Source organism: Chlamydotis macqueenii, chromosome 8 (genome assembly GCF_036417535.1).
Source record: "Chlamydotis macqueenii isolate bChlMac1 chromosome 8, bChlMac1.mat, whole genome shotgun sequence".
Lineage (NCBI taxonomy): Eukaryota > Metazoa > Chordata > Aves > Otidiformes > Otididae > Chlamydotis > Chlamydotis macqueenii.
Genome location: NC_141563.1, coordinates 1197718 through 1268724, shown reverse-complemented (window position 1 = coordinate 1268724; position 71007 = coordinate 1197718). Strand labels below are relative to the sequence as shown.

The window sequence follows — 71007 nt, the reverse complement described above, 5'->3', positions numbered from 1 at the left end:
ACTCACCCATAAACCTGGGCTGAGCAGCCCGTGCTGGGAATGGCTGGTGGGAGACTGGAACGTGATGAAGGTCCTGGGCCCCCTTCCCAGTCTCTCCATGCCACCCAGAGTGCAGACTGGCCCGAGGAGATGGAGGCCAGCATCTCCCTGAGTCTGCTGGTGTTGTCTCAAAGAGATCCTTATTGCCCAGTTCTCACAGCCCCTGCGTGCCAGTCCCTCTCCCGAGCACGAGACTCCTCACTCGGGGGTCCCCTGGATGCTCCTGCGGCACCACTGACAGAACAGCCTGCCCGAACTGCTGCATACAGATATAGAACTGCTCTTCTGCAGGGATGTCATCTCGGGCATTGCCCTGTGCCGGTGCTGTTGCTGTGCCAAGCACTGGTGCCCACAAGCCACAGAGAGACCAGCCCAGGAGATCGCTGTTGGTCATTGACCGTTTCCATTGGCACTGGGCACCCACTCCTGAAGGCTCAGCCCAGGCCCATTACCCAGCCCATCGCCCCATGCTCTGCTGTGCTACCCCAGGGAGAACCCCAGCAGCAGCTCATACGGGCCATTTCTTCAGTCTGTTCCTGACCTCCACCTTGGAAGAAAAACCATATCTCCAGACACTGGGACTGAGGAAATCCGTTTTATTACACATATGCGGCACAGGAGGCCAGCTGTGCGGTTGTGACAGAAAAATGTACAAAGACGTCTGGCTCAGACAGGGTGGGTTCATGCACCTGGAAAAGTGGAGTGGATGTAGGCATTCCTGGACAAACCAGATTATCAGACATAAAATGCCCAAAAGAGAGAAAGTTCCAGAAAGGAATCAGAAATCACTGCAGAAAAGGCACAAACAGCTTATATGTACTGAGGGACAACTGATTGAATCAGTTTCTTCAGCGCATCTCTGAGCTCCTGGTTCCTCATGCTGTAGATGAGGGGGTTCACTGCTGGAGGCACCAGTGAGTACAGAACTGCCACCACCACATCAAGCAATGGGGAGGAGATGGAAGGAGGCTTCAGGTAGGCAAACATGCCAGTGCTGATAAACAGGGAGACCACGGCCAGGTGAGGGAGGCATATGGAAAAGGCTTTGTGCCGTCCCTGCTCAGAGGGGATCCTCAGCACGGCCCTGAAGATCTGCACATAGGACACAACAATGAACACAAAACAGCCAAAGAATAAGCAAATACTAAACACAAGGACTCCAACTTCCCTGAGGTAGGAGTCTGAGCAGGAGAGCTTCAGGATCCGGGGCACTTCACAGAAGAACTGGTCCAGAGCATTGCCCTGGCAGAGTGGCAGTGAAAATGTATTGGCCGTGTGCAGGACAGTGTGTAAAAACCCACAACCCCAGGCAGCTGCTGCCATGTGGACACAAGCTCTGCTGCCCAGGAGGGTCCCGTAGTGCAGGGGTTTGCAGATGGCAACATAGCGGTCGTAGGCCATGACGGTGAGAAGAGCACACTCTGCTCCAAGGAAGAAGAAAAGCAGAAAGACCTGCGTGGAACATCCCAAGTAGGAGATGGCCCTGGTGTCCCACAGGGAATTGGCCATGGATTTAGGGACAGTAGTAGAAATGGAACCCAGGTCGAGGAGGGAGAGGTTGAGGAGGAAGAAGTACATGGGGGTGTGCAGGCGGTGGTCGCAGGCTATGGCAGTGATGATGAGGCCGTTGGCCAGGAGGGCAGCCAGGTAGATGCCAAGGAAGAGCCAGAAGTGCAAGAGCTGCAGCTCCCGCGTGTCTGCGAAGGCCAGGAGGAGGAACTGGGTGATGGAGCTGTCATTTGAGGTTTTTCTCCCTCTGCCCATCGTGTCCTGTCAGTAGAGGAAGAGTTAATGACACTTCTATGAGGACAACCAAAGCCTTTTTCTGCACCCCCGCTCTCCAACACACACCCCCCTATTCCTTCTCCAGAGACCTTCTTTCAGCTCCCTGCCTGGAGCTCTGGTTGGTGCTGGTTGAGTGGCCATCAGGAGCAGGACCTCTGCCCACCAGCTGCCAAGGAGTCAGCCCTGCTGTGCAGCACTGTGTTCATGGGAAAGGTGTGGGCAGGGACCACAGCTGCTGTTCAGCTTTGTCAGGTGAAACTGCTCCTGATGCAGAAAGGCCGATCAGCATCTGCACTGCCACTGCCAAGGAGCGGGGATGACAGAAAGCAGTTTGAGAGGTCTGGGGTTCTTAAAGCTCCCTCATCTCACCTGGGGAGTGTTCTTGGGTGTCAGACACCATCAGCATTTCTGCTGCACTCAGGGAGAACAGAGCCAGTCCTGTGAGGCCAGAGGCCTGTGGCTTAGTGCAGAGTGAGGGGACCTGGTCTGTTCCATCATCTTTTTCCCAGCTGCCTTCAGCTTACACCTTTCTGAGATGGAGAGTGATTGCACGTCACCTCCAAACAGCACCATCGCCGGGCAGCTGCTCTCAGCCCCTGTGCTCTGTAGAGGGACATGGACACGTGGCTGGAGAGCTGCACCACGGCTCTGCTGGAGCTCTGGCCTCACAGGAGGGGGTTCATGTCTGGGACCCCCAGCCCTGGGGGCAGAGGCTCTGGTGGGTGGGAGAGCAGGTCAGGGGGCTTTCTCAGAGGAAGGGGTCTGCATTGCAGGGGATCATATACAGAGTTTTCTGGATTCTCCCTACCACAAGAGTTCTGATATTTAGTTTCCTCTCCTTCCCTGATCCTATTTCTGCTGCCTGGAGATTTTCCTCCTGGGAAGTGTTTCCCTGTCTCATGTCTTTTTCCTGTCACCACTGACAGTCCCCATTTAAATCCCACTGCTGTCATGTTGGTCGTACAGAAACCTTCCTGTTTGCGGCATCTGGCTGGGTGCATCTTCCTGCTTGCAGGTAGAAAACAGAACGAGTCTAACTCAGCCTGATGGTTCCAGCAGAGGTGATGCTGGTGCTGTCCATAGGCACAGGAGTGACTGAGAGTGCATTAGGAGACTCCTGGAAGATGTGCTGATCACTTAGAGTTAAAATGCAGGAGTCTAAGTGACTTGTCAAAACTAAGAACTCTGTTATATATGTCCCTCGGCATTTGCTAAGTGTAGGAAGTTTGAAATATAAACTCAGTAAAGTTCCTTACCTTTATAGTAACCTTTGAAACCTCCCATTGCAAATAATCTTTGAAGATGTGAGCAGCCCTGACCCACACAGCACCCTCTCAACAGCAGAAGGACCCTGCCATCCTGGGGGTTGCTCCTTCCCCCCACAGCTTCTCCCCACAGCAGCGCTGGGAGCTCCCCGGGCAGGCTGAGTGCTGAGCCTGGCAGGCGGCAGAGTCCCTGCCCCAGCACACAGCCCCTGGGCTGCAGGGACCCTGCTCTGAAGGACAGCCCTGGGCACCCCTGCCTGCACACCCGCCTGCACAGCCCTGCAGCCATCCCTGGGAGAAGGCAGCCGTCGTGCCCTGTCCCTCTCATGGTGCCGCAGGGAAGCCCTGCTCTGCAGCACCAACTTCCCCTTTGAGAAACCGAGAGCCCTCCTGACAGATCCCATAAACTGTCAGATGCACAAGCTCTGGGAGATCTCTCCAGGAACAACAGCTAAATTGCCCTGCACCCAGAGACTTACCACATAGAGGGCTCTGAAGATTCCTCCTCACTGACCTCTCAGTGTCCTCCCGCTCTCAACTGCCTTTAAGTTCTCTCAGCCGCTGTCTCTCTGCAGCGCTGCCCGCTTGCCATCAGCTCCCTCCATGCCAGGAGCCCAGCCCAGCTCAGCAGCAGAGGCCCAGCCCAAGGCAGCACTTTCTCTGTCCCCTCGGGGCTCCCTCCAGCTGTCCCTGGGGCTGCAGGGGAACCTGCTGCCAAACAGCCTGCAGCCACCACGGGGGTTTTGCTCCTCAGCTGGGAGAGAAGAGTCACGTCTTTTCAAGCACTGCCATTTTCCTGCTCACAGACAGAGTCAGCTCTAAATATCACCTGGCCTTGTCCCGTCAGCAGGCAGAATACCCAAAGGGAGGGATCTCCTCTACCCCTGCTGAGGGAAGGGATTCAGCGCAGTCAGTGCAGGCATCTCACCCTGGATCTGTAGTGCTGGTGCTAGAAGAGGACTCAGCTCCCTTCCATGCACACCACAAACCCCCAGGAGCTGGGATTCCTCTTGCCCCTGTTCAGCTCAGCACAAAAGGGCATTTGCCTGTGAGCTCTTTCTCTCAGCTCCCCTCCTCCTTACTGGAGATGGAGGGCAGCAGGGAGTTCTTTAGATGCAAAGCCCTGGTGACAGCTGAGGTACCCGAGGTGGCCCAAGGTTTGTGCAGGAGACGGCAGGCTCAGGTGGAGCAGTTCTTAGGGACAGGGCAGTGTTTGGGGCTTCATCGTGGAGGCTGTTGGGAAATTCCTTTGGCAAAAATGACAGCAGGTGCCCACGTTTAGGATAATGAAACCTCTTCCTACTCAAGACATGAACGGAAACCTCTAGAGGTGTCCATCTGCCCGCTGGAGTTATTTTGCACACGGAGAGCTGGGATTCTCTCTTTCTCTTCTCCACCACCTTTATTTGTCAGATCTCCACTGACCATAATGTCTCACGGCCTCCTGCCAGCGCTGTGCAGCCCAGGCCTTCTTCCCTCTGGATCTGGGGAGAGCAGGGTTTGCTCACTCTGTGGGCACCAACACTGTTGAGGAGGGGGAGTGAGAACGTGGCTGAGTGGGCATCTGGCCGCAAGCCAAGGTCAACCCAGCGCACACCATCTCGCACAATGCTCTTGTATGGAACCTTGGAAGCTGCAGTCTTGAGAGGTGGGCAAAGAGGGGAGTAAAAGAGTGATTGGATGCATGGGGTCTCTCCTGGGACTTGGTGGTGTTACCGAAATCCGGAATAAAACTCCTTAACAGCAATGAGAAGTTAAGAAGCAGGCACTTCTTTATTGCAGCGCTGGGCGCACGGGGGATCGCTCCACCTAGCGTGCGCGCCCATTTGATCAACAGCACGGGTTAAATACACATTAATTATACATATTCATTAAATTCCAAGAAATAATATGCATAAACATAAATTTTCTGAGAAACCATTACATCATTTCCCCACCCACTCGCGCATGCCCAGTCTTTTGAGTCGAGGGTCTTTTGGTGGTCTCGGTGGTCGTCAAAACGCCCCCTCCTCGAATTCGCTGGTCAAACTCCTCCTTGAAATCTCCATATACGGTCTTGAGAACAGGTCGCGATGCTCCTTGGTTTTCCTGGCTCCAAAGTGATGGCTCAGGGCCTATTTCTGAAGGTGGGATCTGGGGGTGTTTGGGACTTACCATTGTATTAAAGATATGCTAGGCTAGCTTCTAACAAATGTGTATTATAAGATCTCTAGGGTCCCACTCCCTATGCGGCTACGGTTCTGCGATTAATAAAAAATTATCTCATTAATCTCCCTCATCTCTATTACCTCGATTCCCAGATCGAGATGGAAAGGGTAGGGGATTTCTTAGCAGCAAATTGGTGTCAGTGGCAGTTTCCTTATTTTAAAGTTATAATCTGTAATTACTATTGATTCTTAACACTTCTATATTCTATGATTCATTTTACTCCCAATATCTGCAACATTTCCCCCCTTTGAAAGTTCTGAAAATCATTTCAAAACTTTCATTCTAAGCTGGAGGGGTGCTTTCCGGGATTGATTGTTCACTTCGGTGTCTTGTCACCGCTTGGATGATCATGTGATTAAAAGAGGTCCTACGACTAATCTGTCTTTTTAGGCAACAGTAGATTAGTATGATCCCCAAAAGAACTATTAATAAAATGAAGGCCGTGTTAATCAAAGATCTAATCCAGGAACTCAGACTCCAACCTAGTCTCTTAAAGATCTTATCTAACCATGTATCTTGTATATCCTGTTGCAATTCTTGCGTCTCCTTTTCTACCTTTTCCAGTAATTCTAAATCGTATTCTACATCTTGAGTCACATTTGGGATGTGTATGCAGCAATGATCTATCCTGTCTCTTAAGTATCCGCACACTCAATGTTCTTTGAGTAAAAGCATATCCAGAGCCATTCTATTCTGTAAAGTCATTTTGGAAGTGGCCTGTAATTGTAGATTTAGATCTCTAAATCCTTTTCTTGTCACATTAGCCAATTTCTCCACCTGCCCTGTTAGTTGGTATAACCATTCTCGATTTCTATATATGGCCAAAGGGGTTAACAAGGATTCTAGGGCCCAACCAATTCTGACTCCAGTACTGGGTTCATTCCATTCATCATCATCTTCCGATCTTTTTACTCGTTTTATCCTCAAATTTTCTAAGGGTCCTTTAAAAGGAGACTTTTTCCAAAGCGGGCATAACGTTGGCATTCCTAAAGTAATTTGCTTTACCTTTCCATCCATTGGTAAATGAGTCGTCCAGGTTCCATCACTCATTGCCCAAATTAAGTGTCCTGGGCTTCGAATGGTAGCTCTCCTGCAACTAAAGAACGTTCCCCTTTTTGGTTTAAATGTTTCTGTCAATTGGAGGTCATTTCTAAGTCCTCTACACAGGCAACCATATCTCAGAGCTGCAGCTAAAGGGGGAACCTCCTGAATTGCTATGTCTTTAGTACTACAATCGTATATTTTCTCACATTTCCACCAGGACACTTGACTTTCCTTTTCTCGTAATGTAGTCCCTTTGTCATTTGCTAGTGGCCAGGTTGCAAAGATTGAGCCATCCCAAGTAAAACACCAAGAAGTTTTGGCCATATATTGGAATCGAGATAGTATGGACATTGTCCATACTGAGTCCCAACTAATTGTTTCTTTTGCATCACATTTCCATTCCTTAATCAATCGAGTTATATTTCTTGCCATCAAACTGTCATTGATAGGAGGAGGATTCATTAATTTCTCACAATCTGCCCCATGTTCCGAATTAGTCAAATTCATCGTTAGAATTCCCCATGGGATGGACTCACCGACTGCTCTAGGTATGGGTAAACATGCAGTAATTTGTGTTAGATTCTGTAAATTGGCAAATCCCTTGATCAATCCTACCATCAAATTTTCCTCTTGGGATTTCTTTGGAAGGTATATCACCTGTTCGTCGCCTGTCCCTTTTATCAATTCAGTTTGTGACTCAGTTACAACTTTTGACCAAACTCCCACCAACATTACTCCCCAGATTAGAATCCACTTTCCCAAAGTTTCAGGATAATACTTATGATTAGACATGTCTCAGAGTTAGTTTCAAAGTTTTGGGATCCCTATTTACAACTTGCCAAGGTGTTGGAGCCCTCTTTACTCGGGTATAATGAATCCATGCATCAGATTCGGCGATCTTAACTGCAGTGAAAGTAGTCAACAGTACTTGAAAGGGTCCTTTCCAACGTTCCTGGAGAGGTTCAGAAGTCCACGTCTTCACATAGACATAATCGCCTGGTTGGAAATCATGCACTGGATTCTCCAAAGACAGAGGTCTGTTCCAGAGAACTGCACTCCGAAGTGCGGTTAAAGTTTTCCCTAAAGAAAGCAGATAATTATAGACATCTTGTTTCCCTTTCAAATGCATATTCAAATTTGGCTCTGGAGATTCGTAAGGTTTCCCATATAATAGCTCATAGGGGCTAATTGATGTTCCACTTTTTGGTTGAACCCGAATCCGTAAAAGAGCCAATGGGAGCGCTTGGGGCCATTTCAAGTTGGTTTCTTGACATATTTTACTAATTTGCCTTTTCATTGTTTGATTCATCCGCTCCACTTTTCCACTAGACTGTGGTCTCCATGGTGTATGCAAATCCCAGGTAATTCCCAGAATTTTGCTAACACCTTGGACCACCTCTGCAACAAAATGGGGACCTCTGTCAGAGGAGATTCCAATTGGTACTCCAAATCTTGGAATAATTTCTTGCAGCAACCATTTAATGACTTCTTTTGCCTGATTGGTGCGACAAGGAAAGGCTTCTGGCCATCCTGTAAAAGTATCAACCCCTACCAGAATGTACCGATACCCATTTTGTCGAGGCAATTCTGAAAAATCTATTTGCCAATAGTCTCCTGGCTCTGTTCCTGATTTTAATTTTCCCATTTGAACCTTTTTCTTTACTACTGGATTGTTTTGCAAGCATATCTCACATTTTGCAGTTGTCATCTTAGCCATCTCTAGCATCTTTAGTGACAGTACTTGTCTCCTTAATAAAGCCACTAATGCCTCTGCCCCCCAGTGACATTCCTTATGTTTTGTCTGTATTATTTCCCTCATCAACAATGGTGGAATTATTACTTGGCCTGTTGCAGTAACCCACCATCCTGCTAGATTTTTCTTAGCATTTAATAATTTTCCTAATTTCTCATCTTCTTCTGAATATTTAGGCCTTTCTTTTGGTAGTGTAATGGTTTTGGTAGGAATCACCGCCAATTGCCAGGCATTTCTTTTGGCTACATGTTTAGCTGTCTTGTCTGCTAGTCTGTTCCCTACAGCTTCTTTCGCACTTCCTGATTGATGTGCTTTACAGTGCATGATTGCTACTGCAGTCGGTTTTTGGACTGCTTGCAGTAGATGCAAGATTTCCTCTTTATATTTTATATCTGATCCTTGCGAGGATAATAATCCTCTCTCTTTCCACAAAATTCCATGGACATGTACCACACCAAATGCATACTTCGAATCAGTCCAGATGTTTACTCTCTTCCCTTTGCTTAATTCCAAGGCTTTGGTTAAAGCTACCAGTTCTGCTTTCTGAGCTGAGGTGGTGTTGGGTAAAGCATTTGCTTCTATAACAGATTTCTCAGTTGTTACCGCATATCCTGCGTAGCGAGTTCCGTTTTCGACAAAACTGCTACCGTCAGTGTACAATTCCCAGTCCGGATCGTCCAAAGGTACGTCCTTCAGATCCTCCCTACTGGAATACACATATTCAATGGTAGCCAGGCAGTCGTGTTCCAGTTGTCCTTCTTCCTGTACTGAACTCAAAAAGACTGCAGGATTAATCAAGTTAGTGGTTTTCAATATTACATCATCCTGTTCCATCAAAACCACTTGATACTTCATCATTCTGCTCGGGGATAACCAATGACCCCCCTTTTGCTCCAACACTGATATCACCATGTGTGGTACATATACCACCATCGTTCTTCCCAAAGTCAATTTTCGAGCCTCCTGTATTAGCATCACAGTAGCTGCAACTGCTCTCAGACAAGCAGGCCAGCCTTTACTTACAAAGTCCAGTTGTTTGGAAAAATATCCCACTGGTCGTTTCCAACTTCCCACCTTCTGAGTCAGCACTCCCAAGGCGATATGTTGTCTTTCGTATACAAACAGCTGGAAGTCTTTGGTCAAATCCGGAAGTCCCAAGGCTGGTGCTGTCATCAAAGCTTGTTTTAAGCTTCGAAAGGCTCTTCGCTGGTCTGGACCCCATTCGAATGGTGGACCTTTAAGAGCTTCATATAATGGCTTAACCAACAAACCATAGTTCATTATCCACAGCCGACACCACCCAGCCATTCCCAAAAATGTTCTCAACTCGTGGGTATTCTTTGGCTCCGGAATACTGCAAATTGCTTCTTTGCGATCTGTCCCCAATTGTCTTTGCCCTTGTGAAATTTCAAAACCCAGATATATTACAGTTTGTTTTGCTATCTGAGCTTTAGTCCTGGAAACTTTGTATCCACTTAGCCCCAGAAAGTTTAAAAGGTCAATTGTTACCTTTATGCATGCTGGTCTTCCTTCCGTCGCTATCAGTATGTCGTCTACATACTGTAGAAGTAGATGGGCAGGTTTAGGGCCATCCTGTTTCCACATCTCCAGTTCTTTCGCCAATTGGCTTCCAAAAATTGTTGGACTGTTCTTGAATCCTTGTGGTAGTCTGGTCCATGTCAATTGTGTTCTTCGTCCTGTGTGGGGATTCTCCCACTCGAAAGCAAACAACTTTCGACTTTCTTCTTCCAAAGGTATGCAAAAGAAAGCATCTTTTAAATCAAGCACTGTAAACCATTGATATTTCTCTCCTAAAGCTGTTAGGAGTGTGTATGGGTTGGCTACCACAGGGTGTATATCTTTCACTATCTGATTTATTGCTCTCAAGTCCTGCACTAATCTGTATTCCCCAGATGGCTTTTTCACAGGTAAAATTGGGGTATTATATTCAGATTCACATTCCTCCAAAATCCCATATTTCAAGAATTTATCAATTAATTTCTTTATCCCCAGTTTAGCCTCAGTTTTAATTGGGTACTGCTTCAATCTTACTGGCTTCACATTCTCTTTTAAGTCCACTTTTACAGGTTGTGCTGCTTTAGACTTTCCAGGTACCTCTGTGTTCCAAACTACAGGTATTACAGCATCATCAACTTCTTTCGGAATTTCCTGAATTTGAACCTTTTCTTGAATCATTAATATTTCTCCTGCCTTTGACTCTGGTATCTTTAAAAAAATTTCTCCCCCTTCGAAAACTATTTGTGCATTTAATTTAGACAGCAAATCCCGACCCAGCAAGGGTATTGGGCATTCTGGCACATACAAAAATTCATGTGTAATTGTCTTATTTCCAAACTTCAAATTAAGGGGTTGAAGGAATGGTCTATTTTCTTCTTTCCCTGTCGCTCCAACTATGGTTGCGGTTTTATTCCCTAGTTTCCCTTTACAAGTATTCAAAACCGAATACACAGCTCCAGTGTCCACTAAGAATTCAACTTTATCATTTCCCAGCTTAATTATAACCAGAGGTTCAGCTGGGTTCCCCTCCGGTCCCCTTCAGTCATCTAAAACCATCATGTTCATAACCCCTTGCTGATTTGCTTGCAGCTTTGGACATTCCCTTTTCCAGTGTCCCTTCTCTTTACAGTATGCACACTGATTTATTCCTAGAGGTGCATTAGATTCTCGTGTACCAGAGTTTCTAAAATTTCCTTTTCCCCGAACTCGTCCCCTCCCTGCTGCTGCGTTCCCTGTTAAAACAGCAATAAGCCTATTGTCTCTCACCCTTCTCCTCTGTTCTTCCTCTCTCTCCCTATTATTATAAACTTTCCACGCTGTTTCTAGCATTTTAACCAAACTTCTCGAGTCCTCTCCTTCCAATTTTTGAAGCTTTCGTCTTATGTCAGGTTGTGATTGTGCCATAAAAATTAAAGCTAATTGTTGTTGTTCTGCCTCTGTTTCCAATTTTAAATCAGTATATTTTCTAGAGGCTTCTTTCAATCTTTCCATGAATGCAGAAGGCGACTCAGTTTTGTCTTGTTTTATTTCATATAATTTAGACCAATTCAGGGCTTTTGGCATTGCATGTTTTACTCCATACAGTACCCATTTTTGGTAACGAATTAGCCTTTCCCGATGTACCGGGTCATTCGGATCCCACTGGGGGTCTGCCGAAGGAAAATTCTGTTCCAGTGTTCCTGAGAACGCTCCACCCACACCTGTCGCCTCTGCTTGTGCTTTTCCAACCTTTAAAACCATCTGCTTCTCCGTGCTATCCAACAAATTATCTAATATCACTTGTAAATCATTCCAATCAGGATCCTGAGTTCTAATAATTGTTTCAACCACTCTCCCTACCTTTTCTGGGTCCTCTCTATAAACCCCTGCCGCCTGTTTCCATGCCATGAGATCTGTGATAGAAAATGGTGTTTTAACGTATACCGGTCCAGTTACTCCCACTCCTTGCCTTAAGGGAGCCAGCATCTGGGTTTGCTGACGAGTTCGTCTAGACACCGGAGTATGAACTACTACCTCTGATATTTCATCAGTTTCCTCCCTTGTACTGTCCGGTTCTATTCGCCCTGACTCACTCCTTCCCTGTGAGGAGAGAGACTCTGCTCCCCCCCTTTCCGGTGGGGCTACATCTAAGTCTAATTCCATTTCATCCTCTTTTGGCACCGTACACCTAATGCACCTCTTCCCAATATCACAAGCTGAGCAACAACTCTTAGCTTTCTTAGTTTTCTGATTTTCTGAAGTTAATGCCATCACCAAATTATCTCGACTTATCAATTTACACTCATTCTGCCAATCTGTCCTTTGTCTCAAGTAAAAGAACAAATCCACATACGGCACCTCACTCCATTTACCCTCTCTTCTACAGAACAGCATTAACTGTAAAATAGTATTATAGCTCAAAGTCCCATTAACCGGCCACTTCTCCTGATCTTCTAGAACATATAAAGGCCACCAATGATTACAATATTCAATCATTTTACTCCTGCGTAAATCATCATGCAGCTCACTCCAATGTGCTAACAAACATCCTAACGGTGATGTTTTCGGTATCTTTTCATTAAGACTTCCTGTACTGTTACTCTTACTCTTAAACAACTTAAACAAGGACATTATAACAAATAATAAGTATGACGAATATAGCGAATATAGCAAATATAGCGAGGATAGCAAAGATAGCAAGTATAGCAAGTACAGCGAGTATAGCAAGTATACACGTGTATATATACCAGAGTACCAGGTGTTTCCAAAAACCAAATGCCGTATTCCATATATCAGTTACCGTGTTCCAATTCCAAATATATATCAAATGCCAGATACCAAATAATGCAAATGACAATTGTCCCCAAATACACAAATGTCCAACCCAGCAATAGCTTTCGCTTATGACTTACGGGCAGACGCCTAGGCTCCCAAACCAAACGGGTACCCTCTGAGCCCCAACCCTGCGAAGCTTTCGCTGCGTCTTATGGGCAGGCTATCCAAATTCCAAATAAAAGAAGTGCCTTACCCTAATCCCAGGGGTCTTGCTTCGAACCCTTCGGTCCGGGGATCGGAGGTTCTCCCCGAGAATCCCTCAGTGCGCGCTGGAGGTCCCGCGATCCCTCGGATCCGTCGAGGTTCAGAAGCGGTGTCCCATCTGGGTCGCCAAAACTGTTACCGAAATCCGGAATAAAACTCCTTAACAGCAATGAGAAGTTAAGAAGCAGGCACTTCTTTATTGCAGCACTGGGCGCACGGGGGATCGCTCCACCTAGCGTGCGCGCCCATTTGATCAACAGCACGGGTTAAATACACATTAATTATACATATTCATTAAATTCCAAGAAATAATATGCATAAACATAAATTTTCTGAGAAACCATTACATCATTTCCCCACCCACTCGCGCATGCCCAGTCTTTTGAGTCGAGGGTCTTTTGGTGGTCTCGGTGGTCGTCAAAACGCCCCCTCCTCGAATTCGCTGGTCAAACTCCTCCTTGAAATCTCCATATACGGTCTTGAGAACAGGTCGCGATGCTCCTTGGTTTTCCTGGCTCCAAAGCGATGGCTCAGGGCCTATTTCTGAAGGTGGGATCTGGGGGTGTTTGGGACTTACCATTGTATTAAAGATATGCTAGGCTAGCTTCTAACAAATGTGTATTATAAGATCTCTAGGGTCCCACTCCCTATGCGGCTACGGTTCTGCGATTAATAAAAAAATTATCTCATTAATCTCCCTCATCTCTATTACCTCGATTCCCAGATCGAGATGGAAAGGGTAGGGGATTTCTTAGCAGCAAATTGGTGTCAGTGGCAGTTTCCTTATTTTAAAGTTATAATCTGTAATTACTATTGATTCTTAACACTTCTATATTCTATGATTCATTTTACTCCCAATATCTGCAACAGTGGTGTTATCAGTGTCCTGGAGCGGCTGACAGAATTTGCAGATGACACAAAACTGAGACAAAGGAACAAAGCATACAGTGGAGGGCTGTCTTCTGGAGGAACCTTAACAGGTTGGAGGACTGGGCCAACAAGAACCTAATAGATTTCAGAGAGGAGAACTGCACAGTCCAGCCCCTGGGGTGCCTGACCCTGGGCATCAGCGCTGGCAGGGCTGCAGCTCAGTGGAAAAGGCCCTGGGGGTCTTGGTGGACAACAGAGCACTGCTCAGTATAAAGACAAGAAGGCTTCCAGAAACTTCACAGCAGCATGTCAGTACGTAACAGGCAGTTAAGATGGAGCCAGGCTCTTCATTGTGATGCATGGTGGGAGGATGAGAGGTAAGGGACAAAAGCAGAAAGGATGTTCAGATGAGAGATAAGGACCATTATGTCATACTCATGAGGTCACACAGGCACAGGAAGAGAGGATGGGCAGTCCTCATCCTTAAAGATTTTCGAGACTTCTTTCCTATTAAGTATGGGCTCCAAACTTTGCTCAGCTGGAGAGCATTCCACTGAAGATCAAATCGTCCCCGGTTCAGCTCCAAGATTCAGCAATTATTTTCTCCCTGAGATTTTGGCAGAGCCCGTCTGCGTTCTTCCAGCCTACCCTGGCCCTCCTCACTCCTTCACCTCTTCCTAGAGCACTGCAGAGCTGTGGGTCAGAAGGACCCTTCCTCTGGCACCACAAGTCCCCAGGCTCCCCCTGGACAGGCCGCCTCCAGTCCAGCTCACAGGACTGGGCTCTTCTTTGTACAGGACAGGATTTGCGCCAAGGCCTTGGTGGCCTCCTGGGAGAGGGCCATGGCCTTTGGGCACCTTCCAGCTTCTCTGTGTCCTCCCCACCCTTTGGATCCCCTCTGCCCACCTGAAGGTCCCTCTGCCCGGATACGTCAGGGCTGCAGCCTGGCAGAGTGCAGGACCTCCACCCTGCTTTGTACTCCTCTGTCTGCTCACGTGTAACGCTTTGTCCATTGCACTGGCTTTTATCAAAGAAGGATTTATCCATTTTACACCTGCGCTGTAACGACTGCATGTATTTCATTTCTCTGGCTTTATAAACGCTTATATATTAAAAACTACAAATGTACACACATATACACATGGCGGCCCCCGTGTAGGTAAGGCTCAGATGTACTTCCAGGTAAAGCAGAAGGGGTGGTGGCTTCTTCCAAACAATCACAACAAAGCACGTCACCAGTAGAGGGGACAGACTTCTGGGGCAACTGGCCCCTGAGGCAGCTGGGATGGGACGGGACTTCTGCTGGCAGCAGGTCGGCGAGGCACCGCACATGTCTCATCTCCAGCATCAGTGGTGCCTGTGCTCCGGGCGTGCTCTGCGGCCGTGACCCAAGAAGCACACGGTGGGGTGGAAATGCTTCTTGTGAACGGCTGTCAGGTAACGGCTCTGTGTGCTGCCAGAGCTTCAGTGTCTGTGCCCGGTACAGGAGCGTTCCCCACCTCCCTGTGCTTCACGTCAGCGATCGGTAGAATCATAGGATCATTTAGGTTGGAAGAGACTCCTAAGAGCCTTGAGCCCAGCCGTTAACCCAGCACTGCCAAGTCCACCACTGAGCCGTGTCCCTAAGGGCTTTTAGATCCCTCCAGGGATGGTGACTCAACGCTTCCCTGGGCAGCCTGCTCCAGTGCTTGGTAACCCTTTCAGTGAAGAGATTTTTTCCTAATATCCAATCCAAACCTGCCCTGGTGCAACCTGGGGCTCTTTCCTCTCTTGCTGTCACTTGTTCCTGGGGAGAAGAGACCAACACCCACCTTGCTCCAGCTCCCTTCAGGCAGTTGGAGAGAGCAATAAGGTCTCCCCTCAGCCTCCTTTCCTCCAGCCTCCTTTTCTCCAAACAACCCCAGTTCCCTCAGCTGCTCCTCATCAGACTTGTGCTCCAGACCCTTCACCAGCTTCGTTGCCCTTCTCTGGACGTGCTCCAGATAACTCAATATACTTCTTGTAGTGACGGGGCCAAAATTGAACCGAGTATTCGGGGTTCACTCTCACCAGTGCCGAGTACAGGGGGACAATCCCTTCCTCTGTCCTGCTGGCCACGCTGTTTCTGATACAAGCCAGGATGCGATTGGCCACCTCAGCCACCCAGGCACGCTGCCGGCTCATCCTCAGACAGCTGTTGACCAAAACTCCCAGGTCATTTTCCACCAGGCAGATTTCCAGCCGCTCTTCCCCCAGCCTCCAGCCTGTATGCAACAATTGCTTCTCCTCACACACAACAGACCTCTGCCAATCCCACGAACTCTCACCGGGAATGTTCCAAAGAAATATCGATCCTCCCCTGTAATGTCAGTGCCGCCACTCTGCCCGTATCTGCTGTATTTACTTTCTCTCATTGTTCGTATGTTTTGTATTTTTTTTAGTGAGGGGGGTCCTAAGGTGGCAGCTTCTGTAGGAAACTGCTAGAAGTCGCTCCCCTTTGTTCAGTAGACTCGGCCGGGCCTAGGGCGGACCTGCTGCTGGCTAAGGCCGAACCGATTGGTAGCAGAATGTTCCATGATAACGCCTCTGCGATAACTTATTTAAGAAGGGGAAAACAGAAAAAAAAAAAAAAGAGAAGAGAAGATGTGAAGAAGCTGAGCCGGGGCAGGGGCGCAGAGGGGGAGGCACAGGCCTCATGGGCCTTGCAGGCCTCACCCTCTGGCCTCTTGCCAGGCAGTTGACTGGGCCCAACTTGGTCCAGCCCGGCTGCAAGACGTGGAGAGGAGATGAGCTGGTTGATATGAAGAGATTCTGAGAGGCGTCTGCCAACCTGTTGTGAAGATCTTTTCCTGTGAGAGGAACGGCTGCAGACGCCAAGGTCAGTTCAGAAGGAGGGGGAGGAGTAATGCGGCTCCTGGCTAAGATTCCCCTGTAGCCTGTGATGACGACCATGGTGGAGCAGGTTCTCCCCCTGCAGCCCATGGAGATTCATAGAGGGGCAGAGATCCCCCTGCAGCCCATGGAGGAGCCCACATTGGGGAAGGTGGATGCCTGAAGGAGGCTGTGGCAGCCTGGGACAGCCGTTCTGGAGAGACTGAACTCCGTGGAAGAGATGACCCATGCCAGAACAGCTTCACGAAGGACTGTGGCGTACGGTTGGGACCCCACGGTGCAGCAGGGGAGGAATGTGAGGGGTTCTTCCCCCGACCATGAAGCAGCAGTGTAAAACAACGCGTGATGAACTGACCGCAAGCCCCATTCCCTCTTCCCCCCTGTGCCGCTCGGGAGGGGAAGGTAGTAGAGATAATGTTAAGCTTGGGAAGAGGGAGGGGTGGAGGGAGGTTATCTTATTCTCTGTCTCATTATCCTGCTGTTTGTAGTAACAAATGAATAGTTTTCCCCAAGTTGAGTCTGTTTTGCGCGTAACGGTAAATTTAAGGATTTTTTCCCTGTTCTTATCTCAAACCTCGGGCCGTTTTTCTTACATTATCTGTCCCTATTTTTTCAGAGGGAGAGGGGGGTGAAAGAGAGACTGTGTAGTCTGGTCCCAATCGGGGCTGAATTACGACAACATTGTTTCACTTCACATTGTCCTGGTACAAGGACTGTTTCTTACATTGTGTTTTTGGGTGCAGGCTGTCTGGACAAAAGCCACTTCAATTATTCTCCAATTTCCTCCTCCCACGACTCTTTGTTCATTCAGGTACCTCGCACCCATCTGGTTGCTGCTCTGAGCTCCAGGGAGTTAAAAGCTGGCTTGTCTTTCAGAAGCCCAGTTGTCTCCTCAGCCAACTCTTTAATTCTGTCTATAAACACCTTTGTTTTCTTCTCAATCTGCCTGCCTAAAATATTTCTCATAAGGCTCTCCTTTGCAGAAAGGCAATCTCATGAGATGCAGCCTGTACTTGGTGTGTGGCTGTGCAGTGTGCTTTATTGTCTAGGAAACATTTTCCTGCTCTCTTTGTGAAAAGGAAAATTGCTGCTGTGCCTGTGTGCAGGCAGTTCTCGAAGAAGAGCAGGAGGGAGCTGGCGCAGTGGAGCTGTAAGATCCAGCGGTGGAGATCAGTGGAGAAGTGTGATGCAAGGAGCAGTGATGTGAGTCCCAGGTGGCCAATGACAGCAATGGGGAGGTGTGAGAGGTGAGGAGCAAGGTTGTCCATACAGTGTCAGACCGCAAGGCACTGCTGTTTCTACCTGCCCAGCCATCCTGAGGAGACACCCTGGAGCGATATCCCTTGGAGAATGCTTCTGTCAACCCTTTTAAACTGAAAAGTAATTAAAAATAAACTTGAAAATCCAGCAGCATTCTTGTTAAGTGCTCGCTGAAATCTTCCTCCTTAACTCCCCTGTGAAACCTCTCTCATTACCTGTACAGATCTTGAAGACTTGAGGAAACTCTAGGAAGAGACATGGCTCATTAGGGCTTTCTGTATTTTAATGAGCCCCATGGTTACTTTGGGATCCTTAAGTGAACTCCAGGGACTGAGAGGAGGTTGAAGAAACTTCTCAAGCAGTTAACGTCAGAAGCAAAGCCCAGAGTACCTTGGAGCACTGATGGGCCCCACTGGGGGCCATTCCTGACAAAGCCTCCCCAGGGACTCATTAGAGCAGGTCATTGGAGGCTGTGAGTGCAGGGAGGCAAAGGCCCTGTGCAGGGGGCTGTAGTGCAGAGAAAACTCTTGGTTTTGTCAGAAAGCAGAAATGGCCAGAGCCCCCGGCCCTGGGAAGACACATCCTGTCCCTCACCCATGACTCAGGGCTCTTCCTGGGGGCAGGGAGATGTGAAAATGACCAATGCCCAGCACAGAAAAACTGTGCCGCGTTTCTGGACTTACCCGAGTAGAGGCAAAGAAGAAACAAAGTGCACAACCCAAAATCCTGTTTCTCCTGGAAGACCTGAGTGGTGCGGGCAGCTGCCGTAGCCAAGGGGACAAAGACCGTGGTTCCTTTAGGCCTTTCAGTCTCGCCAGAGCCCTTGGCCATCTCTGCTGCGCTGTGTCACACTGTCCATGCCTGCGTCTCTTCCCTTTTGCCTCATGACACCAATCTTTATTTCCCACCTAGCTCTCACCCTGGCATTTTCCTGCCCTCACCGGTGTCCCTGCATCCTCACTGGCTGTTGTTGAAACACAAGCCGTGGGCTGATCCAGACTGTCTCTGGGTGGCCTCTTGCACCACAATGCCACCCTTTGATTGGATTTCTTTTTCCTCACCTGCAGTCTGAACCTTCCAAGCTGCACTTTGTGGAGGCTTCCTTCTCTTCCCAGTACAAAGAAACGCTCTACAAATGGAGACATCACCCTTCAAGCAGTTGAAGGATACTTCTGTATGAGCTGGTCCTCCACCTCAGGTGGCTACAGATGCCTAGATTCCTCAGCTTCTCAATAGAGATCCCAGATTCCAAAAGTCCAGGAGAGTATTCCCCCATGTTGGGTTAGGGATCATCTTCCACCTTCCCTTACACCGAGGCCTTCTAGCAGAGGTCTGTGGTCTTCCAAGTCCTTAGGTATTAGGATCCTTCTTCTCACCTTTGTCACGTGGTTCGGTGATCCTGACCAGGAGACCATTGTACATCAAGGACTCAGTGATCCATAGAACAGTAAACCTGAGTGTAATTGTCAAGGATGGGCCATTCAGATCACTTAAAGAGCCACAGTCAAGTGCATCAGCAAACGTGATTATTGAAATGCGATGTGTAACAGTGCGACTTGGCAAAGGCTGATGGGAAGGTTCAGCCTGTGACTGCACAGACGATGTAACAATGATTCAGAGGCACCAGCACAGAATCACCCTTACCAATACAAAATCCTGGTGCACTATGATACCAGGTCATGTGCGATGTCGGTCACGTACCAAAGATTGGCTGTTTGTAAGAGATCTCTCAGCCTGGAGGAGCAAACGGGAGAGGTGTCCCAGCTCAAGGGGAGATCAGCACCATGCAGCCACGGCGCTGGGCAGGGAGAGCTCAGGGAAGGCTCCCTTTGGCTGTGGTATTTACGGGATCAAGTGGTTGGCTGGTAGTCAAATTGCATGTGATGGGAAAGGTGTGCGTGAGACTGCTTGTACCCACAGCTTTCTCTGTCCCTTGAGAAATGAGTCCTGGAAAAGCCACCAGCTATTCATGTGTTAATCGTGTGATGGATGTTCCAAGCTGATAGGCACTGATGCTCACTGTGTCACTCATTATGATGCCCCTGGATTCCATTTTGAGTTCCAACTGAATATCTCTCTGCTGAGCTGGGAGGACGCTGTCCTTGCAGAGCGGCTGTACTGAGCTCTGCTGCTCTTCCAAGCTTCTGACCGGTGGGTCCCCACTGTGGATACCACTGGTGGGCACTGCTGGAGAGCAAAGCAATAACAGTGAGGTGTGCCCAGCTTCTCCACCCTTCACTGCTCACAGCTCCCTTTAGATGTGACATGCAGATGGGAACTGTATGAGTATAACCACGTCCTTGGGACACAGTTTCTCCACTCAAAATGTTCATCAGCTTTCTGGTTCATGTCCATTAGCAGTGAAAAAAAGGGCAACATTAAAATTCTTTTAAGGTGAAAACTTCCTGCACACTTATTACACTGAAGGCTTTTCTGCCCGTGTTTCTACTGCTGCCTGACATCTTCTTTCAGGGGCTGATTCCTTGGCCATCCACACCACAAGCTGTCCAGTGTTGGGGGCGATGAATATCAGAAGCCCTGGGATTGACCAGTAAGGGACTTTCTAAGAGAAGCAAAATCGAGGACACCTGCTGGTGGGAAGAAGACAAGGGACACCTGGTGGTGGTTAGAGGCCCTATGGGTATAAAAGCATGGAAACAGTACGAGAAGCTGGCTTTCTGCTTATCTTGCAGTGTGGTCTGAGGTGGCTCTGCATGTGTGGACTGTGCTCTAACAACTGGACCGTGCTCTAAACAACTATGCACTGACGTCTGGTGCCTGAACAGGTGGAATTGAACCATTCTGTTGCTAGACAGCTACCGGTTTGAAGCCTGCACAGCTAATTCATTACCTCAACTTGTTGATGCGGAAGTCATGGACACTGCACAGCGATCAATGTAATCAAGCAAATGCCTCTTTATTGCCCTAATAGCTCAGTTTATATAGATATTTTAGTTCCTGTTCATGTGCAAGCCCTCTATTGATTGGTTAGCATGTCCATGTGCCTAAAGCAATAATTTGATTGGTTAAGGACTTCTGATCATGCGAACGGTTCCCTCTGCCTGTGTCCTGCTTTCAGTCACGTACTTCTTACTTTGTCCATCGTACCGTTGCCTTTCAGCTCGTACTCTTGCTTTGTCCATTGTGCTCAGATCCTGTTCGCTTCAATACATTCACCCCTATTCCCATCCGCATAACTCACTTTGCTACATTCGCATACCAACAATACAATTCCCAGCACCGCCGCACAAGAGGATGATGATCAGTGGGGTCAGAGCAGAGAAAGGAGGCAGGCGCAGCACTTTCAGAGCGTCCCCTGTTGTTAATAGTGTGTGCTCTGGGTCCCTTCTCTCCCCTCTGCTCTGAGGCACTGTCCTGGTTTTGGCAGGGATGGAGTTAATTTTTCCTCTCAGTAGCTGGTATGTTTTGGATTTTGTGTGTGAAGAATGTTCATAAACACCCTGATGATACCAGTTGTTGTGAATGAGACCAAGGACACCGTCCTGCTTTCCAAGTCTCGCTAATTTGCAGATGCAGGAAGCTGGGAGAAAGACAGACAGAATAATTGACCCAAACTGGCCAAAGAGAGTATTCCATGCCATAAACGTCATGCTCAGTATATAAGTGGGGGCAGGCGAGGGTGGGTATCTGCCTTCCTGGCATCCATCCTTCCTGCTTGTTTTTGCTGGCATCGTTCCCCCTACCTTGCTGGCTCCCTTTTGCTCCTTTGCTTGCTGCTCGGTTTTGTTTCCGTGATCGCTGCTCGGGACGGGCTGTATCGGTCATTGGGACATCGGGTGGTGAGAAAACACATATTGTTCACTTTGTATATTTTTGATATCCTTATATTCTGTTATTATTGTAGTTTTCCCTTTTATTTTAGTAAATTGTCTTCATCTCAACCCACGAGTTCTCCTTCCTTCCCAATTCTCTCCCCCATCCCCCTGGGGAGGGGAAGAGTGAGCGAGAAACTGTGTGGTGATTTGGGCTAAACCATCACAGGCACCTCTATTTATCCCCTCAGCACATTCAGTGGAAGAGTACTGACCAGACGTTGCTGCACGCGTGGCCAGTGCATGCAATAAGGCCTGTCAAATATGTTCTCTGCAGGCTAACAGCGGTTCTGTTTTGTAAAGTAGCATAGTGTATAGAATCTACATCAGTTAGCAGCGTTGATAGTGCTGGTGCAGTTGTGTTTGTTGGCTTAGCAAGCCAACAACAATAACAACAAACGACAGCTTGGGCACGGTATTCGTCCGGCTTGCTTGATTCTGAAAGCATCTAGTGAAAATGGTGGGACGCGATCGATCACCGTCCATCCAAGTCTCTGTCAAAAACAAAAATGGTAAAATCATGAATCAGATATCACTTTCCTTGTTTCCACAGTTTCACCCATCGGCTTGGTACCCATTTTGGTCCTTCATCTGTTAAAACACAAACATAACCGCAACCGGTTAATTTCACTTCTGCTGGACCGTTGCATTCTCCACTTCCTAGATCTCGATACCGCACTTTAATTGCATTAGTTTCTTTTTGAATCCCTGATTGCAATGCCATGTGATGAATGACAATGGGAGGAGAGTCTCTTCCTTCTCTCAAACGTAAATAGTTCAACACATACAGCGCTTTTGCAAGTCTCTTAGAGGGCGGTAACAATTCTCCCTCTTTTTGTTTTAGCAAAAGCGATTTTACAGTTCCATGAGCTCTTTCCACAATGGCTTGTCCAGTGGGCGAAGGAGGGATACCTGTTAGATGACGAATCCCCCGTAAGGTACAGAATCTGCTAAAGGAAGTCGAAACATATGCAGGACCATTGTCCGTCTTAAGCTCTCGTGGGGTTCCCGAGACTGCAACGGCACTGTGCATATGCTTCACTACATGTTTAGCTGTCTCACCTGTTTGAGCAGCTGCCCGTATCACATGTGAAAAGGTGTCAATGCAAACATGAACATACTTTAAACGGCCAAATTCAGGCACAGGGGTGACATCCATCTGCGACAGTTGTAAAGACTTTAAACCTCGAGGATTCACTCCAATGCCCGAGCCAAATCTGAGCTTTTGACAAGCAGGGCACAACTGTACAATGCCTTGCGCATCAGAGACTTTCAAATCAAATTGTCGCGCTAAAACTTTTGCCGACTGATGGAAAAAGTCATGTGATACTCGGGCCTCCTCAAACAGATTAATTCCTTGCTGCTGCTGTGCAGGAGCAACTAATTTGTCTGCTATATTGTTACCAATAGACAATCCAAGCTGAAACTGATGACTGCGAATGTGAGTAATAAAATACTCTTTTGGTGTCTGATTTAAACAAAAATAATAAGTGCATCATCAACATCAAATCCTGTACAAGACAGGATTTTTCACTCTCTTAATCATTGCTCGTTCTAATCTTTGGGTGGTTCCCACCACATACAAGGAGTCTGACACAACATTGACAGGCACATCAAACCAATGTTGAGCTGTCGGTAAATGCAGCACATACGGTCGAGTAGGTACCATAGTGCCATCTGGAAAACAAAAGGAAATTGGTACTTTACTGATCATTGTTCGTTGAACGCCTCCCACCTCTGCTACCTCTGTAGTTGCGGGCACTAGCGGCCACTCACCAGGCCATCTGCTTGCAGGGATGATGGTGACGTCAGCCCCAGTGTCTATCAGCATCGACACTGCCGGGGATTGTCCGTGTGCCATTGTGACTCTTTCCTCAGGCTTTCCTCTGGCAATGTCAACAGCCAGCAGCACCTGAGGCTGACCTGTGGAACCGAATCCCCCGTGGCCTCGTTCCACGGCCTGCGCCCTGGGCACACGTACCCAAAATGTTACCAACTGGGCTATTTTTGATTGAGCTGGTATGGTAACAGGAGGGGTCAATGTATAGACCATAATTTTTATCACACCACAATAACCTGCATCAATAAGCCCTGGCGCTACAAAAATGCCTTTCTGAGAAACAGAAGAACGACCCAACAGCAGTGCACTTAGCCCATGCCCCAGTGCTCCCTTCTGATCAGAATCTATGAGTTGTACTTCGGATGTTGCCAGTGTAATATCTGCTGCTGTTGCCAAGTCCACCCCTGCGCTTCCGTGGGTTGCGGCTGTGCAGCGGTCCAGGCACCCCATACTTGTGTCATCGCGCGCGGGTGAATCACGCTCTGCAACCTGTTTCCCGATCTCCTGCACTCTTGGGTGTTATGATTATTTCGCTGACAGTTTACACACCATTTTTTTCTGTGAATTATTCGGGTTGGTCCCAGGCGTGCTAACAGCTATTTGGCTTCTGCAATCCCTTTTAATATGCCCCATCTTTCCACAATGAAAACATTTTGTATCTTTTTGTCCTCCTTTGCTTTTTGTTATTAAAGGTTTGACAGCCGCTCCTACCGCAGCGGCCATCATTGCCGCTTTTTTCTGATTCTAGCATCCGCTCTGCGGCTTCACAGCTGAGCGGTGGAAGAACCTTTTGGCAGAATACTAAGACCCTTTTTGGTCTTTTCATTTGCGTTATCAAAAGCAAGCATATCCAAAGACTTAGATTTCATTTCAGGATCCAAATCAGGGTGTGCCATGATAGTGGTATGTAACCGATCAATAAAGGCTGAAAACATTTCAGTGGGGCCTTGTTTCACTGAGGTAAAGGTAAGTCTAATTTTCTCATCATGCACGTTATTCTATGCTTTACAAGCTAAGTCCTGACTAAGTTGTAAGACTTCTGGGGCAAATTGTGCCTGCCAGTCAGCCCTGACATAGGGACCTGCACCTAATAACATTTGAGCTTGTACTCCAAACAAAGGGTCCCGGTTCTGTCTTGGGACAGCGGCTGCGTTTTCACAAGCCGCTTGCCAGTTCTGATAAAACTGGAGTTGCTGGGATGGAAGCAATAACATTTGCACAATCATTTTAACATCGTACGGTGTCAGCAAGTGTGCAGAAAATACACGTTGAATAGTAGATTGACTATACGGTGATTTTAACCCGTATTGAGAGACTGCTGCCTTAGCCTCTTTCAAAACTTTCCAATCTAATGCTTCCCAAACAGAACCCCCGTGCCCACCCATCACAACCGGAAATGCAGACGGAATAAATTGACCTTCAATTAAAGCATCTCTAATTACCTTTTTGCCGGATCTCCTGCCCCACCCCCCGTTAACAAGGTCGCCGGAGGTGGCGGTGGCAAAGGTGCCATGGCACCGATCTCACCCGATACGTCCTGGGAGATAAAAAGATTTGTTGGAGGTGGTTGCAGGAACGATGACAATCCTGTGCTGAAAGGTGGTGGAGGCACAGGAAAAATCGATGGCGCTGGCACGGGCTTCTCCGATGACTCCAAGCGGGTTTTGAGAGCCTCCAGCTTTTGTAACAGTTCCTTTAATCGTGTGTCCCCCAGATCTGTCATCCGCTCCTCCTTTCCGTCAAATGGCAGCAGCGGTGGATACAGGGACAAGGTAACTGGTTTAGGTGATGAAGGACGAGAGCCAGAGACTGAGTTGTTTCTCCTCTCTTCTGCTGTGGACGGTGGAAATTCCGCCAGGCTGTTGGCTTTCTCCAAGGTCTGGTTCCCAGGCTCTGGAACTGCTACCACAGGTTTTCTGGCTGCATGAACCCCTGCAGAGACTCTGTTTTCCCCAGATACATAGGCTGGAACAGCGGCTGGAATAATTGGTTCTGTGAATAGCATGCTCATCGCGGAGGGAGTTTCTTTTGAATCTTCTGGAGTCAACACGGCAAAAGCAGAAGCTGCTGCCAAACGTTCTGCCTTCGTATTTTTTAAAGTTACTGTGATTAACCTCCACATTGTGGAGAACTTGCTCGCCTCCTTGGATCCCTTACTTATTTCTTCCCACAGATCTGCCCCTATCTTTTCCCATGTTGGGGCTTCAAAAGTAGCGTCAACAGTGGGGATCAAGTCCTTTTTATTTCCCCAAAACAGCAAAGCTTCCAAGGCGGTCGAGTCATATCTCAGGCCTCTCATTGAGAACGTATGTTGGAGGAGCTTAACCACTGCTGACTCCTCTTTGGTCAGTGTGGACCCCATCTCCTCCCCGGCTGCTCGCCTGGCCAAGACGAGATTCCCATCGTACCTTTTGTACCATTTTGCACTATAGCGTGTTCCCGAGTGCCGGGGCAGCACTCACCTACGGCCGGCTTCCGCACCCTCACCCCTCCAGTTTTCTGTCGTGGAATTCAATACCGATCCGAGGGCCCCTGTTCAGGTGCCACTTGTCGACGTGGAAGTCACGGACAGTGCACACGATCAATGTGAACAAATGCCACTTTATTGCCCTAATAGCTCAGGTTATGTAGATATTTTAGTTCCTGTTCATGTGCAAGCCATTTGTTGATTGGTTAGTATGTGCTGTCCATACGCCTAAAGCAATAATTTGATTGGTTAAAGATGTATACTGGATACAGTCATTGCTTTCTCCACCGTACCGTTCCTTCTCAGCACGTATTCTCGCTTTGTCCATTGTGCTCAGATCCTGTTCACTTCAATACATCCACCCGTATTCCCAGCCGCATAACTCACTTCGCCACATTCGCATACATCCATACACTTGCTCATATTCCCATCCACTGCATCGATGGCCTGCTGCCTGCAGAGGCCTCTGGCTCACAGGTTAAACAGTCCCATTGTGTCTGGATTGTTCACTATATGTCCATTGCTTTCCAAATATCCCACAACCAACCATTTCCTTGCTCTCCATGTGCCTTAGCATGGTTTCCAGGAGAAGCTGCTCCATGACCTTGCCAGGCACAGAGGTGAGGCTGACTGGCCTGGAGTTGCCTGGGTCCTCCTTGTTCCCTTTTTAAAAATTGGGGTTATGTTCCCTCTCTTCCAGTCATCGGGGACCTCACCAGACCACCACGACTTCTCAAATACAATGGCCAGTGGCTTGGCAACTTCATCCACCAGTTCTCTGAGGACCCGCGGATGGATCTCATCAGGTCCCATGGACTTGTGCACCTTTAAGTTCCTCGGATGTTCCCAAGCCTGCTCTTCGAGTACAGTGGGCGGTTCTTCATCCTCACAGTCCCTGCGTGTGCCTTCCACAGATTGGGTGGTGAGACAAGAGCCCTTATCAGTGAAGACTGAGGCAAGAAAGTCATTGAGTAGCTCAGCCTTCTCCATCTCCTGGGTAACCAGGACACTGGTTTCCTTCCAGAGGACAGGATTGACTTTGTCTGTAGAACAGTATTATTGGTTTTTTTGTACCAAAACCTCTTTTTGTAAAATATGGGAAAACACATATCTTCTATGTCTACCTCAATGGGAGGGGAAATATTAATGAAGTCTCCACTGGGATGTGTTCTTAAACACTGGGAGCATGTAAGGGGAGACCCAACGACTAGGAAAAAATTGACACAATATTTTACAGTTGATGTTATCTTGTAGAAGGGAAGGAAAGTGAGATGTGGTCCCCTATGTTGATTTGTTCTTTACTTTGAGAAATCATCCCGAGTGGCAGAAAGATTGCGGGTAAGTCCCCAAGGATCTGATGGTTTTGGCATTAGAGAAAAAAAAAAAAAATGGAAAAAGGTTGAAAAGATCTTGTTTGGCTTGTAGCATAGAAAGTGGTGTTTAAAATGTGGAACTGAAGAGGAAGATGTAGAATTCACGTGTTAAATTTTGTGCAGAAGACTCAGCTCACCTGCGCAGTGCTACCTCAAGGATTTAAAAATAGCCCAACGATCTTTGGAAATCAATTGTCTAAGGAATTAGAAACATGCAAAATAATTTATCCTGAAAGACTGGTGTTGCAATATGTAGATGACATTTTAATAGCCACAGAAACCAGAGAAGAATATTTCAACTTGACTACTAACCTGCTAAATTTCTTGGGCCAAAGTGATAACAGAGTTTCCAAGAAGAAAGCACAGATTCAAAAAGAGATTGTCATGTATTTGGGATATGAGATTACAGAGGGACAAAGATGACTTGGAAATGAGAGAAAGGAGGCGATTTGCCAAATGCCGGAGCCAAAAGGAGCTAAGGAGCTGCCAACATTTCTGGGAATGGCTGGCTGGTGTCACCTGTGGATTAAAGGAATCGAAGGAGGGACCCCTTGTGTGGGGACCTGAAGCTCAAAAGGCATTCCAGAATGTAAAGGTAGCTCTGATGTCCACCCCTGCTCTGGGGTTGCCTGATTTGACCAAACCCTTTGAACTGTTTGTGCATGAAAGACAACACTTGGCTCTCAGAAGAATCCTTTCTCAGAAAAATGGAGCATGAAGAAGACCGGTTGGTTTTTTCTCCAAACAATTGGACAATGTTAGCCAAGGATGACCAGGTTGTCTAGGAGCTGTAGCAGCAACTGTCCTCCTGATTTAAGAAGCTCGTAAGCTGACAACGGGACAGCCAAGAACAGTTTATGTACTGCATGTGGTACTTTCTGTTCTGGAACAGAAAGGAGGACACTGGTTATCCCCAAGCAGGATGCTCAAACATCAAATTGTCCTGTTGGAACAAGATGATGTCCAATCGAAAACAACTACAGCAATAAATCGCGCCATCTTTTTTAATTCAATAGAAGAAGTCCTAAGTCATGACTGTCTACAGACCATCAAACAAGTTTATCCCAGCAGAAGTAACAGAAGAGTGAACATAGACCTGACCTGGAATTCGAGATATGTACTGATGGAAGCAGCTTCATGAGAAACGGAAGAAGATTGGCTGGATATGCAATAACAACAACAAACTCTGTTATTGATGCAAAGCCGCTCCCAGTGAACACCTCAGCACAAAAGGCTGAACTGATAACTAGCCCTCATAAAAGCCCTAAAATGGACAGAAGATAACAAGTGAATATGTGGACTGATTTAAAGTGTGCTTTTGGAGCAGTATATGCCCATGGAGCCACATGGAAAGAAAGAGGAATGCTGACAGCACAAGGAACATCCATTAAACACCAAGAAGAAATCCTGCACTTGCTCCAAGTGGTGCAGAAACCCAAAGAATTTGCAATTACACATTGCAGAGCCCACCAATTCGGGAATTCCCCAGTGAATATTGGAAATAAATTAGTCAATCAAAAGGCAAAGGAGGGAGCAGAAAAAGGCATCATGATAATAATGCCAGTTAAAGAAATGAGATTTGAACAACAAAGCCCAAATTACAGTAAGGTTGATTTGGAATTAGCTAAATCACTTAATTCAAATAAAAATGAAAAGTGATGGATGATTACTCCCAAAAATCAAGTTGTGGTCTCACCACAATCAAAGCTAAAACCACAGAGAAATTAATTGGGAAATAGAGGCAATGATCAGTGATTTAAGAAGACAGGTGATTAGTGTTAGGACGATAAAGTTAATAAAATCAATAACAAAAAGTGTGAAATTTGTTGAAAGAACAACCCTAGAAATATTAAATAAGCACCCCAGGAACCACATAGAAGGGAAACTTGCCTGAAAATTATTGGCAGATGGATTTTTCAGAATTGCCACAACAAAATGGATATAGATACCTATTGGTATTAGTAGATATGGCCAAAAGATTTTCCCCTGTGGCACCAATAGGCAAGAGAGGTGGCTAAAAATCTGTTAAAAGAAATAATATCAAGGTTTGGAATCCCCAAAAGAATGTCCTCAAATAGAGGTCCTCATTTTGTAGCTGATATTATTCAAATATTGAGCAAAATTCTGGGAATTAAATTGAATTTGCACACTCCTTGAAGGCCACAATCTAATAGATAAGTAAAATTTGTCAGAAAATATCTTTAAAATGGCCTCATGCTCTTCCTTAAGCACTTCTGAGAATCCAGATTCAACCCAAATCTAAGACTAAAATTAGTCCATATGCTAATGTATGGAAAATCTTCCCAGACTCCAACCCTTGTTCAAAATGTGGCTGTTCCTGGGGATAATGAAATGGAATTGTATTTGATATCCCTCGGAAGAACTCTGAATGCTTTAAAAGGGTATGGAACTGCCACAGAGCCTCTTTCTTTACATTCCACAGTTCACCATTTTCAACCAGGAGATTATGTGTACCTGAAAATTTGGGAATCAGAATCTCTTCAACAAAAATGGAAAGAACCATATCGGGTGCTTCTAACAATACATACAGCCCTTAAATGTGAACATATTGATCCTTGAATTCATTATTTGAGAGTCAAGGAAGCACCGTCTCCAGAACAGAGACAATGAATTTCTAAAGCAGCATGTCATTTAAAGTTAACACTCTCTCATTTTAATGAATTAGACAAAATCATATCAAAATATGGAACCTATCAAAGGAATTTTAGTAGTAATGTTAATAATACATTTTGTTTTACTGATTATAGAGGTTAGTTATAAGTAAACGAGACTTATTGAAAAAATTATATAAGTCTCAAAGAGGGGAAATGTTACATGACATAAAAAGCTTAATCAGTATAATTTTAGAATAATGTGTTTTTTTGAAAATTAAATATCAATATGAGGTGATTCTTGCTAACTGTAGAGCTGTAGTCACACAGGTTAAAGTTGACATGAAATCTGTTTGTCCTGAGAGGGAGCGGGCAGTCTCAGAGCTGTTCCTTTGTTAGGAGTCAGCCCAGCCTGTCTGGGGTAATTAAGAAAGGTGGCAGAACAAAGGGAGGCCTCAAACACCAGCTGTGGGAATAGGCCCTGAGCCCTCCCTTTGGAGCCAGAAAATCCAGGGCAACGCGACCTGTTCCCAAGACCGTAGCTGGAGATTTGAAGGAGGGGTTCCACCAGCGAATTCGAGGAGGGGCACTCCGACGACCCCCAAGACCACCCGAAAGACCCTCGACACAAAGGACTGAGCATGCGCAAGTGGGTGGGGAATATTATAATGCTTTCTAGGAAAACTAATGATTGTGTGTTAGTATTCTGGGAATTAGTAATGATTACGCATGAAATCACTAAATATGTGCTGTCCAGATTTCCAGACCGGCACGCACGCTAGGTGGAAGGATCCCCCGTGCATCCGGTGCCGCAATGAAGAATGCCTGCTTCTTAATGCTGCATTGGTGTTATGAGTTTGAGTCCCGATTTTGGTGACACCGACAGCCTGGTAGGTGCCCTTACAAGGAGGCTTTTGGCCCTAAAAATGGGGCTTTGGGTGCTGAAGATCGGGCTGGATGAGACAAGTGGCACTTGGTTCCGAGCTGAGCTGGCTGTGGTGCCCAGTGACTCCACACGACGCCACCCCTCTGCTGTCCTGAGTGACCACCAGAACAGACGGAGCCCAAAGTCACCCTGGGTCCGGGTGTGCTGTCCTGAGGCAGCGGCAGAGGCCAGCAGTGACACTGCCTGCTCAGACCCTCCAGGTGGGCCCTGTGGCAAGGACCGCATGGGACTGGGCTTGTTGTTCCAGAGTTATTTTTTTAAAAACGTACTTTAACACGGGCAATTTTGAGAGGAGAATTTAATCTCTCAAAGGCTCAGCGGCACCAGCAGCACAGTGACCGCAGGCTCCACCTTGATGTTGGCATTTGTCTTGATGCTGGCGTTTCTCTTGATGTTGGTGTCTCTTTGCCCAGGATGAAGATGGTCTGAGCTGCCAGGGAGCTGACCAAGGGGTCAGGGTCATTCGTCAAGGGCTTGAGAGCTGCAAGAGAAGCAAGCAGAGCAGAGATGAACCCCCACTACCTGCAGAGACCCCCAGGAGTCCCCTCCAGACCATGCCAGCCCAACCATCTCATTCTCTGGCCCGGAGAGGAGGTAAGACGAATGCCCCATGCCCCCCAACATGTTCTTCTGGCCCCAAAGAGTTTTCCTGCAGCAGTTCCAGGCGTGACAGCGCCCTGCCCGGGCTCTGTCCCGTTCCCCACCAGCCCCAGCCAGCACAGCACCGCCCCTCCTCACCATTGCAGATATCGCAGAGCTTCTCCGAGCTTCGGTCCCTCAGATACCGTGCGGCAAGCCCTAGGCACAGATCTCTTGTCAGACCTTCACTTTGCAGGGTGGCTGCCCACCCTCCTCCCCCTCAGCAGGGCTGACCCCAGGGAAGGACAGTCCCCGAGGGTGGTGGGACCGAGCGAGGCTCCCAGCGAGCCCAGCTGCGTGGTGCTGGGCCCTCCTCAGGGCTCTGGTAGCCACGGGCTGCCCCTTGTTGCCAGTGCAACAGCGGGGACTGGGGCCAGGCTGCCAGAAGAGGGTCCCCAGGGGCTGTGGCTCACCGATGAACCTGACGGCTGCCTCTCGCACGGGGGCCTGAGAGTCCTTCAAGTACGGCAGGCTCTGCTGCAGGTACTCTTCCACCCTGCTCCTCTTGTGCGCCAGCTGGAGAGAGCACATGGGCACGGGGCTGGTACCAACCCTCCCCAGCCGGCTGGAGCAGTCCTTCCCACCAGCACTGCCCTTCCCTCCCGGCATTTCCCGTCTCCAGCCAACAGCCCTGTGGGGCTGGGGTTCAGAGACAGCCAGAGGCAGAGGGAGCCTGGAGGTACTGAGATCCCTCTGTCCCGCTGCCAGGTCCCCGGATGGGCAGGGAGGAGACTTCAGCACCCAGGGGGCAGCGAGCAGGGGAGAGGGGCCTGCAGAAGAGCTCCTGGGGGCTCTGTGCTTGAAGGCAGGGAAGGAAGATGCAGCTCCAGGCGTTGGGCTCCGGGCTGGAGCAGAGCAGGGAAGGCAGAGCTGCACAGCCCACAGCACCGGGCACACAGGGCAGCCTTCGTCCAGCCTGGATCTTAGGATTTGGGGTTGTTCTCACCAAGCACTCTCCAATCCTCCATGTCTGCTCTGTCTGAGTGAGGTCCTTGAGCTCGTTCTGCTCCAGGAGCTCTGCAGCAGCTAAGAGGGCTTCCCTGGAGGCCTGAAGAGAAGCAGAGGCTCAGAGAAGGCACAAGAGCCCATGCTGTCAGCACTCCCCTCCCCACGACACCGGTCGCAGTCACTGCACCTTGGCCACGCTCCCGATCTGGTCATGCATCCGGAGGAAGAGCGGGAGCAGGGCCCTCTGCACTGCCTTCTTCAGCTTTGTACAGTTCCTCCCCACCACAGTCTTCAGCACGTCTCTGAAGAGGCTGATGGAGAGCTCCCGCACCTGGCTGGACTCCTGGTAGGGAGGAGGACAGGGGGACTTCAGCAACAGCTGCTCCCTGCCCACGCTGAGCAAGGGCGTTGGCGTGGCTGATGTGGGGGAGATGCCCCGGGGTTGGGTTCTGAACACAGGGGCTGTGGGCCAGATCTGCAGCTGCGGCTGAATAGCCCTGGGCCTGAGAGAGGCCACACAAGAGGTGGGGCCGATGCTCCGCGTGCTCCCCTAGCCACCCAGCATCCACCATCAGCCACACCGGCCGTGCCAGTGCAGAGCTCCCCAGCCACAGGCTGAAGAGAAGACCAGGCTGGCCGGAGAAAATCCCTCCGGCGCACACACGGCTGGCTCAGCCTCATCCCCCGCCACGGCGCCTGGGGAGAACGTCTGCTCCGGCCTGGCGCTGCAGCTGAGGAGGCCCTCAAAGCTCTGAGAGCAGCTCTTGGGCGGCTGGTGCTGTGCACAGGGGCTGAGCTGGGCCCCAGCGTAGGCTCTCAGGTCTCTGGTGATACCCGGAGGCATCAGCCTGCCAGGGAGAAGCCGTGCTAGGCTGCAGAGCCCAGGGGAGTGAGGAGGGGAGCAGCCCTGCCCGACCGCTGACCACAGGGCTGGGCTGACCAGCAGCTGTCCTTGCAGCGTGTCCGTTGCCTTGGCTCAGGCTCCCGCAGCAGCCTTACATTGCTGAAGAGTGGCAGGAGCTTCTCCACCAGCTGCAGAGTGAAGGGGCAGGCATTCTCCCACTTCATATAAACCAGCATTTTTCTGAAGACAAGCAGGGCCTTCATCTGAATGTCCTTATTGGCATGCTGCAGGGTCTCCAGGACGTCTCCCAGCACGACCTGCATTTTTCTTGCCTGTATGAAACACACCATCTCCTTTTTGTGAAGCAATGAAAGGCCATCCTGGCCAAACTGCTCTGGTCCCTGAGCACCAGCCTCCCGTCCGGCTTCCTGGCAGCAAGCACGGGAATTGCTGCAGTAGCCTCCTGGCTGGCGGTGGCCATGGACACACGGATGGGGATGCGAGGAGAGCAGGGGGAGGGAAGAGGTGGTAGGAGAGCAAAGACTGCCCCTGCTCAGCCACCCCCTTTTCTGAGCAGCCCGAAGGGCCGAAGGGTTGGTAACCCCCTGTGCCTGGAGAGCTCCCCAGGACAGCAGCAGGCCCCTCCATGAAGCGAAGGTGTTTGGAGCCGTCACCCCACCTCCCGACTCCCAGCCAAGACCAAGCCACCACATCACCCACTGCCCCAGCAGCCCCAGGCTGCCAACTGGGCTCCACTCAACTCTGCCCCACTCACCAGCTCAGGTCTCTATGACAGCGAAATGAGGCCTCGGAGTGTCAGCGAGAGCCCCTCCAGGCTTGAGTGCTGCAGAGACCTCCGCTCATTGTACACGGCAGCAAAATCCTCTGACCGGACGTCGCTGGCGGCCAGCAGCTGCAACGAAGAGGGCAGTGAAAGACTGGCAGAGCCTGCAGGGCTCCCCGCACCCAGCGGCTCCTGGTTCCCACTGGCAGCTCAGGGCAAGGGCACTGGGGCCAGACAGCCCGTCGTGGGGACAGCTCTGCCTGTGCAGGGCCTCTTGGATCCCCCCCGTGCCCTGCACCAGGCCGCACACAGCACGGTGTCTGCGATGGCTCCTGCTGTCCTCTGACCATGGCCAGCCTCTCCTCACGCCTCTGAGGAGCGGCTGAACAGCATTTGGGGGTAGATGGGAGGGGAGAGGGCAGGCACAGCCCTGCAGGTGAGCAAGGCCTGCTCCGGTCACTCACAGCCAGGTGCAGGATGCAGACGTCGTCGCTGATGGTGTGGAACAACTTGCACACCAGCTGGTCCTGGAGTTCACTGCGCAGCTCCCTCAAAACCTTCTCCAACGGCTGGGGCAGGGAGAAGATCACCTCCCACATGGCCAGGGCAGCGCTGCAAGCCAGAGCGTTGGGTCAGCAGGGTTAGCTGACCACCATGCTGGGCCAGGGCCCAGCACCTCCAGGATGTCCTGCAGGTTCCCAAGGGTCTGGCAGCCGGAGTCTCCGCACCCCTCTCCCCACAGGGAACAAGCCCTCAAGGGTGTCTGGGCCTCTACCTGTCAGCTGGTGGAGAGAACTTCAACAAGCTCCTCACCACTTCCTTAGGGCGCCAGTTGGCCAGGAAGAGGAGGAGTGCATCCATGCTGCGCGGGGCTGGTGTCACGCAAATGCGGTCCAGGCTTCCATGGATGGCAGTCATGATCTTTGGCACCTGGAGGGGACACAGGTGAGGATGGTGCTGCCACTGCAGCCCAGCTGTTTGCACAGCTGCTGCCACTGAAACTGCTGCCCTTCCCTTCCCTCTCTTTAGGCTTAGGAAGGCTGCAGGTGCTGGACACACTGGGGAGTGGGAGGGAGAGGTTGAGGGGTGGGCGAGGGAGGAAAGGAAGGAAGGAGGGAGGGAGGGAGGAGCAAGCCCTGAAAGGGCTCATGGGCAGGGCGATCCAGCCACAGGCCGCTTACGTCCGTCAGCCAGGAACAACGATTTTTCATGGCCTCGTCCAGCATGCTGCTGGCCCCGTCCTCGTCACAAAGGCTGTTGTCTGTCATGGCCTCGATGGCTGTGAGGATGACATCTGTCCTCTCATACGGCTCGAGGCAGTTTCCAATCATCTAGGGGGAAGCAAAGAAGGCAAGATGAATCACACCGAATGACCTGGTGGTGCTGCTTGGCTGAGGCCCACTGATTCTGGGTCCCTTTGCTCACACAAGCCTCCTGCCAATGCCACGGACCAGAGTCCCAGCAAGGGGGGACCTCATTACCTTCATCGTGTCGCTGCTATCGAGCGAAGAGTGCAACCAGTTGCCCTCGGAATCCCATCTCCGTTGCAAGTCTGGGTACTCTGGATGGTCCTCTGGCAGCGCGTTGCCTAAATGGAGGGGAAACACAGAAGAGTCAGTAAGACACAGCATTTTGCTAAGACGCTTCCTAAGCGATGAAGAGAGCTTGGAAGTAGGAATGAGTGAGGAGGGGGGTGACAACCCACAGTCAGGGGAGGAGGTGGTGGGCAGGCGTGTAAAGCTAAGGCTGATGGGTGATGGGAAGAAGATGGGAACATTCCTCAGGAATGATGAGGAAGGATTAGGAGGAAGCACAGCTTCTTGCTACAGGCACTGGAGGGACCAGCTGGCATGATGCCCGGCTGGATCTGCTCTTCACTGATAAAAGGGTTTTGGGACGCGGCAAGCAACAGCAGCTGTGGCTGCAGGGCCCACAAAACAGCCGCGTCTGAGATCCTGAGAGGAGTGATTAAGGAGAGCAGCAGAGAACAGGTCCTGTACTTGAGGTGAGCATTGAGCTTCTGCAGCAGAACGATAGAGACGACAGAGCTGGGATCGTACGGAAAGCAGCTGCCAAGGGCCATGGAGGTCAGGGAAGCTGGCTGCCATTCATGGACAGCCTCCAGCAAGCACAAGAACGGTCTGTGGCAATGCTCAGGGAAACAAGCAGAGGTGTGTGCGTCTGGAGGGACACGGCCTGCCACAGCTTCTCTTACGTCTTTGCTGCAGGATGAAACTGTAGAGGAGGTGAAGAGCATCCAGGGCTGCACAGCTGGTGTCTTTGTACTCGCAAGAGCTGAGAAGCATGAGACGTCCCAGCAGCTGTCCCAGGATCGGGATATGGATGTCCCCGTAGCAGTCAGGGCCGTCCTCCTCTGTTCCAAAGTGACAGCAGCCCTGGGCGAGGGAGGCAGAACATCAGAAGGGCTGAGGGGAGACCGTGCAGGAAGGAGGGACCAAGAGGCCTGCTTCAGGGCAGAGCCTGGCCCAGTGCCCTAGCCTGTGCCCCGACTTGCCTCGCAGGCACCCCCAGCTGCAGGCTGCTCTGGTGTGCAGGGAAGGCGAGACGGCTTGCTGGAAGGGCCCTGGCTCTTACCTCCAGTGAGAAATAGCTGGCCAGCAAATAGCTCAGCATCGCGATCCTCCCCACGGCCCTCTCGCGCACCGCTGCCATCGTGGACTTGGTGGAGGTCAGCAGCATCTGGGAGAAGAGAAGCTGCTGGTGTGCCCTGGGAGCTGCCGCCCGTGCCAGCAGAAGCAGCACTGCTGATCTCCTGGCTGGACTCGTGCAGTCGCTCCAGGCGTCCTGTGAGCTTGAGCAACGCTTGAAGAACAGCCCCTGCCAACCCCACGCTGTGCCCGTGCCAGACCTGCAAGATGTTCTGCAGCTCCTCGCTGAAGCTGGAGGCGGGAGAGCTGAGTATAAACATCTGCAGCATCGTGTCCATGGCATGCAGGGTCTGCAGGGAGGACAAAGGAGGGTGGCAGTCTTTCGGCGACCCCTCTCACTCCCAGGAGGTGGATCTGAACTCCCTGTGCAAGGGGAGGACACCCGCACTGCCTCACGGTGCCCGGGAGAGGCCTCAGGGCAGAGAAGCTGCTGTGGCCAGCGCAGCCTGCAGCACTGCACGTGGCCAGGCTCACGGGAATGGGGGAGAAGGATGAGAGTGGGAAAGCAAAGCCAGGGGCCCTGCCCAGCCTTGCACGTCCGGTTGTCTCTCGGCACAGGGCGGGCAGGTGACCCCAGGGGACCCCAGAGCTCCTGTAGCTCCCCAGTGCTCACCTCGTGGTAGAGGGAGATGTCCAGGCCCCGCATCTCCTCCTTTGGAGGAAGCTCAAAGACACTGGTGAAGCAGGCGTCTAAGAGGGGCTGCTTTTTGCCCTCCAGTACCGTCCCCACCGTGCTGCAAAGAGAGAGAGGGGCCAGTGGGACACAGGCGCTGGGCGCTGTGCCTCCAGGCACCCCTGGGGACAGAGTCAAAAGCAGGGGCTGGGCAGGTACCTCAAGGCAGCGATGGCCAGCATGGCTTGCTGTCGCACCGCCGTGCGCAGGTGGTCCTTGGGCTCCTCTTGCAGCAGTGCCTGCAGAGCACAAGCGGGATGGGAGCTGTCAGCCAGCAGCACCCCGTGCCAGCAGCATTGGCACTGCTGGGCAGGGCTGGCAGAGCCCCTCTGCCCCCCACCCCACTGCCGGCCCACAGAATGCTGCCCTTAGGACCCGGGTGCTGGGGCGTCCGCTGGCAGGACTCTGAGTCCCTGAACTCGGTGACATTCAAGTCCCCTCGGGGACAGCTTGGGACCCACGGACGCTCGCCATTGCCCCCTCCCACTCCAGCGCTGCCGTCACAGCGTGCCACTGCCAGGGAGCACTGCATGCTTCCCCAGACCCGCCGGGTGTCTCCTCACCCTGATAGTCTCTGCCAGCTCCAATCTGTGGCAGAAGACATCCAGGCCCTGCCACAAGACCTTGTGTCTGGCAGCTCGGCACAGCCTGCAGATGCTCTTGAGAAAACGCATCTTCTGGGCCTCATCCTGCAAACCAGGGACAGGGAGGCAAGGGGGAGCGTGAGAGAGGGAGGCACATGGCCAGCACGACCAGAGCCCTGGCAGCAGGCAGCAGAGCTGCGGGGCCATCAGGAGATGCAGGCACAGCTGCCAGGGCAATGACCACGGTTACCTTGCTGGTGCTCTCGAGAAAAGCCCGGATGCAGCTCACGCTTTCCTCTTCCTCTTCATAGACAGCTAACCAGCTGCCATCTAGAGCTGGAGGAGAGCAGGGAGGGCTGTAGAGAGGGCCTCAGGGCAGGAGAGAGCTGAAGAAGGAGCTCTGCTCTTCGCCCAGCCTTGTGCCTGCTCCCCTGGCACGGTCTCCCTGGGGGTGTCCGGCCTTGAGAGTGCTCAGCAAAAGGGCTGCGAGGCTGCAGCACCACACGTCAGGGAGAACCCCGAGGGTTCCTCAGGGCTGAGGAACTGGCTTGCAGATGGGCTGGAAAGGTCCGCGTCCTGCTGCCAGCCCGGGGGCCACTCACTCACCGTATTTTAGTGGCTGGGCCCTGCTGCTCCTTTTGGGAGCCCTCACCTCCTCCCAGGCCACCCTGGGACGGCTGGGGGGTCTCCTTTCCATCTTGTGGGATGGAGGAAAGGGTTGGGGAAGCCTCGGGGAAACGTCTCAGTGCTGCGGGGCTGCTCGGGGCAGCGGGAAAAGACGTGGGCTGCGCTCAGGGGCTCCTCGCCAGACCCACGCTCCTGCCCTGTCCCGTTGCTGTCCTGCCAGACACTGTGGGGTGGGGGCTGCGCTGGGTATATGCAGCACCGCGGGCTGTCACAAAGTGAGGTCACAAAGGGTCCCCACAGTGATCTGTTGCCCGGGCAACCCGCTGTCCAGCGTATGAAGATTTGGGCACTCTAATTAGGGCTTAGAGCTGAAAAAAAACCCCGGGCTTTGCACCCGCAAAATGAGGGTTTGGAACTTGCAAATGCAGATTTGGGCCCTGAAAATGAGGGTTTGAAAGTGAAAATGAGGCTTTGAAGCACAAAAATAGGGTTTGAACCCTCAACTCTTGCTTTGGTACCAAACCCTAAGGCCTTGCCCCTTAAAAATCTGAAAACCGAGTCCTTAAAATGAGGCTTTGGTCCCTGAAAAGGAGGCTTTGGAAGCTAAAAATGAGGCTTTGGTCCCAAAAGTGAGCCTCTGGACCCTATAAATCAGGCTTTGGACTCTCAATATGAGGCTTTGGACCTGCAAAATAAGACTTCATGCATTAAATGGGATGCTCTGGGCCCTTAAGGTGAATCTTTGAAACTTAAAAGTAGGCTTTGGAACTCACACGTGAGGTCCTGGAACCGAAAATTGAGAGTTTGCACCGTAGAAATGGGGCTTTCAACCCTAGAACCAAAGCATGGCACCTAAATTGAAGCTTTTGGTCCAAAAGGAGGCATTTGGATCATAAAAAGGAGAGTTTGGACTCTCAAGATACAATTTGGACCTGAAAACCAACTGTCTGGATCAAATAAACGAGGCTTTGGAGTCTGAACACAAGGCTTTGGACACTCTAGATGTGGTTTGGACTCTGAAAAGGAGACTTTACAAACTAAAGCTGAGACTTTGGACAATAAAAATCACAGAATCATTGAAAAGAATCATAGAAGCATAGAATCATAGAAGGGTTGGAAGGGACCTTCAAAGGTCATCCAGTCCAACCCCCCTGCAAGGACCAAGGACATCTCCAACTGGGTTTTGTAACTCGGACTGAATCAAGCCCTGAACACCTTGGTCTGACCCTGTTTCTGAGCACGTGGGACTGCAGACGTCCCGAGGTCCCTTCCAACCTCACTTCTCTTATAATCTTTTGATGATGCTGAGCTTTGTTTCTAACTAGAGCAGAAACCTTCTGGTTTAGGGACAGGAAATCTCCTGGGCTGCAAGTGACCATTTACACCAATTTCTATACCAGTGGAGAAGAGTCAGCACCTCAGCGCGACTCCCTCTGTGAAACAGTGAAAAGTCCTGGGCAAGGAATTGGGCTGGGGAAGGGGGGCAAGGGGCTCTGTGCACCACACAGAATGATCGTGTTTTTGTGCCTGTCGGGCTGTCAGATGTCAGTAAATATCAATGCAAATGAAAAGAAGAAGAGCTGAAGACAAACATGCAAAGCAAAGGAATGTGTCAGCAGACTTTCCAGCTTTTGCTCACTTTTCTGGGTTTTCTCACTGTTTTTTGAAATGGAAAAAGTTTTCCAGGATTGGGAATGGATGTAGGACACAAATATTTTCAGCTGCAGGGACACAGACACCCGGTGCCAGTGCAGATGCCCTGGGAACTCCTGCCCAGCCGTCACCTGCAGCTTGCAAGGAGCTCTGGTCTCCCACAGGTCCTGTGTGACAGATGCCAATCCCAGGCCAGCACCTCAGGTACCCCGGGGCCCCTAAAAGTGGCACTGCCTGTTCATGGCCAGACAGCTAGTATGGTACTGCAAAGGTGCACTATCTTATTTTTTACATTTAGATAAAACATACAAGCACATTTTCCTCAGCTGAAGCATTCCAGCGCTTTTAAGAAACGGCAATGTTTCCCCACCATGACAGAATGGAACCTGCGAGGAAGTGTACTTATGGCAGGAGGAGAAGCATTGGCCTTCCCCTGTACGTGCATCACCACTACTCTGTTATTTCATGTCCCTCCTCATTCCGGTGTTTCCACCTCTCCTGATGTCTAAGGACGTCTTTCAGCAGACTAAATGAATGCAGGCCCTTCCCATGGCTCCCAGGTTTCCTCATCTGCTGGCTCTTTGGTCATTCACCGGTCTGGTTTCTGCTTTGAGCCTCAGGGAGTTAGAAACGTGCTTCATCTTTCTGGAGTCTAATTAACCGTGAATTGTGTTTACATCTGTCCTTTCTTACCTTTCTGTCAGGTGGCCGATGAGGGCACTGCTGGGCTTGGGGTGGTGAGGAGCAAGGTTGTCCAAGCAGAGTTCAAGGGACTGCTTTTCCTTCCTTGCCAGACCTCCTTAGGAGACAGCCTGGATCAACGTCCGTTGCAGAGTGCTGCTCTCCCTTCTTCAGTAGACTGGAGAAGCAGGCAAAATGCCCTTAAGAAGCAAAGCTAACTTTTTATTAAGTACTCTGTGACCTCTTTACTGACGTCCCTGAAACATCTCCACTTAGCTCTACAAGACATGAAGACTTGAAAACATGTGTAGAAACCAAAAGGCACATGACATCTTTCTGCACGGTAATGAGCCCCAGGGTGCTTTGGGTGCTGAGTCCGTGAACCTGAGCGACTGCGAGGAGATTTGCACAAACCTTTCAAGGAATCAAAGTCGGAAGCAAAACCCAAAGGACCTTGAAGCATTACTGGGTCCCTCTGAGGGCCACAACTGGCACAGCCTCTCCATGGACTTGTTACAGCAGATAACTGGAGGCCATGATAAGAGGCAGGCAGAGGTAAGGACCAGGCAACGCTGGTGCTGAGAAAACCCTTGGTTTGTTTGACAAAAGATGATGAGCAAGGCCTGAGCCCCATCCCTAGGGAAGGGAGCTCTTGTCCCTTAGGTGTTGCTCAGGGCTCTTCCTGCACATGTGGGAGGTGCAATGCCAAGTGAAGGAGAATGGTTTCACAGCTCCTGGCCTCCTGGGGTGGGTGTGAGTAGACAACAACACCCCATTGCCCTGAGGATGATGTGTCTCCTGTTAGGCCTCAATGGCAGGGTCATCAGCCATAGCCAAGGGGACAAAGACCCCAACCTTGTTCTCACAGCAGGATGTCCCTCCCGGTACTGGTGTCTCTCCATCCCCAGGAGCTCTTCTTTGAATCACAAAGCCACGGGCTGGTCCAGAATCCCTCTGAGGAACTTTTGCACCACAGCACTACCCTCAGGATGACATTTCTTTATCCTCAGGTCCACTCTGGTCCTCCAAAGCTGCAGTTTCTGATGTTTATTCCTTCTCATGCTGTTTCTCACCACCAAAATATAGTGCCATCATCTTAGTAAGAAATTTTCAAGCTGTTTGAGCTACTACTGTTGTTCTCTCAGCCACCCCTTCACCAGGCTGAAGAACTCCATGTCTCTCAGCCTCTCCAACTGATACAGGGAATTAAAGGTCTGCTAAATATTGCTTGATGTAGGGGACTGACTGTCCGCTAGAGAATGCCTAACAATCCTGTTTGCCTTGAAACTCACTTAAGCTTATCAGGGGCTGGTATGTGTCAAGGACTAATATGTCTAGCAAAGGATGGAATGTTAGTTCCACCACACATTCATTCAGAAGTCGAGAAAACTGCTGAAATCACCCAGTGAAAGGAGAGCATGGGTGAATGACTAAAGTTCATCTAGAGGAAGATCAGACCCCTGAAGAAGTAAATGCCCACCAGAGACAGATCTGAAATGCTAACACAAGTGGTTTTTTAATAACCCAGCCTTACTCATGCACATGTATGTCTGTATTGTGCAATCCTATGGATATGTGTACCTGCACCATATAAATTTGGGGTAAAATGTGCTGTTGGTGTGCGTGCTTTTGGAGGAGCGATCCCCCACGCACCAGATGCCGAATAAACATGCCTGCTTTAGAACTCTCTCCGAGTTGTAGAGTTTGATCCGCACATCAGTTCCGGAGAAAGAATTCTTTATGAGTGTTTGAAAAAGGTAGAGAAAAGACAATAAATTCTCTGATGACTCTCTCCAAAATGTGAAACGGAAAAATCAGAGTGTGAGAAATGCTTGAAGAACTATCTCTGTGTTATACCGGAAGGCTGCAAAAAAGGAAAGAAGCAGAGAAGGAAGGATAGACTCTTTCATCCAGACTGAAACTATCACACTTGGTTTTTGCCAGGTGCCTGTCCCACAGGATGAATTGAAATTCAGCATGGGACCTGAAAACGAAACTGCAGTGACTAGGTTCATCCTGGGGGGTTTCTGGGCTTGATCAAAGACTACAGCTATTTCCCTCTCTGGCGTTTCTGCCGATATACCTGACAATAGTGATGGGGAACGCAACCATCATTTTCCTCGTGTGTGTGGACCACCGCCTGCAAACCCCCATGTACTTTTTCATCAGCAATCTGGCCTTCCTGGAAATCTGTTTTACATCGTCCATAAGCATCAAACTGTTCACGATCCTGAGTTCTGGTAGGAGAACAATCTCACTGAGCAGCTGCTTTGCCCAATCCTATTTCTATTTCGCCCTGTGCTGTACAGAGTTTGTTCTACTTGTTGTCATGTCCTTTGACCGCTGTGTTGCCATCTGCCAGCCTTTGCGTTACGCTGCCATCATGAAGCCTCAGCTCTGCATCCACCTGGTTGTTGCTGCTTGGGTCATAGGCTTCGCACTCGTGAGTTACGGCCTGGTCCTCCTCTCCGAGCTGACTTGCTGTGGCTCAAACAAGATCCACCATTTTTTTTTTGGGACAGCTCCCCCTTATTCAACCTGTCGTGCTCTGACACCAGCCTGCTTTGGAAAACGGACTCTGTTTTCTTATCATTTGTCATGCTGGGAACCTTATGTTTAACTCTGGCATTTTACAAGGGCATCCTTTTCTGTGTTCTACATCTTCCAGCAGCCTCTGGGAGGAAAAAAGCTTTTACTACCTGTCGTAGTTCAGCCCCGATCGGGACCAGACTACGCAGTCTCTCTCTCGCTCCCCCCACCCTCTGAAAGAAGAGGAGGAGATGATATAAGAAAAACGGCTCAAGGTTTGAGATAAGGACGGGGAGAAATCCTTAAAGTTACCGTCATGGGCAAAACAGACTTGACTTGGGGAAAACTCTTCATTTATTTCTAAAACTAGCAGGAGAATGAGGCAGGGAACAAGATAACCCTCCCTCTTCCCGGGCTTAACATTATCTATACTACCTCCCCTCCCGAGCGGCATGGTGGGGGGAAGGGAATGGGGGTCACGGTCAGTTCATCGCACGTTGTTTTATGCCGCTGTGTCATCGTCGGGGAAAGAACTCCTCGCATTCCTCCTCTGCTCCAGCGTGGGGTCCCTTCCACGGGCCACAGTCCTTCGTGAAACTGCTCCGGCGTGGGTCATCTCTTTCACGGGGTGCAGTCCCTCCAGAACGGCTGCCCCAGTGGGTCCTCCACGGGCCACAGCCTCCTTCAGGCCTCCACCTGCTCCGGCGTGGGGTCCTCCACGGGCTGCAGGTGGATCTCTGCCCCTCCGTGGACCTCCATGGGCTGCAGGGGGACAACCCGCTCCACCATGGTCTTCACCACGAGTTGCAGGGGAATCTTGGCCAGGAGCCATATTACTCCTCCCCCTCCTTCTTCACTGACCTTGGCGTCTGCAGCCGTTCCTCACAACAGGCTGGCAGATGCCTCTCAGGATCTTTCTACATCTTATTCACTTCTCATCTCCTCTCCACTTCTTGCAGCCAGGCCGGGCCGAGTTGGGCCCAGTTGGCTGCCCAGTGGGAGGCCAGAGGGTGAGGCCTGCAAGGCCCATGAGGCTTGCGCCTCCCCCTCTCTGCCCCCCGCTCAGCTGCTCCACATCTCTCCTTTTTTTTTTCTGTTTTCCCCTACTTAAATACGTTATCGCGGAAGCATTATCACGGGACATTCTGCTACCAATTGGCTCGGCCTTGGCCAGCAGCGGGTCCGCCCTAGGCCCAGCCGAGTCCACTGAACAGAGGGGAGCGACTTCTAGCAGTTTCCTATCGAAGCTACCACCTCATGCCCCCCCTCACTAACAAAGCCAGAACAAAGGTCAGGACAAGGCAGGTGCTGTTGTTATGGTGCTTTGGGACATTTAAAGAGAGATTGCCCGAAAAATGCAGACGGAAAAAATTTTCCACCCCAAAAATGTCGTCATTGTAGGAAAGGAAAACATTGGTCTAACGAATGTCATTCCAGATATCACGCTGATGGACAGCCCTTATCAGATCACTGAGGAAATGTGAGGCGGGGGGCGAGGCCGCGCGCCCCGGACAATCAAATAAATATGTGTCACACTGTGTGGTGGGCGACCTCACTCCAGCCACCGCAGGGAGTGTGGGGCTGGAGCTGGCCGCTGCCCACTCAGCTACAATAACAACAACTGATGTAATTCTTATCCCGACGGGAGTTTGGGGTCCGATGGAAAAGGGATGCATGCTTTGCTAATTGGTAAGTCATCAACCACTAAACTGGGACTTGTTGTTTTACCTGCAATCATTGATTCAGATTACAGTGGAGAAATTCAAATCATGACATGGACACCGGTGCCTCCTTGTTTATCTCAGCAGGACAGCGTATCGCTCATCTTGTACCTTTTTAAGGGGAAACTTCTGGGAAATTGGGACATACAGGTAAAAAAGGTTTTGACAGCACTGGAAAACCGCAGGTATTGTGGACAAAATCTATAAAGGGGACACAACCTATGATAACATGCGCCATTGATGGACGCTGTTTTACAGGACTTGTAGATACTGGTGCGGATGTCTCTATCATCCAGAGTTCTGCCTGGCCGCCAGAATGGCCCACAGCAGACCCTGCCTCCACGATTGTGGGAATATGAAGAATGCAGTGACCAAGACAAAGTGCACATCTTCGAGAGATCATCGGACCAGATGGACAGGTAGCCCGTGCTGCTCCTTTCATTGCTCCAGTTCCGTGCACCTTATGGGGTCGAGACGTGCTTGGACAGTTCGGAACTACAGTCCACATAGCAGAACCAAAACAGAGAAATTGTATGCAGAGAACATCAAACAACCGATCAGAGCCTGGCAGCAACCGATTTTCAAACTCACCTGGCCAACACAACAACCTGTGTGGGTTGACCTATGGCCCCTACGTCGAGAATGCCTGGAACAACTGCATAGGCTAGTGGAGGAGCAGTTGGCAGCTGGCCACATCACGCCCTCCCTGAGCCCTTGGAACACTCCTGTGTTTTGTATTCCAAAAAAGAAGGGTAGATGGTGCTTGCTACAGGACCTCAGAGCAATTAATGCTGTAATTGAGCCTATGGGAGCTCTTCAGCCAGGGATGCCCTCACCATCTATGCTTCCAGCCAATTGGCCTTTACCAGTGATTGATTTAATGGACTGTTTTTTCACTATTTTTTCTTTCCACAGGCAATCGAAAATCGTCAAGGATGGTGATGTCTCCTTGAACTACCAATCATGTTGTCAATAATTGCTAATGTCTTTCAGCCTTTTGCAGTTCTGTTTCAATGGGAAGAGAGTGCAAAAGACCCTCTACGAGTAATTGAATGGCTCTTTTTGCCACATTCTCAATCAAAAACGGTGGTAACAATTCTTGAAGCTTATGCTAAATTGATACAAAAGGGAAGGGCCAGATTACAGGCTCTTGATGGAATAGATCCATGTGTAATTTTTGTTCCTGCAACCAAAGAAAATTTGAATTGGCTTCCTGCTGAAAAATCTCAATATGCAAATTGCTTTGGCTGACTTTCAAGGCCAAATCTCTATTCATTATCCCACACATCGAATTTGGGCTGAAATTACTAAATTGCCCCTGTATACAAAATTACGTTGCAGACCAACCCCTGTACAAGGCATTACTGTCTTTACAGATGGCTCTGGCAAATCAAGGAAAGCAGCCATGGGATGGAAACCATCCCCAGAGGCAGAATGGCAACATGAAGTAAAAATTGTTCCGCAAGGCTCAACTCAAGTAATTGAGTTGGTTGCAGTAAACATGGCTTGTTAAAATTTAACGATGACCCTGTTAATCTTGTCACAGATTCGTTTCATGCAGCAGGGATAGTAGCGAGACTTGATTATTCAATGATTAAGAATGTGGAGAACTCTTTTTTAATGGCTGAACTTTGCATGCTTTGGTCTCTAATAGATCAAAGAAAGCATGATTTCTATGTGATGCATGTTCGATCTCATACTGATTTACCTGGTCCTATAACAGAAGGTAATCAATTAGCAGATTTCTACACCATGTTTGCAATAGTTCCTAATAGATTTGAGCAAGCTAATTTGTCACATTCCTTTTATCATCAAAATGCTAGAGCACTTCAAAGACATTTTCAGCTAACCATGACTCAGGCACGTAGTGTTCTTGCAGCCTGTCCTGATTGTCAACTCATAGCCCCGTTGCCTGCAGAGAAAGGAGTTAACCCACGTGGAATTAAAGGTAACGAGTTGTGGCAAACAGATGTCACACACTTTGGAGAGTTTGCAAAAATGAAAAATGTGCATGTAACAGTAGATACTTTTTCTGGGTATCTCGTTGCTACTGCACACATGGGAGAAAGTGCACGTGATGTTTGTAAACCTTGGCTAACCTGTTTTGCAATTTTAGGTGTTCCACGATGAGTGAAGACTGACAATGGGCCTGCTTATAGCTCTGCACACGTTCCAGTATTTTTACAACAATGGGGTATTGAACATGTCACAGGTATTCCTCATTCACCCACAGGTCAAGCAATTATTGAGCGAACTCACAAGATTTTGAAAGAACAGCTCAATAAACAGAAAAGGGGGAATATGGGGTTGGAATCTCCACAGGAAAGGTTATGGAAAGCAACTTAAGTCCTTAATTTTTTGAATCAAGATGAGAGGTATATGTCAAAATATGAAAAACAACATGGGTTATCCATACCTTTTCAAAGTAAACCATTGGTAAGGGTAAAGAATCCAATTACAGGACAATGGGAAGGATCCAAAGATTTAATAACTTGGGGTCGGGGATATGCTTGTGTTTCTACAGGTGATCGACTGCAATGGGTTCCATCGCGTTTTGTGCGACCCTACGTCTCGGATTCATCAGAGGAGTCACAGGATTGCCCGCTGTCAGCTTGAATGCACCTAATAGCAATGTCTGGCTGGTTCTTGCTAAAGCAACCAACTAAAGTACCGTGCGTCTTTCTATGGCTACACCAACCGCTCCTTTTCGTACCTGTTTGGTAGGCGTACCATTAGCAAGTCAGGAATTAGATACTTTTTACAATGTCTCAGTGCAAAGTCCCTGAAAAAAAACAGGTGTCATTGAGCCTCTCTGGTGGTGTCATGAGACACGGCGAAAGACCACCTCACAATCACGAGGTTGGTATAATACCTCACTAAATGTGACACATGATTTTCCAGCCTTACCAATTCAACCACAGGAATTGGACATTTTGGGTACATTGAAAAGTCACATTTGTTTCTCTTTGAACTACACAGCTAAAATATACATGAATAGTTCTGGGTTGGATGTTTCACCACACAGAAATTTTTTTAAGAACTGGACTTGGTGTAGTAACACTGCATCAAGTAAGATTATCCCTGGAATTGATGCTATTGGCCTTCCTGAAGATATTTTTTTTTTATTTGTGGGCATAGGGCATGGAAAGGTAGTCCTGGGAAGGCTGTGGGAGGACCATATGCTTTTGGCCAACTAACGCTATTTCGTCCTAATATCCCATCTCATAATTTGACATATCAACTCAGTCATTGTTGTGGTTTTGTATAGTGAGGGGGGCCTAAGGTGGTAGCTTCTGTAAGAAACTGCTAGAAGTCGCTCCCCTTTGTTCAGTGGATTTGGCCGGGCCTAGGGCAGACCTCCTGCTGGCCAAGGCCGAGCCGATTGGTAGCAGAATGTTCCGTGATAACGCCTCTGCAATAACGTATTTAAGTAGGGGAAAACAGAAAAAAAAGGAGAAGAGAAGATGTGAAGAAGCTGAGCGGGGGCAGAGGCGGAGAGGGGGAGGCGGAGGCCTCATGGGCCTTGCAGGCCCTCTGGCCTCTCGCCAGGCGGCCGACTGGGCCCGACTGGGCCCGGCCTGGCTGCAAGAAGTGGAGAGGAGATGATAAGTGAATAAGATCTAAAAACATCCTGAGAGACATCTGCCAGCCTGTTGTGAGGAACGGCTGCAGACGCCAAGGTCAGTTCAGAAGGAGGGGGAGGAGTAATGCGGCTCCTGGCCAAGATTCCCCTGCAGCCCGTGGTGACAACCATGGTGGAGCAGGTTGTCCCCCTGCAGCCCATGGAGGTCCACGGAGGAGCAGAGATCCACTTGGAGCCCGTGGAAGACCCCACATCGGGGGATGTGGAGGCCTGAAGGAGGCTGTGGCCCGTGGCGGGCCCACTCGGGAGGCATTCTGGAGAGACTGTACCCCGTGGAAGAGATGACCCACACCGGAGCAGTTTCACGAAGGACTGTGGCATAGGGGTGGGACCCCACAACGAAGCAGGGGAGGAATGTGAGGAGTTCTTCCCCTGACGGTGAAGCAGTGGCGTAAAACAACGCATGATGAACTGACTGCAACCCCCATTCCCTCTTCCCCCCTGTGCTGCTTGGGGGGGAAGGTAGTAGAGATAATGTTAAGCCTGGGAAGAGGGAGGGGTGGGGGGACGTTATCTTGTTCTCTGTCTCATTATCCTGCTGTTTGTAGTAATAAATGAATAGTTTTCCCCAAGTCAAGTCTGTTTTGCCCATAACGGTAACTTTAAGGATTTCTCCCTGTCCTTATCTCAAACCTCAAGCCGTTTTTCCTTATATTATCTCTCCCTATTCTCTCGGAGGATGGGGGGAGTGAGAGAGAGACTGCGTAGTCTGGTCCCGATCGGGGCTGAACTACAACAGTCATCGTATGAGACGAGCTGTAAAAACGTTCCCAGAGAACCATGATTCAAATGTACAATTCTGGAATGCAGCTGATAGAATTTTTGGTTCCTTAATTGCATCCATAGGGACTGCACACGCATTAAATATGATTAATAAGTTAGAATTTTGGCTTGCTAGAGAAAGCAATGTAACTAGTATCATTTTGCAAGGCCTATTAATGGATATTAACTGAATAAGGCATGCTACATTACAGAACTGAGCAGCGATTGATTTTCTACTCTTAGCTCAAGGCCACGGATGTCAGGGTTTCGAAGGCCTGTATTGTATGAACCTTAGTGACCACTCGGGATCAATTCACGCGAGTATTGATCAACTGAAGGCTTTGACCCAGCAATTGAAGTTACATTCAGAAGAGGACTTCTTTGGTTTTCTTCCATGGTTTGGGAACCTTGGGCTATGGCTTAAAAGACTTGTTATTTTATGCTTATCAGGGATATTTGTCTTTTTTCTGATTTGTATCTGTACTCCATGTTTTTTAACTTGTGTGCAACGAATGATGGAACGCAGTATTAACAAGGTTATGCTTTTGCATGTCAATGTAGCGCTTGCTTTGGCTCTCTTAAACAAAAAGGGGGAAATGTAGTGGATGGGAATACGAGCAAGTGCATTGATGTGAGCGAATGGAGCAAAGTGAGTAATGCAGATGGAATATGGGTGAATGTATCGAAGCGAACAGGACCTGAGCACAACGGCCAAAGCAAGATTACGTGCTGAGAAGCAACGGTACGATGGACAAAGTAAGAAGTAAGTGATGAATAACAATGCTACAACATCAATCAGGAGTGTGAAGCTAACTGGACAAATAGTGGGGGGGTAGAGATCATGCAAATAGTTGTCCTATAGGAATAGAAATCGTAGACAAAGAGCATCCAGGTAAAGAGTATAAAACACTGCTTATAATAATAAACGTGCCCTCAGTGCTGCACTTTGACTCGCTTGCTGTCTCGCTCCTTACTTTGTCGCCGTATGCCACAGAGACATCAAACCACCACCCGAAAAATGGAACTTTGGTTAAACAATAGGATTAGAGTCTTCCTGTTATCTTGCAAGCAAACTCCTGTTGTCCTGCGAGCCTGAATGCAGAGCTGATGCTGAGAAATTTAGCCCTACACTGTCACTGCGCGACAACATAACGACCCCCCCTACCGGGATCCCATCACAGACACGGGATGACACAGACACGGATGCCGTGGAGTCAGCTCTCAACTTACTGCTGCGTCACATTGCAATATATACCCGTCCATCCACTACACAAGCGCGTACACCCGCTACGCACGCGAACGCACCCACCCCCTATGCCCATGTACCTATCTGCACCTAGCACGAGGTGTTGCGTCAGCAAGCGCGCGAATCGTTCTGGACCGCCCTTCCTGTGCACGTGCAGCCCCGCTCGCAGCCTTCTTGCTGCCTTGCAGGGCCACATAACGTACAAAGACCTCTGGCTCAGACAGGGTGGGTTCATGCACCTGGGAAAGTGAAGTGGATGTAGGCATTCCTGGACAAGCCAGATTATCAAACATAAAATGCCCAAAAGAGAGAAAGTTCCAGAAAGGAATCAGAAATCACTGCAGAAAAGGCACAAACAGCTTATAGGTACTGAGGGACAACTGATTGAATCAGTTTCTTCAGCGCATCTCTGAGCTCCTGGTTCCTCATGCTGTAGATGAGGGGGTTCACTGCTGGAGGCACCAGCGAGTACAGAACTGCCACCATCAGGTCCAGGGCTGTAGAAGAGATGGAGGGAGGCTTCAGGTAGGCAAACATGCCAGTGCTGATAAACAGGGAAACCGCGGCCAGGTGAGGGAGGCACGTGGAAAAGGCTTTGTGCCGTCCTTGCTCAGAGGGGATCCTCAGCACAGCCCAGAAGATCTGCATATAGGACACAAAAATGAACACAAAACACACAAAGAATAAACAAATACTAAACACAAGGACTCCAATTTCCCTGAGGTAGGAGTCTGAGCAGGAGAGCTTCAGGATCCGGGGCACCTCACAGAAGAACTGGTCCACAGCACTGTCCTGGTAGAGTGGCAGTGAAAATGTATTGGCTGTGTGCAGGACAGCGTTTAGAAACCCACTGGCCCAGGCAGCTGCTGCCATGTGGACACAAGCTCTGCTGCCCAGGAGGGTCCCGTAGTGCAGGGGTTTGCAGATGGCAACGTAGCGGTCATAGGCCATGACGGTGAGAAGAAAAAACTCTGCAGCTAACAAGAAGAATAGAAAGAAGACCTGAGCAGCACATCCTGAGTAGGAGATGGCCCGTGTATCCCAGAGGGAATTGGCCATGGATTTAGGGACAGTGATGGAGATGGAGCCCAGGTCGATGAGGGAGAGGTTGAGGAGGAAGAAGTACATGGGGGTGTGGAGGCGGTGGTCGCAGGTTATGGCAGTGACGATGAGGCCGTTGGCCAGGAGGGCAGCCAGGTAGATGCCCAGGAAGAGCCAGAAGTGCAAGAGCTGCAGCTCCCGTGTGTCTGCGAAGGCCAGGAGGAGGAAGTGGGTGATGGAGCTGCTGTTGGACATTGGCTCCCTCTGTGCGTGGGGACCTGGACAAGGAGGAAAAGGCAGTGAGAAGTCAGGGCACTCTTCTCTGACCAAAACCTATTCCAGTTCTCATGGAAAACCCCCAGAGTGCCTCTTCCTATACTGGAATGTCTTTGGCGGGCTCCCTTCGTGAGGGCCAGGTGGTGCTGGCTGAGGGTGCCACTGGGAGGTGGGGGCTCTGCCCTGGGCTCTGAAGGTGTCAGTCCTGCTCTGCAGCAGTAGGCAAATAGGAGCACAGTGATCTCAGATTAAATCCACTTTTGATACCAAAGAGCTTCTCAGCATTGTCCTTTCCGATTCACCCGAATGCAGAGCAGAGCTGTGGGAATCTGGGTTTGTTTACTCTTTTGCAGTTGCCTCACCACCCCTGAGGAGTGTTTTTGAGGCAGAAATCCTTGGCGTTCTTGCTGCGCTCCAAGTGAAACGCTGTGGGTGCTGACAGGCAAAGGGATTGTCCCTTAGTGCAGGGTACGGAGAGCTGGTCTGTCCAACAGCCCTGCTCTCAGCTGCCCTTTCCCTGCAGCTCCTTGAGCCTGAGGAGGATCACACTCCGATGTTCCCTGTAGAAGAAACTGGATCCTGCTGAGAGCAGAGGAACCCAGTTTCCAAGTGCAGCTGTGCAGACCCCTCCACCATCTCTCTGATTCTGCTGCAGGAGTATCCCAGCTCTCCCGTCCCAGCCTGGACACACAGGGCTCATGGCAGCTGCCACATACAAGCCATGATCAGCACTGTCATGGCCTTAGCCCTGAGGTGTCTTCTCCACGGGGCTCCTCTCCGGGGCACAGAGAGTCCACGGGAGTGCTGTGACCTTGCGGAGGGCAGCCCGCATCCCAGCACCACTCCCAGGGCAAGAGTCCAAAGTCACAAAGATGGGGTGTCCTGAGGTGAGGGCCACCTCACTGCCAGCCCCACACACTGCAGAGCCCAAAGCCGTGAGGGAGGGGGAGACTAAGGCAGCAAAGAAAAGAGGAGGAACACAGAGAAACAGCCCAGTGCTCCTGCCAAGGGAGGAAGGAGAGGGACAGACAGACAGGTGCTGGGGAATTTGTCCTCAGTGAGGGTCAAGCTGCCAAGAAGAAGACGCAGCCTGACAGCCCGTGACAGCAGAGGCTGTGCTGGGTGCCAGAGGACACCAGGAGTTTGCTCTGGGAAAGAGCCTGCGCTGCAGGGGATGGCAGGGAGCTGCCCGAATCCCCACTCCCACAGCGTTTCTGGCAGCAGCTCCCTCTCCCTCCCTGCCCATGTCTCTGCTGCCTGCAGCTGTCCCTGCTGGGAGCTGCTTCTCTGTCCCCCGATCAGCTCCCTGCCACCGCTCAGAGACCCCATCCCACGCGCTGTGTGCTCAGCTCTGCCCTGCAGACCCCTCCCGACAGCAGGGCACTGCCCGGGGGGATCTCTGCGTGTGCAAGGGCTAAGGAGCAGCTCCAGCACATCCCACAGAGGCCACCGACGCGATGCTGTCGTGCTGTCTGTAGGCTGAGCAGTGCCTTGGGGACTCCATGAGGTTTCTCACAGACCTGTCCATGTACCGGTGCAAAGCTCCTGCAGTCTCAGTGTCCTGTCTGAATCCAACACCTCCACTACCCTTTCCCTGCCCTCTCTCCTCTCCTCCAGTGCAGGAGATGAACTGGGGGCCATGAAAGCAACTTTTGCTCAAGGAGCAACTTCATGGACCTTCCTGTGGAGTATGATGAGGTAGACCTGGCATCTCTTAGTGTAACAGCTAAGGTGTCTCAGAGCATAGTCCACGTCTGACAGATCCATTTCCATTCCCACCCATCCAAATAATACAAACCTTAATGCCAAGGCTCAGGAATGCAGAAAGTGAAGAAGGAAACCCTTGCTTTGTCTGTCATCTTTGAAAGCTCCTCTCCAGAAATGTCCTGGGAGTTTAATGTGGAGCTGTCAGCAGTCCTGACCCATGAAGAACGCTTGCGACAGAAGAAGGACCCTAACCTGCCAGGGGTCACTCGTTCCAGCCACAGCTTCTTCCCAGAGCAGCGCTGGGAGCTCCCCGGGCAGGCTGAGTGCTGACCCTGGCAGGCGGCAGAGTCCCTGCCCCAGCACACAGCCCCTGGGCTGCAGGGACCCTGCTCTGAAGGACAGCCCTGGGCACCCCTGCCTGCACACCCGCCTGCACAGCCCTGCAGCCATCCCTGGGAGAAGGCAGCCGTCGTGGCCTGTCCCTTTGATGGTGCCGCAGGGAAGCCCTGCTCTGCAGCACCAACTTCCCCTTTGAGAAACCGAGAGCCCTCCTGACAGATCCCATAAACTGTCAGATGCACAAGCTCTGGGAGATCTCTCCAGGAACAACAGCTAAATTGCCCTGCACCCAGAGACTTACCACATAGAGGGCTCTGAAGATTTCTCCTCACTGACCTCTCAGCATCCTCCCGCTCTCAACTGCCTTTAAGTTCTCTCAGGCGCTGTCTCTCTGCAGCACTGCCCGCTTGCCATCAGCTCCCTCCATGCCAGGAGCCCAGCCCAGCTCAGCAGCAGAGGCCCAGCCCAAGGCAGCACTTTCTCTGTCCCCTTGGGGCTCCCTCCAGCTGTCCCTGGGGCTGCAGGGGAACCTGCTGCCAAACAGCCTGCAGCCAGCACGGGGGTTTTGCTCCTCAGCTGGGAGAGAAGAGTCACGTCTTTCCAAGCACTGCCATTTTCCTGCTCACAGACAGAGTCAGCTCTAAATATCCCCTGGCCTTGTCCCGTCAGCAGGCAGAATACCCAAAGGGAGGGATCTCCTGTACCCCTGCTGAGGGAAGGGATTCAGCGCAGTCAGTGCAGGCATCTCACCCTGGGTCTGTAGTGCTGGTGCTAGAAGAGGACTCAGCTCCCTTCCATGCACACCACAAACCCACAGGAGCTGGGATTCCTCTTGCCCCTGTTCAGCTCAGCACAAAAGGGCATTTGCCTGTGAGCTCTTTCTCTCAGCTCCCCTCCTCCTTACTGGAGATGGAGGGCAGCAGGGAGTTCTTTAGATGGAAACCCCTGGTGACAGCTGAGGTGCCCGAGGTGGCCCAAGGTTTGTGCAGGAGACTGCAGGCTCAGGTGGAGCAGTTCTTAGGGACAGGGCAGTGTTTGGGGCTTCACCTTGGAGGCTGTTGCGAAATTCCTTTGGCAAACGGAAATGACAGCACGTTTAAGATAACAAAAACCTCTTCCTACTCAGGACATGCACGGAATCCTGTACAGGTGTCCATCTGCCCCGCTGGAGTGAGTTTGCACACGGAGAGCTGGGATTCTCTCTCTCTTCTCCACCACCTTTATTTGCCAGATCTCCACTGACCATAATGTCTCACGGCCTCCTACCAGCGCTGTGCAGCCCAGGCCTTCTTCCCTCTGGATCTGGGGAGAGCAGGGTTTGCTCACTCTGTGGGCACCGACACTGTTGAGGAGGGGCAGTGAGATCGTGGCTGACTGGGCATCTGGCCTCAAGCCAAGGTTAACCCAGCGCACACCATCTCGCACAATGCTCTTGTATGGAACCTTGGAAGCTGCAGTCTTGAGAGGTGGGCAAAGAGGGGAGTAAGAGAGTGACTGGATGCATTGGGGTCTCTCCTGGGACTTGATGGTGTTATCAGTGTCCTGGAGTGGCTGACAGAATTTGCAGATGACACAGAACTGAGGCAAAGGAACGAAGCATACAGTGGAGGGCTTCCTTGTGGAAGAAAATGAACAGGATGGAAGGCTGGCCCAACAAGATCCTAATAGATTTCAGAGAGGAGAGCTCCCCAATCCAGCCCCTGGGGTGTCCTGACCCTGGGCACCAGTGCTGGCCTGTCTGCAGCTCAGTAGAAAAAGCTCTGGGGGTCTTGGTGGACAACAAGCTGCATATCAGTCAGTGGAGAGCCCCGCAGCCAAGAAGGCCAGCAGCATGCTGGCTGTATGAACAGGAGCATGGCCAGGAGATGAAGAGAAGGGATTCTCCCCCTCTATTCAGTGCTCACCAGACCATGGGCACAGTTGTGCACTGCGTTTGGGGCCTCCTGCCCCCAGGACAGGAGAGACATTGATCGACTGGAGCACGTTCAGTGAAGGGTCACCAGCCCAGGTCTGTGTCAGTGTGCAGGCGGCTGGAAAACTTTCCACCTGAGGAAAGTCTGAGGGAACAGGGACTGTTCAGTGTAGAGAGAAGAAGGCTTCTGGAATCTTCACAGCAGCATTTCAGAACCCATCAGGCAGTTAAGATGGAGCCAGGGTCTCTATTGTGATACGTGGTGGGAGGACGAGAGGCAAGAGACAAAAGGCATGGCCTGCCTACTTGCCTTCGCCACCATGACCCTTGTAACTGAGGCCAAACATATTTTGGCACTCTCAGTGTCAACTGGCACCTGCTCCACACCTGGAGCCCACTTGGCCATGGAGAAGCGCTGCTGAGGCAAGGCTGAAGTAGCTCTGCTGGAGAGCTGGAGAGCATTCCACTGAAGATCTAAAGGTCCCCGGTTCAGCTCCAAGCTTCAGCAATGATTTTCTCCCTGAGATTTTTGCAGAGCACGGCTGACTTCTTTCAGCCTGCCCTGGTCCTCCTTACTCCTTTACCTCTTGCTAGAGCACTGCAGAGCTGTGGGTCAGAAGGACCCTTCCTCTGGCACCACAAGTCCCCAGGCTCCCTCTGGACAGGCCGCCTCCAGTCCAGCCCACAGGACTGGGCTCTTCTTTGTACGGGACAGGATTTGCGCCAAGGCCTTGGTGGCCTCCTGGGAGAGGTCCATGGCCTTTGGGCACCTTCCAGCTTCTCTGTGTCCTCCCCACCCTTCGGATGCCCTCTGCCCACCTGAAGGTCCCTCTGCCCGGATACGTCAGGGCTGCAGCCTGGCAGAGTGCGGGGCCTCCACCCCGCTTTGTACTGCTCTGTCTGCTCACGTGTAACGCTAATTGTCCGTTCTACTGGCTTTTATCAAAGAAGGCTTTATCCATTTTACACCTGCGCTGTAATGACTGCATGTATTTCATTTCTCTGGCTTTATAAACACTTATACATTAAAAACTACAAATGTATACACATATACACATGGCGGCCCCCGTGTAGGTAAGGCTCAGATGTACTTCCAGGTGAAGCAGAAAGGGTGGTGGCTTCTTCCAAACAATCACAACAAAGCACGTGACAAGTAGAGGGGACAGACTTCTGGGGCAACCGGCCCCTGAGGCAGCTGGGATGGGACGGGACTTCTGCTGGCAGCAGGTCGGCGAGGCACCACGCATGTCTCACCTCCAGCATCAGTGGTGCCTGTGCTCCTGGCATGCTCCGCGGCCGTGACCCAAGGAGCACACGGTGAGGTGGAAATGCTTCTTGTGAACGGCTGTCAGGTAACGGCTTCGTGTGCTGCCAGAGCTTCAGTGTCTGTGCCCGGCACAAGAGCGTTCCCCACCTCCCTGTGCTTCACGTCAGCGGTCGGTAGAATCATAGGATCATTTAGGTTGGAAGAGACTCCTAAGAGCCTTGAGCCCAGCCGTTAACCCAGCACTGCCAAGTCCACCACTGAGCTGTGTCCCGAAGGTCTTTAGATCCCTCCAGGGATGGTGACTCAACGCTTCCCTGGGCAGCCTGCTCCAGTGCTTGGTAACCCTTTCAGTGAAGAGATTTTTCCTAATAGCCAATCCAAACCTGCCCTGGTGCACCCTGGGGCTGTTTGCTCTCTTGCTGTCACTTGTTCCTGGGGAGAAGAGACCGACACCCACCTTGCTCCAGCTCCCTTCAGGCAGTTGGAGAGAGCAATAAGGTCTCCCCTCAGCCTCCTTTCCTCCAGCCTCCTTTTCTCCAAACAACCCCAGTTCCCTCAGCTGCTCCTCATCAGACTTGTGCTCCAGACCCCTCACCAGCTTCGTTGCCCTTCTCTGGACATGCTCCAGATAACTCAATGTCCTTCTTGTCCTGAGAGGCCCAAAACTGAACCCACTATTGGGGGTGCACTCTCACCAGTGCTGTGTACAGGAGGACAATCCCTTCCTCAGTCCTGCTGGCCACGCTGTTTCTGATACAAGCCAGGATGCGATTGGCCACCTCAGCCACCCAGGCACGCTGCCGGCTCATCCTCAGACAGCTGTTGACCAAAACTCCCAGGTCATTTTCCACCAGGCAGATTTCCAGCTGCTCTTCCCGCAGCCTGTAGCCTTTATGCAACAATTACTTCTCCTCACACACAACAGACCTCTGCCAATCCCACGACCTCTCACAAGGGATGTTCCAAAGAAATATCCATCCTCCCTTGTAATGTCAGTGCCGCCACTCTGCCCGTATCTGCTGTATTTACTTTCTTTCATTGTTCGTATGTTTTGTATTTTTTTTAGTGAGGGGGGTCCTAAGGTGGCAGCTTCTGTAGGAAACTGCTAGAAGTTGCTCCCCTTTGTTCAGTGGACTCGGCCGGGCCTAGGGTGGACCTGCTGCTGGCCAAGGCCGAGCCGATTGGTAGCAGAATGTTCCCTGATAACGCCTCTGCGATAACTTATTTAAGAAGGGGAAAATAGGAAAAAAAAAAAAAAAAGAAGAGAAGATGTGAAGAAGCTGAGCCGGGGCAGGGGCGCAGAGGGGAAGGCACAGGCCTCATGGGCCTTGCAGGCCTCACCCTCTGGCCTCTTGCCAGGCAGTTGACTGGGCCCAACTTGGTCCAGCCTAGCTGCAAGACGTGGAGAGGAGATGAGCTGGTTGATATGAAGAGATTCTGAGAGGCGTCTGCCAACATGTTGTGAAGAACTTTTCTTGTGAGAGGAACGGCTGCAGACGCCAAGGTCATTTCAGAAGGAGGGGGAGGAGTAATGCGGCTCCTGGCTAAGATCCCCTGTAGCCTGTGGTGACGACCATGGTGGAGCAGGTTGTCCCCCTGCAGCCCATGGAGATCCACGGAGGGGCAGAGATCCCCCTGCAGCCCGTGGAGGACCCCACATCGGGGAAGGTGGATGCCTGAAGTCGGCTGTGGCAGATTGGGACAGCCGTTCTGGAGAGACTGAACTCCGTGGAAGAGATGATCAGTGCCGGAACAGTTTCACGAAGGACTGTGGCATATGGTTGCGATCCCACGGTGCAGCAGGGGAGGAATGTTAGGGGTTCTTCCCCCGACCATGAAGCAGCAGTGTAAAACAACGCGTGATGAACTGACCGCAAGCCCCATTCCCTCTTCCCCCCTGTGCCGCTCGGGAGGGGAAGGTAGTAGAGATAACGTTAAGCTTGGGAAGAGGGAGGGGTGGAGGGAGGTTATCTTGTTCTCTGTCTCATTATCCTGCTGTTTGTAGTAACAAATGAATAGTTTCCCCCAAGTTGAGTCTGTTTTGCGCGTAACCTTAAATTTAAGGATTTTTTTCCCTGTTCTTATCTCAAACCTCGGGCCATTTTCCTTACATTATCTGTCCCTATTTTCTCAGAGGGAGAGGGGGGTGAAAGAGAGACTGCGTAGTCTGGTCCCGACCGGGGCTGAATTATGACAACATTGTTTCACTTCACATTGTCCTGGTACAAGGACTGTTTCTTACATTGTGTTTTTGGGTGCAGGCTGTCTGGACAAAAGCCACTTCAATTATTCTCCAATTTCCTCCTCCCACGACTCTTTGTTCATTCAGGTACCTCGCACCCATCTGGTTGCTGCTCTGAGCTCCAGGGAGTTAAAAGCTGGCCTGTCTTTCAGAAGCCCAGTTGTCTCCTCAGCCAACTCTTTAATTCTGTCTATAAACACCTTTGTTTTCTTCTCAATCTGCCTGCCTAAAATATTTCCCGTAAGGCTCTCCTTTGCAGAAAGGCAATCTCATGGGATGCAGCCTGTACTTGGCGTGTGGCTGTGCAGTGTGCTGTATTGTGTAGGAAACATTTTCCTGCTCTCTTTGTGAAGAGGAAAATTGCTGCTGTGCCTGTGCGCAGGCAGTTCTCGAAGGAGAGCAGGAGGGAGCTGGCACAGTGGAGCTGTAACATCCAGCGGTGGAGATCAGTGGAGAAGTGTGATACAAGGAGCAGTGATGTGAGTCCCAGGTGGCCAATGACAGCAATGGGGAGATGTGTGAGGTGAGGAGCAAGGTTGTCCATACAGTGTCAGACCGCAAGGCACTGCTGTTTCTACCTGTCCAGCCATCCTGAGCAGACACCCTGGAGCGATATCCCTTGGAGAATGCTTCTGTCAATTCTTGTAAACTGAAAAGTAATTCGAAATAAACTTGAAAATCAAGCAGCATTCTTGTTAAGTGCTCACTGAAATCTTCCTCCTTAACTCCCCTGTGAAACCTCTCTCATTACCTGTACAGATCTTGAAGACTTGAGGAAAACTATAGGAAGATGCATGGCTCGTTAGGGCTTTCTGTATTTTAACGAGCCCCATGGTGACTTTGGAGCTCATTAAATGAACTCGAGGGACTGAGAGGAGATTGAAGAAACTTCTCAAGCAGTTAAAGTCAGAAGCAAAGCCCAGAGTACCTTGGAGCATTGATGGGCCCCACTGGGGGCCATTCCTGACAAAGCCTCCCCAGGGACTCGTTAGAGCAGGTCATTGGAGGCTGTGAGTGCAGGGAGGCAAAGGCCCTGTGCAGGGGGCTGTAGTGCAGAGAAAACTCTTGGTTTTGTCAGAAAGCAGAAATGGCCAGAGCGCCCGGCCCTGGGAAGGCACATCCTGTCCCTCACGCGTGGCTCAGGGCTCTTGCTGGGGGCAGGGAGATGTGAAGATGACCAATGCCCAGTGCAGAAAAACTGTGCCGCGTCTCTGGACTTACCCAAGTAGAGGCAAAGAAGAAACAAAGTCCACAACCCAAAATCCTGTTTCTCCTGGAAGACCTGAGTGGTGCGGGCAGCTGCCGTAGCCAAGGGGACAAGGGGACAAAGACCGTAGTTCCTTTAGGCCTTTCAGTCTCGCCAGAGCCCTTGGCCATCCCTGCTGTACTGTGTCACACTGTCCATGCCTGCGTCTCTTCCCTTTTGCCTCATGACACCAATCTTTATTTCCCACCTAGCTCTCACCCTGGCATTTTCCTGCCCTCACCGGTGTCCCTGCATCCTCACTGGCTGTTGTTGAAACACAAGCCATGGGCTGATCCTGACTCTCTCTGGGTGGCCTCTTGCCCCACAATGCCACCCTTTGATTGGATTTCTTTTTCCTCACCTCTAATCTGGACCTTCCAGGCTGCACTTTGTGGAGGTTTCCTTCTCTTCCCACTACCAAGAAACACTCTACAATCTGAGACATCACCCTTCAAGCAGTTTAAGTCTACTGCTGTAGTGTGCTGGTCCTCCACTTCAAATGGCTACAGATGCCCAGGTTCTACAGCTTCTCAATACAGACCCCAAATTCCAAAAGCCGAGGAGAGCATTCCCCCATGTTGGGTCAGGGATCACCTTCCACCTTCCCTTCAGCCAAGTCCTTCTATCAGAGGTCTGTTGTCATCCAAGTGCTTAGTTATCACCAGGGCTTAAAATTATATCCCTTCCTCCATCTGTCCAAAGGAGACCTCATCCTCCTTCTCACCTTTGTCAGGCAGTGACCCTGAGTAGGGTTCCAACCCAGCTCCTCCTTGTGGCAGGTAGCAGTGAGGAGGTCAGAGCGTGGGGATGACGGCTCCCAGGGCCGGAGCCCAGCTCATACACTGCAGCTCCAAGGGTACAGCCATGCCATTGCAGTTCTTCTACAGCCAGGCCCCAGGTGCTCACCATGATAAGGCCAAAGCTGGGCAGCTGCAGGGGCCTCCCTTCAGTGTTTGTGTGGCCTTGGCCAGGAATGGATTCATCCTGACTCATTTTAAGGGCTGGGCTGAGTCACTCACACAGAATGGTTTCCATTGATGAGGCTCTTTGTCAAAACCCCCATATGTGGGACCATGAGAGGCTTTTCTGCAGAGCTGCGACCCAGACAGGCAATCCCTAATCTCTGTCTCTGCAAGGCCTTCATGAGCCTAGGGCAGAAATTTGGACTGGTCCTTGTTGGATGTCGTGGGGTTCCTGCTGGCCCGTCCCTCCAGCCTGTGTGTTCTTGGCAAATGGAACGTTGTGGAGGATGGTGTTCAAAGTCTTGACACAGTCCTGGTAGATGACACTGCCCTCCCCTCCCCCGCAAATGCAGCCCACTCATCATGGGAAGCACAGAGGATGGTGAGGCATCATCAGCCCTGGGTTCATCCAGTCACCCTCTCCTGCACAAACCCAGCAGTGCAATCCAGGAGAACACACTGTGGGACATGCTCCTCACCCAAAGTCAAGCTAAGCAGCCTTCACCTCCCCAGCTCATCCTCTGGGCTCTGATGTGTAACAGTGCAACTTGACAAAGGCTGATGGGAAGGTTTAGCCTGTGACTGCACAGAGGATGTAACAATGATTCAGAGTCACCAGCACAGAATCACCGTTACCAATACAAAATCCTGGTGCACTGTGATACCAGGTCATGTGCGATGTCGGTCACGTACCAAAGATTTGCTGTTTGTAAGAGATCTCTCAGCCTGGAGGAGCAAACGGGAGAGGTGTCCCAGCTCAAGGGGAGATCAGCGCCATGCAGCCACTGCGCTGGGCAGGGAGAGCTCAGGGAAGGGTCCCTTTGGCTGTCGTATTTACGGGATCAAGTGGTTGGCTGGTAGTCAAATTGCATGTGATGGGAAAAGTGTGCGTGAGACTGCTTGTACCCACAGCTTTCTCTGTCCCTTGAGAAATGAGTCCTGGAAAAGCCACCTGCTATTCATGTGTTAATTGTGTGATCGCTGTTCCAAGCTGATAGGCATCGATGCTCACTGTGTCACTCATCATGATGCCCCTGGATTCCATTTTGAGTTCCAACTGAATATCTCTCTGCTGAGCTGGGAGGACGCTGTCCTTGCAGACCAGCTGTACTGAGCTCTGCTGCTCTTCCAAGCTTCTGACCGGTGGGTCCCCACTGTGGATACCACTGGTGGGGACTGCTGGAGAGCAAAGCAACAACAGTGAGGTGTGCCCAGCTTCTCCACCCTTCACTGCTCACAGCTCCATTTAGATGTGAAATGCAGATGGGAACTGTATGAGTATAACCACGTCCTTGGGACACAGTTTCTCCACTCAAATTGTTCATCAGCTTTCTGGTTCATGTCCATTAGCAGTGAAAAAAAGGGCAACATTAAAATTCTTTTAAGGTGAAAAATTCCTGCACACTTATTACACTGAAGGCTTTTCTGCCCATGTTTCTACTGCTGCCTGACATCTTCTTTCAGGGGCTGATTCCTTGGCCATCCACACCACAAGCTGTCCAGTGTTGGGGGCGATGACCAGTAAGGGACTTTCTAAGGGAAGCAAAATTGAGGACACCTGGTGTTGGGAAGAAGACAAGGGACACCTGGTGGTGGTTAGAGGCCCTATGGGTATAAAAGCATGGAAACAGTACGAGAAGCTGGCTCTCTGCTTATCTTGCAGTGTGTTCTGAGGTGGCCCTGCATGACTGGACTGTGCTCTAACAACTGGACCGTGCTCTAAACAACTATGCACTGATGTCTGGTGCCTGAACAGGTGGAATTGAACCATTCTGTTGCTAGACAGCTACCGGTTTGAAGCCTGCACAGCTAATTCATTACCTCAACTTGTTGATGCGGAAGTCATGGACACTGCACAGCGACCAATGTAATCAAGCAAATGCCACTTTATTGCCCTAATAGCTCAGTTTATATAGATATTTTAGTTCCTGTTCATGTGCAAGCCCTCTATTGATTGGTTAGCATGTCCATGTGCCTAAAGCAATAATTTGATTGGTTAAGGACTTCTGATCATGCGAACGGTTCCCTCTGCCTGTGTCCTGCTTTCAGTCACGTACTTCTTACGTTGTCCATCGTACTGTTGCCTTTCAGCACGTACTCTTGCTTTGTCCATTGTGCTCAGATCCTGTTCGCTTCAATACATTCACCCCTATTCCCATCCGCATAACTCACTTCGCCACATTCGCATACATCGATACACTTGCTCATATTCCTATGCACATAACTCATTTTTCTACATTTGCGTACCAACAATACAAATCCCAGCACCGCCGCACAAGAGGATGATGATCAGCGGGGTCAGAGCAGAGAAAGGAGGCAGGCGGAGCACTTTCAGGGCGTCCCCTGTTGTTAACAGAGTGTGCTCTGGGTCCCTCCTCTCTCCCCTGCCCCGAGCCACCTCTGTTTATCCCCTCACCAGATTCAGTGGAAGAGTACTGACCAGACGTTGCTGCATGCGTGGCCAGCGCATGCAACAAGGCCTGTCAAATACGTGCTCTGCAGGCTAACAGCGGTTCTGTTTTGTAAAGTAGCATAGTGTATAGAATCTACATCAGTTAGCAGCGTTGATAGTGCCGATGCAGTTGCGTTTGTTGGCTTAGCAAGCCAACAACAATAACTACAAACGACAGCTTGGGCACGGTATTCGTCCGGCTTGCTTGATTCTGAAAGCATCTAGTGAAAATGGTGGGACACGATCGATCACCGTCCATCCAAGTCTCTGTCAAAAACAAAAATGGTAAAATCATGAATCAGATATCACTTTCCTTGTTTCCACGGTTTCACCCATCGGCTTGGTACCCATTTTGGTCCTTCATCTGTTAAAACACAAACATAACCGCAACCGGTTAATTTAACTTCTGCTGGACCGTTCCATTCTCCACTTCGTAGATCTCGATACCGCACTTTAATTGCATTAGTTTCTTTTTGAATCCCTGATTGCAATGCCATGTGATGAATGACAATGGGAGGAGAGTCTCTTCCTTCTGTCAAACGTAAATAGTTCAACACATACAGCGCTTTTGCAAGTCTCTCGGATGGCGGTAACAATTCTCCCTCTTTTTGTTTTAGCAAAAGCGATTTTACAGTTCCATGAGCTCTTTCCACAATGGCTTGTCCAGCGGGCGAATGAGGGATACCTGTTAGATGACAAATCCCCCGTAAGGTACAGAATCTGCTAAAGGAAGTCGAAACATATGCAGGACCATTGTCCGTCTTAAGCTCTCGTGGGATTCCCGAGACTGCAACGGCACTGTGCATATGCTTCACTACATGTTTAGCTGTCTCACCTGTTTGAGCAGCTGCCCGTATCACATGTGAAAAGGTGTCAATGCAAACATGAACATACTTTAAACGGCCAAATTCAGGCACAGGGGTGACATCCATCTGCCACAGTTGTAAAGACTTTAAACCTCGAGGATTCACTCCAATGCCAGAGCCAAATCTGAGCTTTTGACAAGCAGGGCACGACTGTACAATGCCTTGCGCATCAGAGACTTTCAAATCAAATTGTCGCGCTAAAACTTTTGCCGACTGATGGAAAAAGTCGTGTGATACTCGGGCCTTCTCAAACAGATTAATTCCTTGCTGCTGCCGTGCAGGAGCAACTAATTTGTCTGCTATATTGTTACCAATAGACAATCCAAGCTGAAACTGATTACTGCGAATGTGAGTAATAAAATACTCTTTTGGTGTCTGATTTAACAAAAATAATAAGTGCATCATCAACATCAAATCCTGTACAAGACAGGATTTTTCACTTGCTTAATCATTGCTCGTTCTAATCTTTGGGTGGTTCCCACCACATACAAGGAGTCTGACACAACATTGACAGGCACATCAAACCAATGTTGAGCTGTCGGTAAATGCAGCACATACGGTCGAGTAGGTACCATAGTGCCATCTGGAAAACAAAAGGAAATTGGTACTTTACTGATCACTGTTCGTTGAACGCCTCCCACCCCTGCTACCTCTGTAGTTGCGGGCACTAGCGGCCACTCACCAGGCCATCTGCTTGCAGGGATGATGGTGACGTCAGCCCCAGTGTCTATCAGCATCGACACTGCCGGGGATTGTCCGTGCGCCACTGTGACTCTTTCCTCAGGCTTTCCTCTGGCAGTGTCAACAGCCAGCAGCACCTGAGGCTGACCTGTGGAACCGAATCCCCCGTGGCCTTGTTCCACAGCCTGCGCCCTGGGCACACGTGCCCAAAATGGTACCAGCTGGGCTATTTTCAATTAAGCTGGTATGGTAACAGGAGGGGTCAATGTATAGACCATAATTTTTATCACACCACAATAACCTGCATCAATAAGCCCTGGCGCTACAAAAATGCCTTTCTGAGAAACAGAAGAACGACCCAACAGCAGTGCACTTAGCCCATGCCCCAGTGCTCCCTTCTGATCAGAATCTATGAGTTGTACTTCGGATGTTGCCAGTGTAATATCTGCTGCTGTTGCCAAGTCCACCCCTGCGCTTCCGTGGGTTGCGGCTGTGCAGCGGTCCAGGCACCCCGTACTTGCGTTGTCGCGCGCGGGTGAATCACGCTCTGCAACCTGTTCCCCGATCTCCTGCACTCTTGGGTGTTATGATTACTTCGCTGACAGTTTACACACCATTTTTTTCTGTGAATTATTCGGGTTGGTCCCAGGCGTGCTAACAGCTATTTGGCTTCTGCAATCCCTTTTAATATGCCCCATCTTTCCACAATGAAAACATTTTGTATCTTTTTGTCCTCCTTTGCTTTTTGTTATTAAAGGTTTGACAGCCGCTCCTACCGCAGCGGCCATCATTGCCGCTTTTTTCTGATTCTAGCATCCGCTCTGCGGCTTCACAGCTGAGCGGTGGAAGAACCTTTTGGCAGAATACTAAGACCCTTTTTGGTCTTTTCATTTGCGTTATCAAAAGCAAGCATATCCAAAGACTTAGATTTCATTTCAGGATCCAAATCAGGGTGTGCCATGATAGTGGTATGTAACCGATCAATAAAGGCTGAAAACATTTCAGTGGGGCCTTGTTTCACTGAGGTAAAGGTAAGTCTAATTTTCTCATCATGCACGTTATTCTATGCTTTACAAGCTAAGTCCTGACTAAGTTGTAAGACTTCTGGGGCAAATTGTGCCTGCCAGTCAGCCCTGACATAGGGACCTGCACCTAATAACATTTGAGCTTGTACTCCAAACAAAGGGTCCCGGTTCTGTCTTGGGACAGCGGCTGCGTTTTCACAAGCCGCTTGCCAGTTCTGATAAAACTGGAGTTGCTGGGATGGAAGCAATAACATTTGCACAATCATTTTAACATCGTACGGTGTCAGCAAGTGTGCAGAAAATACACGTTGAATAGTAGATTGACTATACGGTGATTTTAACCCGTATTGAGAGACTGCTGCCTTAGCCTCTTTCAAAACTTTCCAATCTAATGCTTCCCAAACAGAACCCCCGTGCCCACCCATCACAACTGGAAATGCAGACGGAATAAATTGACCTTCAATTAAAGCATCTCTAATTACCTTTTTGCCGGATCTCCCGCCCCACCCCCCGTTAACAAGGTCGCCGGAGGTGGTGGTGGCAAAGGTGCCATGGCACCGATCTCACCCGATACGTCCTGGGAGATAAAAAGATTTGTTGGAGGTGGTTGCAGGAACGATGACAATCCTGTGCTGAAAGGTGGTGGAGGCACAGGAAAAATCGATGGCGCTGGCACGGGCTTCTCCGATGACTCCGAGCGGGTTTTGAGAGCCTCCAGCTTTTGTAACAGTTCCTTTAATCGTGTGTCCCCCAGATCTGTCGTCCGCTCCTCCTTTCCGTCAAATGGCGGCAGCGGTGGATACAGGGACAAGGTAACTGGTTTAGGTGATGAAGGACGAGAGCCAGAGACTGAGTTGTTTCTCGTCTCTTCTGCTGTGGACAGTGGAAATTCCGCCAGGCTGTCGGCTTTCTCCAAGGTCTGGTTCCCGGGCTCTGGAACTGCTACCACAGGTTTTCTGGCTCATGAACCCCTGCAGAGACTCTGTTTTCCCCAGATACATAGTCTGGAACAGCGGCTGGAATAATTGGTTCTGTGAATAGCATACTCGTCGCGGAGGGAGTTTCTTTTGAATCTTCTGGAGTCAACACGGCAAAAGCAGAAGCTGCTGCCAAACGTTCTGCCTTCGTATTTTTTAAAGTTACTGTGATTAACCTCCACATTGTGGAGAACTTGCTCGCCTCCTTGGATCCCTTACTTATTTCTTCCCACAGATCTGCCCCTATCTTTTCCCATGTTGGGGCTTCAAAAGTAGCGTCAACAGTGGGGATCAAGTCCTTTTTATTTCCCCAAAACAGCAAAGCTTCCAAGGCGGTCGAGTCATATCTCAGGCCTCTCATAGAGAGCATATGTTGGAGGAGCTTAACCACTGCTGACTCCTCTTTGGTCAGTGTGGACCCCATCTCCTCCCCGGCTGCTCGCCTGGCCAAGACGAGATTCCCATCGTACCTTTTGTACCATTTTGCACTATAGCGTGTTCCCGAGTGCCGGGGCAGCACTCACCTACAGCCGGCTCCCGCACCCTCACCCCTCCAGTTTTCTGTCGTGGAATTCAATACCGATCCGAGGGCCCCTGTTCAGGTGCCACTTGTCGACGTGGAAGTCACGGACACTGCACACGATCAATGTGAACAAATGCCACTTTATTGCCCTAATAGCTCAGGTTATGTAGATATTTTAGTTCCTGTTCACGTGCCAGCCATTTGTTGATTGGTTAGTATGTGCTGTCCATACGCCTAAAGCAATAATTTGATTGGTTAAAGATGTATACTGGATACAGTCATTGCTTTCTCCACCGTACCGTTCCTTCTCAGCACGTATTCTCGCTTTGTCCATTGTGCTCAGATCCTGTTCACTTCAATACATCCACCCGTATTCCCAGCCGCATAACTCACTTCGCCACATTCGCATACATCCATACACTTGCTCATATTCCCATCCACTGCATCGATGGCCTGCTGCCTGCAGAGGCCTCTGGCTCACAGGTTAAACAGTCCCATTGTGTCTGGATTGTTCACTATATGTCCATTGCTTTCCAAATATCCCACAACCAACCATTTCCTTGCTCTCCATGTGCCTTAGCATGGTTTCCAGGAGAAGCTGCTCCATGACCCTGCCAGGCACAGAGGTGAGGCTGACTGGCCTGGAGTTGCCTGGGTCCTTCTTGTTCCCTTTTTAAAAATTGGGGTTATGTTCCCTCTCTTCCAATCATCGGGGACCTCACCAGACCACCACGACTTCTCAAATACAATGGCCAGTGGCTTGGCAACTTCATCCACCAGTTCTCTGAGGACCCGCGGATGGATCTCATCAGGTCCCATGGACTTGTGCACCTTTAAGTTCCTCGGATGTTCCCAAGCCTGCTCTTCGAGTACAGTGGGCAGTTCTTCATCCTCACAGTCCCTGCGTGTGCCTTCCACAGATTGGGTGGTGAGACAAGAGCCCTTATCAGTGAAGACTGAGGCAAGAAAGTCATTGAGTAGCTCAGCCTTCTCCATCTCCTGGGTAACCAGGACACTGGTTTCCTTCCAGAGGACAGGATTGACTTTGTCTGTAGAACAGTATTATTGGTTTTTTTGTACCAAAACCTCTTTTTGTAAAATATGGGAAAACACGTATCTTCTATGTCTACCTCAATGGGAGGGGAAATATTAATGAAGTCTCCACTGGGATGTGTTCTTAAACACTGGGAGCATGTAAGGGGAGACTCAACGACTAGGAAAAAATTGACACAATATTTTACAGTTGATGTTATCTTGTAGAAGGGAAGGAAAGTGAGATGTGGTCCCCTATGTTGATTTGTTCTTTACTTTGAGAAATCATCCCGAGTGGCAGAAAGATTGCGGGTAAGTCCCCAAGGATCTGATGGTTTTGGCATTAGAGAAAAAAAAAAAAAGAAAAAGGAAAAAGGTTGAAAAGATCTTGTTTGGCTTGTAGCATAGAAAGTGGTGTTTAAAATGTGGAACTGAAGAGGAAGATGTAGAATTCACGTGTTAAATTTTTGTGCAGAAGACTCAGCTCACCTGCGCAGTGCTACCTCAAGGATTTAAAAATAGCCCAGTGATCTTTGGAAATCAATTGGCTAAGGAATTAGAAACATGCAAAATAATTTATCCTGAAAGACTGGTATTGCAATATGTAGATGAAATTTTAATAGCTACAGAAACCAGAGAAGAATGATTCAACTTGACTACTAACCTGCTAAATTTCTTGGGCCAAAGTGATAACAGAGTTTCCAAGAAAAAAGCACAGATTCAAAAAGAGACTGTCATGTATTTGGGATATGAGATTACAGAGGGACAAAGATGACTTGGAAATGAGAGAAAGGAGGCGATTTGCCAAATGCCGGAGCCAAAAGGAGCTAAGGAGCTGCCAGCATTTCTGGGAATGGCTGGCTGGTGTCACCTGTGGATTAAAGGAATCGAAGGAGGGACCCCTTGTGTGGGGACCTGAAGCTCAAAAGGCATTCCAGAATGTAAAGGTAGCTCTGATGTCCACTCCTGCTCTGGGGTTGCCTGATTTGACCAAACCCTTTGAACTGTTTGTGCATGAAAGACAACACTTGGCTCTCAGAAGAATCCTTTCTCAGAAAAATGGAGCATGAAGAAGACCGGTTGGTTTTTTCTCCAAACAATTGGACAATGTTAGCCAAGGATGACCAGGTTGTCTATGGGCTGTAGCAGCAACTGTCCTCCTGACTTAAGAAGCTTGTAAGCTGACAACGGGACACCCAAGAACAGCTGATGTACCGCATACGGTACTTTCTGTTCTGGAACAGAAAGGAGGACACTGGTTATCCCCAAGCAGGATGCTCAAACATCAGATTGTCCTGTTGGAACAAGATGATGTCCAATCGAAAACAACTACAACAATAAATCGCGCAATCTTTTTTAATTCAATAGAAGAAGTCCTAAGTCATGACTGTCTACAGACCATCAAACAAGTTTATTCCAGCAGAAGTAACAGAAGAGTGAACATAGACCTGACCTGGAATTCGAGATATGTACTGATGGAAGCAGCTTCGTGAGAAACGGAAGAAGATTGGTTGGATATGCAATAACAACAACAAACTCTGTTATTGATGCAAAGCCGCTCCCAGTGAACACCTCAGCACAAAAGGCTGAACTGATAACTAGCCCTCATAAAAGCCCTAAAATGGACAGAAGATAACAAGTGAATATGTGGACTGATTTAAAGTGTGCTTTTGGAGCAGTATATGCCCATGGAGCCACATGGAAAGAAAGAGGAATGCTGACAGCACAAGGAACATCCATTAAACACCAAGAAG

General features: G+C 50.0%; 3 protein-coding genes across 3 annotated transcripts; 1 reads left to right on the top strand and 2 right to left on the bottom strand.

Moving 5' to 3' along the window:
* Positions 1-849: 849 nt before the first annotated feature.
* LOC147599785 (olfactory receptor 14A16-like) lies at positions 850-1776 on the bottom strand. The gene has a single exon (XM_086753571.1). It carries the CDS (start codon positions 1615-1617, stop codon positions 850-852), a length of 768 nt encoding a protein of 255 aa, XP_086609697.1. The 5' UTR covers positions 1618-1776.
* Positions 1777-42781: 41005 nt separating this feature from the next.
* On the top strand, positions 42782-44817 carry LOC147599784 (olfactory receptor 6E1-like). Its single transcript, XM_086753561.1, is given in 4 exon segments — positions 42782-42832; positions 42834-43310; positions 43313-43442; positions 44735-44817. Coding segments are annotated over 4 exon segments (741 nt in total).
* Positions 44818-51065: 6248 nt separating this feature from the next.
* Positions 51066-52001, bottom strand: LOC104474593 (olfactory receptor 14A16). Its single transcript, XM_010130371.2, has one exon. The coding sequence runs from the start codon at positions 51999-52001 to the stop codon at positions 51066-51068; it is 936 nt and encodes a 311-aa protein (XP_010128673.2).
* Positions 52002-71007: the final 19006 nt, after the last annotated feature.

What these genes read in the sequence shown, in the direction of transcription:
- LOC147599785 (XM_086753571.1), bottom strand. Translation starts at nt 1,617, where the DNA reads ATGTACTTCTTCCTCCTCAACCTCTCCCTCCTCGACCTGGGTTCCATT.
- LOC104474593 (XM_010130371.2), bottom strand. Translation starts at nt 52,001, where the DNA reads ATGTCCAACAGCAGCTCCATCACCCACTTCCTCCTCCTGGCCTTCGCA.